Genomic DNA, 72,089 nt, shown 5'->3' on the forward strand with positions numbered 1-72,089 from the left:
TGTCTAGTAATGGTCGTCTATTCGGTCGTCTATTTAAATAATCATAAATATATTTTTGAAATCAAAATCTGATGGGTTAATGAAAAAGATCAGATCAATTTCAGGTTAATCTCATGTTTTATCAAAGAAACAGAATGCAGGATGACAACACTAACTGGCGAGAAAAAAAACATTCCGCCATGAAATATGCATGAGTGTGATTTGATGAATATTTCAGAGATTAGCAGGGTGGATGCGCTCTCATTGGGTTATTGCGAACATGAAGGCAGGAGGGGGGGGTTCGAGCTAAAACTATAAATTCGCTGCCGCTGCGCCGAGCGTGAACGCTGCCCACTGCCACGCGAGATTCCGCACAGCCCCGTTCAACCGCAGACATGAGTGAGGTAGGTGGTGGTCGTGCCTTCTTTTTTTTTTTTTTTTTAAATCACCTTATCGATCGCGAGGACAACGCGCCGTTTGCGCGTCGGAGGAAACTTGTTTTCAGGATTGCGTGGGACGTGGCTCGTGTTCTTTGGAATATTAGGAGTGGAGTGAGACTGCGTGACTGGCTCCCCGACTCAGCACCGCAGCTGACAGCTCACCTCCCATAAAAGTCGACAGATGTGCACAGATTCCTTCCAGATGTTCGTAGAATTAACGTCCCGTCACTGTTCTTCGTCTAGTCCTGGTGTGCTTTGATTAAACTGAAACTGTTACTGTGGGATAAAATTCTTTTGGTTAAATAGTATAATTCAGTGAGTAAAAGAGAACACTTCAACAATGATAAAATTACAAAAAATGGTCTTTCCATGGTACAGCTCAGGGAGGAAGATAAATTCTGTACAATACTGTACTGTCTCTCAGCTTTAATATTTAGACAAAGAAATACCATTAGAAACATGGTATGCCATTGCATAAGGATATTATGCTTATGACCTGATTTCAAATCCAGATGGCATATGATTGGATGAATGCAAATCTAATGTTGTATATGCAAGCAGCCCTATTCAATGTGCTAATTGCAGACACATCAGCATGGAATCTTGCATATTTGGTTTGACACAAGGTTTGGCACGTATATGATGCATTACAGTTAATGGAGGAATATATATTTCTCTTACCAGAAAATAATAATATTTCCAGATAAGTCTCAGAAATAAGTTTTTGTCTTCAAACCAGACATTGGCATTCTTACCATGGTGTTAAGAACAGATTGTCACCTCGCACTGTCAGACCTTAATTTCACTGTCAGATAATGATGAAGTCAACAATTCAATTTGTTCTACATTTACAGTATTTACCAGATGCCCTCATCCAGAGTAGTTACAGGGACAGTCCCCCCTGGAGCAATTTAGGTTTAAGTGTCTTGCTCAGGGACACAATAAAGGTAGCGGGATTTGAACCTGGGTCTTCTGGTTCATAGGCGAGTGTGTAACCCACTTGGCTAATACCACACCTTCTGAATTATCTTGCAGAAATTGTTTTGTACACATACAGCACTGGAATCAGTGGTGCATTTAATTTGAACTCGGGTGTCTGAAATTCCCTCTTAGTCAGATTTCTGATTCATGTGATGAATCTGCGTTATATTGAACATGTTTTTATACACTTATATTATAGCTGTATATTTGTAATTTCACAAAAATAATGGTTTTGCAACTGGTAATACAATTTCCACTAATATGCATATTACCTGTTGATATTCTTCAGTGATCTACTGATCACATTAGAATGATTATTTAATATAAGCATGTTGTCATACAGCACTGTTTCTATATTTTCTATATTTTCAATAAAAGCTCAGCAAACATTTCAGTATCTAAAATAATTCTGTTGTTTCTCTTGGTGCATATGACATATTTCAAAAGAAACTTATTTACCCTCTGCTCCAGTTCTTTTAATGAGCATGCAGTCGTTGAGCAGAAATCCAGAGTCCGTTAATGCAAATCATAATTTTGGATGATGCTGTTCAATGCAGTGACATTTGATCCCATTCGCTGTTGCCACGCTCAGTCTTAAGGCTTAGATGTTGGCACATGAGAAAATTACTGCACTTAACACTTTTTGGCTGAAAGCTTTGGCTGTGATTAATCACATGCAGGGTAAAGTGTTTCAGCAAGGCCAGATGGGCTTGAGTTTTCAGCAAGAAACTGATTGAGTCATGATGAAGGATGAAATATTATACTTGGCCATTAATTCACTTAATTCAGAGCACCCAGAAGATTGAAAGGTCACCCTGACAGGGTCTGAGACACACCATCTTTCAACCTCTTTAAATTCATGCAAGTTGTAGCACATGCAGCTTACATTTCTCAAGATTCTTTTTCTCATCAACACATTTTTAACAGGTTATCAAAGTATTGCAGTGGGGAAAAGAAAAAAACGTATAATTCTGAAATTTCAAACTTGATACCGATTCTAAGGATGATACTGAATACTTGGTACTATTATTTGTTTAATTTTTAAAAAAAGTAAAGAATATTAAGTCACAAACACTAAGTAAAGAATTGAATAAATAAATTGATGAATAGATTAGAAGCAAAAGAAAATGAACACATGAATAAATAAATAAATGATTAAATGAAGGAAATGTATTTTAATGTTTTTGAGCCAAACTAAAAAAAGCACCCCTCGTTTCTCATGTTGCAGAAGTGAAAAATATATTCACATTGTGCTATTACATAATTGTAAAATGTGGAGAGAGAAGACACAGGCATTCTTATAATGAACGTCAACAGTATTGTTTGACAGTGGCAATTAAAATATTCATATCACCTTTGAACAACAACTTCCCTCTCGAAACTCCATATATAATTTGGAGTGATGGTCTTTCAAATGCTTTGCAAAATTTTGCTTTTCCCTGTTCATCTGATATCCAAAATATTTCTAGACACTGCTCTTGCTTTTTACACTTCATGGCAAGCTTGGTGCTGCAGAATTATGTTTAAAGTGTCTCTCATGTAACCATTGGGTCCTCCAGGTTGCCAGAGGAGGAGCTACCTAGGTGCTGCTATACTATAATTTTATAGTCTGCCTATGATTTTCTTAACCTGTCAGATGCAGAACTGGAATTATCATACTGGAAGTATTGATAACATTGTCAATTGATACCAAAAATAATGGATCAGCCATCTCAATGTCTCCTCTGTATCTTCCTCTTCCACACCACCTCTCTCACCACATCCATAAACCTTCTACTAAGCCTTCCTCTTTTCCTCCTGCCTGTGAGCTCAATCCTCAGAATCCTTCTCCCAACATAATCAGTGGCTCTCTTCTGAATCTCCTCCAATCTTGCCTGTCTGACTTTATGTCCGAACATCTAACCCTAACTGCTCTTCAAATGCACTGATTCCTAGCTGCAAACATCATAGTCCATAGGGACTTTAGTTTGATCTCATCTGTCAACCTGTCCATCAGAGCTGATCCTTGGTGTAGACCCACCTCCATCTTCAACACATTTGACAGTCCTACTGCAGACCTCATCGCTGTCACACCGCCCTCATTCGTGTCCTGCACCCCTTTTACTTATACAAAATCACATTTCTTCTCTAGGCACCCTGCCATATGCTTCTGTCCATCGAACCTTCTCTGTACTACTCATTCTGATAGCTGGAAAATTTGGGCTTTAGTTAATCTATTGACTTTACTTCAGGTGGAAATTCCCATCACCCAGTAAAACATGGTTGAAAATAATTCATGCACTCTATGCTGTCAGTATTTTTAAGCAATCATCCTCATTAGCAGAGCTCAGCTACAGAAAGCAGCATATGGGAAGTAAGCATGACAGTCCTTCTACCCTCTCCTGGGATGACACAAAGAAGGCTTTAGTGTACGATTTTGGGCCTCTTGAGCCTCTCCCAGCAGAGAAAAAATATTTAAAGGTTAGCTGTTTTTTGCTGTAATTATTGTCACAGAACATTTATTATTATTATTCATGACTTTTCTTTTCCATTCTTTTGATATTTCTTGCAGTTTTATAAATCCAGTCAACCATCTGTCCTGTTGCCATGTTGAATTTGGAATGGTGCCATGGCCATGTGCTTGCGCATATTAGCATCTTTCTAATGCTCTTTCTGCCTTACGGGTCTGATTACACCAACTGTCTCTGTTCAGCTGTGGGAGCACAAGTAAAACTTAAATACAAGTGCGTCTTTTTTAAAATCTCCATTCTTGTTTGTGTTTCCCCCTTAAAATTCCCTTTAGGGAAACATTACAACATTCTATCTGTGTGTCTTTCTGTCTGATACAGTCAGTTACATAGAAAGATTTGAACCAAAAATACACAGATGCCTGGATTTATTTATATGTTAACTTTAAATTAAAACTACATATGGATTGCCTTCTGTGAAGAACATTGATGTTTTTATGGATTTATACAGCCTCAGGCCACTTGACTATTTGTTCATATATTAACCACATTTTTAATAAATGTTGATAACTAAGTCAAATAATACTTTTAGATGATCTGATTAATTTTAATATACATTTCTGTCCTGTAAAACACATAATCCAGAATACCCAGAGATGGCAATATACAATGTACAATGCCCAATGTACAATGGTAATAAATAAATTCCCAATTGTGGATGTCCATGTTATTCTAATATACCTTGCTTATATTTTTTATTTTTGCATTTCTAAAACATACATTTAGTTCCAGAATTAAAATCTCTAGGATGGTACCACGCGATAGCCCCAAGAGACATGAAACATTTATAGTGTCTTTGCCTAACACCCATTTGAAGTCAACTGAATGCTTTTCTCTTTTGTTCTTTCTTATGCAAATTCATGAAGCACCATAGAACTAATATAGAATAGAAAACCGGGATAAGCTTTGGGAAAGGGCAAAAAGAGAATAATAATGTAAACATGTTCCAGAGCTTTCAGAATAATCCTCCTGCAGATTATAGTGAGGTTTATTATGTAACCGTGTCCATGCAGTGTGCAATAAGAGAGAGCAATGAGTAGTGGAGTGGAGCAGGAGAAATGTTGACGTAACACTGGTTCAGAGCCACATTCCCCACTCTCTCCATTTCATCTGCTGCTGGCTTTCCAAATAAATTTGAACTAGACTTTGTCAGATAATCAGATTATTGATTGTGAGGATTTCAATATGAGTGTACATATATCCTTTTGATGCTATATATTTGTGATCTGCAGTGTGTTTATTAATCTTATGTCAGTGCTTTTGCAAATTTCTAGAATGTGACAGTAATAGCAAATAACAAATGTTTTGTGCGTTAAGGCAACAAAATGACAGACTTTTTTGGGTCATAAATGCATTGTCACTTTATTAAATAATATTTAAGTAGCACAATTTAGAAACATGCAGTTGCATGTTGGACACAAGTTCCATGCCAGCCCTGTTTACCATTCCTTGTTTTCCGAACTGCAGTCAGCTCTGGCAGCTCTGATCAACCACCTGCAATTCCCGGCAACACCACCTTGACATAAGACCATGTCACGGGTGGGCTGGACATGGCGGTGACGATTTCACAGGACAGGGGTTTAATACAACATACATGAGACAAGGGAACATAAACACGCACAATGACCCGACGGCGAACAGACACGAACAGGATAGCTTTATACAATTATATATATATATATATATACACCAGATGAACACGATCAGGGAACATTACACAAGACTAACATGAAACTCCGGTCCGGACTCCGGATCCGGAGTAACCCCTGCCGGTCCGGATCATGACAGTACTCCCCCTTCAAAGGCACTACCACCTGGGAGTGCCCCACAAAACGGTCCATGAAATGGGGGAGAAAGTCCATAAGGACGAGTGGCGGTTGTCCTGCACCGGCGGCGTCAGGCCCGGGCCAAAGCACGGCTCGTCAGTGGGGGACCGGCATCCTGTCCGCAGTCCGCAGGCACAGTCGCTCCGGTCAGTCTCCGGCACGCCCGGCTGGAAAGTTCGCCGCCTCCCTCGTCTCGGTTAATGCCGGGAGCACCTGAACTGCACGACCGGTCTCCTCGACCCCACGGTAGCTTTCGTAGGCCATCGAGGTTCGGTCGTATGGATTCGTCGGTACTCCCCGCCTCCGGAATCGCCAGGGGGAACATGGACTGCATGACAGATCCTCTCGAACCCACAGTAGCTTTCGTAGGCCACCGAGAGTCTGCCACACTTGGGGAACTGATTAAAAACATGACGTGGATCATGGCGGGGAACTGGCGATTACCGGAGGTGCATCGCTGGAATCCGGACGAGACGGCGGCATCGGGGGACGTCCATACATGGAATCTTGAACATGAAACTGTGGAGTAGACGTCCTCCCGACCATCCACGGTTCCCTGGATCTCAGCGGGGCGTAGATCGGCTGCGTCCACATGATCTGGTCATTCTGTCATGGCTGGACATGGCGGCGAAGGAGGATGCATTTGCACGGTCCGGACTCCGGAGTAACCCCTGCCGGTCTGGATCATGACAGACCATGATATAAGACCTCAGAGGATTGCAGCTTCTCAAGCTTATTATATTGTGTATGCTTGGCAATACAGCATTGTATTTTGAGAGACGTTCACAATGATTCTGAGACCTGTTTGTCTGTATGAGACTGTTTGCCCCATGTCGAGTTTTTAGGGCCACATCCCCGTGTTGTTGTTTACCTTCCAGGGTTGGTGATGATTTGTCCAAGAAAAAAGAAAAGTCCAACAGGTGTAGAGGTGGAAAATGTCCAAAGTGCAGTATATAGCATCTGTACATGTTTGGAGGTACTGGACAGTGCAGCGTAGTTGTTGAGTCCATTGTCATGGTGTACATTGCTTGTGCATTATAATGCTACTGGTACATTTGAAGATCCCGGAGGCTTTAGCTGTTATGATGGTGGTGGCTGTGGTGATCCTGTGGTACATTTTATGCTAAGTCGTCTCATCAGCAGTTCATTGCCAAGGACCAACATTAATCAGATGGTCTCTTCATTGGACATGATTCAGTGCCTTGAAGAAAACAAACAGTAGCAGCGACAGGGAGTGGCATTGTACAACTGGTACAGAAATAAATGGTTATAGTGGTGCATTTGTGGTACAATTTAACACTGTCTATGCTTGACTAGGTGACTGTATAATAAAGTGGACTTTATAATTGACACTCTGTCTGGTAATTTATGATGTGACTGTGTTTGAGTCCCGAACAACTGCGGAGCTCTATAGGAGAAGAATCTACTCCCAGCTGTGACTTTCTGTACTTTGGGTACCAGTAGTGATCCCGCACCTTTTGAACACAGGGGGCATGGTGGATTTTAAATAACTAAAACTTCCCTCAAGTACTGCGATGCAAGACCATTAAGGGCTTTATTGTCACGGCTGGGTACAGCTGGGGACTCACTTTTCACCAATCAGCTTGACAGCAGGGACAGCCATGGTCAGGTATTTCAACTTGCATTGATAGACTATCACAGACCTTGGACTTCTCCAGTCTCCCTTTTAGAGTTGAGAAGGACCATTTTTCATATTTGGGTATCCTAGTAAAAAGGAAATATAAAGATTTGTTTAAAGGAAATTTTATTGTCTTGCTGAACCAGATTAAACACACACTGACAAAGTGGTACCCCTTGTCCATGTCACTTGTGGGGAGTATCAATTCCATAAAAATGACTGTTACGTAAATTGCTTTACATCTTTCAGGCTATATTGATTTTTGTCTCCAGAACGTTTTTTGATCAACTGGACTCTATTGTTTCATCTTAGAGTAAGCATTCTTGTATAAATAAGGCACATCTTCAGAAAAACAAAGCTGCTGGTGGGCTGGCTTTTCGTAATTTTTTCTTATATTACTGGGCTGCAAACCTACGTTACTTGATCTATTGGTCGTTATGTCATAACCTTGAAGCTCCTGACTGGGTAGAAATGGAACTATGGGAGGTACTAGCCTAGTCTCTGGTTCATAGGCGAGTGTGTTACCCACTAGGCTACTACCACCCTCTTCAAGCACCTTTCCTGCTGTTTTCCTCACCACTTCTGAAGTAGTTGTTCAACTATCTGGCAACAATGGCTGCAACCCAATGCAACCCAATGGCTGTTTTAACTCTTCTTCAATCTTTTGCTCTGCCTTCACTGTCTTCTTACTCTTGAGTTACACTCATCCTACAAACCACTATCTTTTGTTGTCTAGCTACACTCTCCCCTGACACTACCTTACAGTCTCCAATCTCCTTCAAACTCTTCATCTTGCACAGTATATAATCAACCTGCCTGCATCCTCCTCCACTTTTGGAAGTCACGCCGTGTTCCTTAATCGTAAATAAGTGTTCGCCTATGGAAGATTAGAAACACAAATATTCAAATGGTAATTCATTTTGCAAATGTAAATTCAATGTCCAAAGTGCTGATGCAATCCTTTATTAATTTCAAATATCCTTATCTTTATTTAAAAAAAAAAAAGTACTCGCAGATTCAACATGGACATCATCGGACGATAGGATGAAGACACTTGGATATCCAACAGCACCTCAGTCCTCTTTCTCTCAGAAAAAACAGAGGTCTTGAACACAGAGTTGAGCTAATCCCAGTTCAAAGGAAAACCACAATCCTTCATATCGCACCACATTACACCCATGAAATGAACTTCCACAGCCAAAAGCCCTGGAGACAGAATGTGCACTACACAAGTGCATGTATATTTACTTTAAATACGCTAAAAGGGGTGCAGGCCTTTATGAATATTTGGTACTACTGCTGGCTGCATAATTAATATATGACCCTTCACTAACTCATTTAAAATCTAAATATCTGTGATGAAGCATTTTATCTGATTGAGCCAATGATTTTACATATTCATACTACTTTATGTACCCTAAATAATTAACATTCAGAAGTGGCCCAAGGGGACACTGTAAATGGCCATTAAAACATGAAAAATATTCTATATCTGCTTTCATTGTCTCCATGGGTGTTGGCTTGTCTTTTATGAGTATCTGATAAACAGGACCATAAAGAAGTGAAGTGATTGTCATTATGATTCACTACAGCACAGTGCACACAACGAAATGTGTCCTCTGCTTTTAACCAGTCATCCTTGGTGAGCAGTTGGCAGTCAGTGTGTGGGGACGGTGCTTTGCTCAGTGGCACCTCAAGTGGCACCTTGGCGGGTCGGGATTTGAACCTTTTGATTACGTGGCTGCTTCTTTAACTGCTAGGCCACCACTGCCCCACATAAAAACTTCTGAACTTAGGTAGCAGGTTTGGTTTGTAACATTCCAGTGCCAGTTACAGTGCATCTATGCTGGGCCAATACAACACTCCATCATCACCAACACTCCAAGCACCCCTTGAACATTGTGATAGCTCAATCTGTGAAATGACCAATTTGCTAGACCCTTTAAGGGTTACAAAGAAGAATGAACACTTTTTGTGTCACAGAACAGACTTGTCACACTGCTGTGACAGATTCAGGACCCTTTTTCACAATCAAAGGTAAACTGTATAAAGTATTCATGTAATTAATGTAAATTAGGGATAAAATAAAACCAGCTACATATATTTCAATACTCACTCAGTGGTAATAAGGAAGCTTTAAACCAGTGATTCTGAGTTCACAAGTTTAAGTGCAGAGTTCCATATGTCATCCAAGAGGCTGACACCCAAGTCCTCCTCCCATGCTACCTTAAGTCTGTTAATGGGCGCAGGCTTTAAACTAGACACCAAGCCATAAAGAACTGATGTGAGCCTTCTGCATGATGGGTTTAAAGACAGAACCACAGATGTTGTATCTGATTGCAGACTGGGGGACTGGGAGAGGACATATTGTCTAAAGAAATTTGTTGTTCAAATGAAGCCATGGTAATTCCAATTAGCAAATCTTTAAAACGCACAATACCTTTCTTCTGCCATTGCAGACAAACTACATTCTGCACCAAGGATAGCCAGCAATGGGGTTCATAACAGAGAAACTGCATAGACCAAAGTATTTCCTAAATTGGGCCCATATTCTTAAGGAGAGTTTAACCCCAGATTACGGATCTGTTTAAGTGATGGGAGAGGAACTACAATCAGTAGTTATAGGGACACTGTAACAGTTCCCCTGGAGCAACTTAGGGTTAAGTGTCTTGCTCATGGACACAATGGTAGTAAGTGGGGTTTGAACCAGGTTAAAATCCCACTTACTACCACTGTGTCCTTGAGCAAGACACTTAACCCTAAGTTGCTTCAGGGGGACTGTCCCTGTAACAACTGATTGTATCAGACGCTCTGGACAAGGGCGTCTGATAAATGCTTTAAATGTAAATGCTTTGTGTGACGTCTGGACAGAAGAAGTTGGACAAGAAAACCTGATGGTGGAATGAGGAAGTACAGGAGAGAATTCAGTTGAAGAGATGTAGCAGTGGCATAGTCAGAGAGCTGAAGGTAGTACACAGGAGTATAAGTAGAGGTTCCATCAGGCCAGGAGAGAGGTGGAGAAGGCTAACTAAGACGGATAACTATGGAAATGTCCTCATTTGTGCTCCACTCTACATCTCCGATCACCACTTTCTGTCCGTTACCCTCACCCTACCTACCGGATCCAAAACTCATCACCATCCCTCCTTCACCATCCCAATTCTTCACTCTGTCTCTTGTCACGGGTTGTCACAGGACAAGAGGAAAGAACAGATGTTGGAGGAGACAAATAACCTGATTACAGAGCAACGCAAAGGGAGAGGGGGAATCAAAGCAAAATTGGAACACTCAAAATGCACAACCCTCAAAACCTCCAACATATTTTCCCCTCTACTCAACCCTCCGACTCTTCCCTAACCTTCTTCACATGGGAGATTAAGCAAATCTACCAGACATTCTCCACCTCTACATTCTCCAGCCCGTACTCTACTCTAAAAAGACATTTAAACTGGTGATGTGCCACCTGCCTTTAAAACAGCAGGGGTTCATCCAAGTCCTAAAGAAACCCACCTCTGATCCTACAGACATCAACAACTACCAATCAGTATCTCTCCTCTTTCTTTCACATCACATCTATCTGAACAACATTCAAGATCCCAACAAATCTAGCTTCAGAGCAGGTCATCTGACTGTGATGGCTATTCTGAGAAGCTACAGCAAAACTGTCATATGTTTATATTATCCTCAACTTCTCTGCAGCATTTAACACTGTTAAACACAAGACTCTCCACTGGAGTCCCCAAGGGCTCAGTACTCAGTCTTCTCCTTTTCTCCCATTTACACAAGATCACTTGGTGAGGTCATTTCCTCACATGGTTTATCATACCACTGTTATGCAGACAACACACAACTCATCTTCTTTTTTCCCCTCCCTCAGGTGTACATGCTGCCTCCAAGATCTCTGCATGTATAAATAACATTTCATCTTGGATGTCATACCAAAACTGAACTAATATTCATTCCACCAGATTCTTCACCACATCAGGATCTCACTATCTACCTGGACAACTCACAAATCTCTACTTCTGTAACTGCATGTAACCTTGGAGTAACTATAGACAATCAGCTTTCTTTTTCAGCTTACATCACCAACTCACATCAGTCTGGTGAAGAAGCAAGGTTAAGAAGAACAGTGATCATTGAGCAGCAGTATGGTGTCATGCTGGGAAAGAGCACTACAAATGCGATGTTTGGGTGTTGATGTTGGAGTACAGAGAAGGTCAGAATGAGCTACACCATGTCTTTGTGACAAGGGGACAAGCATATGACAGGGTGACTAGAGAGGAATTGTAGTTTTGTATGAGAAAGTCAGGAGTGGCAGAGAAGGATGTGAAAGTGGTGCAAGACAGAGCTTAAATCAGGCCTTACAACTTAAAGCTACCTCGTTTCCTACCACAGCATTAATTTTTGCACTAATTAAAACACTCACCTGACCACTTATTTACTGTGCAAGCCCGAGTACGAGTAAAATGATAGAAATTAAATGCTGAAAAAGCATCATGCATGCATGAAAAACATAGCCAGCAATAAATGTACTGGCCAAATCTCCCCTCTTCCTTTCAGCAACAGGCAACAGATCAGGTTGACATTATAATCAAGTTCAAGCCCTAAAGCACTTGTACATTTAATTTTCTATTATTTAATTTGTCTTGTTTTAATTTCAGTGAAGCACTTTAAGCACCATCAGAAGGCAGTGGTTGGCCTAGCGGGTAAAGAAACAGACCTGTAATTAGAAGGTTGAATCCCGAACTGGGAAGGTGCTACTGAGGTTGCCACACACTGCTCCCTGGGGACCTTTCATAGGGTTTCATGGGTTAATTGCAGAGAAGCACATTTCACTGGATGCTGTGCTGTGGTGTCACGTGACAACTAATCATTTACATTTACATTTACAGTATTTATCAGACGCCCTTATCCAGAGCGACTTACAATCAGTATTTACAGGGACAGTCTCCCTGGAGCAACTTAAGGTTAAGTGTCTTGCTCAGGGACACAATGGTAGTAAGTGGGATTTGAACCCGGGTCTTCTGGTTCAGAGGCGAGTGTCTTACCCACTAGGCTACTACCACCTCATGGTAATCACTTTCACTTTCAAACATTTTCAGTAAGTTAGCTTTCTTGTAAATATTGTCAATATTGCCTAAATGGACAGAAAGAAAATGGAGAAAATTTGGTGCATCTAACTTTTGTGCTAGCGCACCAGTGCAGAAAGTTAGTCCAGAGTTCTGGGAGGACAGCAGGATGGTCAGGTTACAGGGAGCAGAGCTAGTGAAAGAGCTGCAGTTCAGATACTTTGAGTTCAACAATCCAGAGCAAGGAGTGTGAACTTTTTTTTTAAATCACTTCTTTTCTTTCAGAATCGCTGTCCATTTAGGCAATATTGACTTGTAAAATTTAGGTGCAGAAGAGAGTGCAGGCAGGGTGGAATGGTGGCCGGACTGATTGCGGTCAGGAATAAGTGCATAAGAGGAACAGTTAGGGCTGGATGTTTCCAGAGAGGCAAGACTGTGTTGGTTTGGAATTGTACAGACGAGAGACACTGAGTATGTTGGAAGGAGGATGCGAATGGAGCTACCAGGCAGGAGTAAAAGAGTAGGAAGCCTAGTAGGAGGCATAAGGATGTGGTGAGAGAGGACATGCAGATGGTTCAGGTGGAAAAAGTAAGATGCAGAGGACATCTGAAGGCAGAAAATATTGGTATCTGTAAGAATGGACATCACGGGAGCCTGCTTTTGCCTTGCATAACAGATGTCTGCAGGGGGAGGTGTGACAGTCCTGTGTCGACGGTTGTGGGTGAAGATTCGGCACCCCTGTTTTACATGCCTTTTGTCTGACAGCAACGTGTGAAGTATCAGCCGTCAGGACCGCCCACCCTCTTTGTCTTCCCCAAATGGGAGGCACCGGGGGGCGTGACATCAGAAACAACAGGTTCTGATTGGTCAGTGACAACTTCCTGTAGGCCAGGGGTATAAAGGTCTGCTCACATGTGGAAAAAGGGACTCTGGGCTCTCTTGCTCAGAGGTTTTTCCATCGGAAGCCGGAAGGTTTCTGAGTCTTTCTCTCCCCCTCTTTTTCTCTTCTCCCTCTTTACTCTTTCTTCTCATTTTTATTTTCTCTGTAACCTTGGTACCTTTTTACATTCAATATTCACATGTAACTACAATAATTATTTACCGGTGTTAATAAATTAGAAACTGTTCATTTTTAACCTCTATTGTGCCATGCCTCTTTCTGCCAGGTAACATCAAATTGGAGTGGTTGAATACAGTGCTTTGTGTGGAGGGAGAAAGAGTTTTTCTACACACTCTATTCTCTTCTCCCACACCACATTTTCATTGTTTTTACAGTTCCACCAAATTAGACTTTCACCATTAGTCTCTCACAGAAAGGTTTTCCCGCTGTGCTCATCAACTTATCATCAAAGCGTCTGCTGAACTGTTGGAAACCCATTGAAAGTGCTGAATGAATAATTCAGGTTATGTTGTAGAGTGTGAAGCGCTCATCCCATGTTTCAGCTGTGGTCTGTTTAGCTGTGCAATATTCCACTGAAAATATTCACAGCACATAATTTTCCTCATTTTTGTTATGTTGCAGCCTTATTCCAAATTGTGCAATTTATTTAAAATAAAAAATGGAGAAAGTACATGTACATGTACAGTATTCACAGCCTTTGTTCAATACTTCGTCGATGCACCTTTGGCAGCAATTACAGCCTCAAGTGTTTTTGAATATGCTGCCACAAGCTTTGCACACCTATCCTTCACCATTTTTGCCCACCTCTCAAGCTCCATCAGGTTGGATGGGAGGTGTCGGTGCACAGCCATTTTAAGATCTCCCGAGATGTTCAATCGGATTCAAGTCTGGGCCCTGGCTGGGCCACTCAAGGACATTAACAGAGTTGTCCTGAAGTCACTCCTTTGATGTCTTGGCTGTGTGCTTAGGGTCTTTGTCCTTCTAAAAGACAAACCGTCATTCCAGTCTGAGATCAAGATTGCTCTGGAGCAAGTTTTCATCCAGGATGTCTTTGTATATTACTGCAGTCATCTTTCCCTCTATCCTGACAAGACAGGTGTGTGCCTTTCCAAATCAGGTCCAATTAACTGTTTTTCCACAGATGTAATCCAATTAAGCTGCAGAAACATCTCAAGAATGATCAGGAGAACCAGGAGGCACCTGAGCTCAATTTTGAGTTTCATGGCAAAGGCTGTGAATACTTTTGTACAAGTGTTTTTTTAGTCTTTATTTTTAATAAATTTGCCAAAACCTCAAATAAACTTTTTTTTTTTACTTTTCATGTTGTCATTATGAGGTGTTGTGTCTAGAATTCTGAGGGAAAGGATGAATTTAATCCATTTAGGAATAAGACTGCAACATAAGAAAATGTGGAAAAAATGTGCTATGAATATTTTCCGGATGCACTGGACATACTTTACTTAGATTGTAGCTATGGTTCTGTCACTGGTCCATTTTCAAAAGACAGTGCTTCAGTGCAGTGCTGTGTGACATTAATTTTATGCAGATTATGTTTGTGAAGTGTATCAGCAGATAATGTATGGAAGATCATTAGTCTGAATTCTGTGCTGTTGCAGGGGCATTTGGTTTTGCAGCAGCTTGATCCGAGTACTCTGAAGAGGCCCTGATCATTGTGGGACACACAGATGACCACAAAACTCCCATTGGGTCCACACATTTGGGTTATAAAAGAAATAAAAAGAATAAATAACTTTTTTTATGTCACCAAACAACACAGTCACAAGACAAACACAAACCAAATCAAAACAAACCTAACAATTCACTGACCTCCACTCCACCCCACAGGTACATCCCAGTCATAAATTAATTGGCACTGTTCAGCTTGGGTCTGTTTGGGTTTGGGAAGGTGTCCATTCAAAAGAAAGCTGTCCTTTTATGAGCACTCCGCTGGAAGAATATCCAACAGCAGGCCCCAACAGAGTTTGTGGAAACTGAGGTGCCACTGAGCAAAGCACCGTCCCCACACACTGCTCCCCGGCGCCTGTCATGGCTGCCCACTGCTCACTCAGGGTGATGGGTTAAATGCAGAGGACAAATTTCACTGTGTGCACCATGTGCTGTGCATCATATGTGACAATCACTTCAGTTTAATCCTGGAACATCTTGATTTTCTTTTCCTTGAGGAACTTTGATGAGGAAATGGAAGTATCTGATGGAGCACCACCCTGCTTGATAATCAACACTTTAGTCTCAGGGTAAATCTTAGGCATGTTTGAAGGTCTAGTTGCAGTTGATGTGAAGGTCTAGTGTACTGGGGTTCTTTTTATACACACCTGAGACCTAATTGATCCATTAGTCACAGGTGAAGCTCATATGGCAAGGTGACAACAAATTGACTCGATGGGCTTTTGTCACGATGGCTGGACATGGCGAGGAAGGAGGACGCACAATGTCACAGGACAGGGGTTTAATACATAATACACTTGACAAGGGAACATCACCACACAATGACCCGATGGCGAACATACACGAACAGGATAGTTTTATACAATCATACACAGGTGATAACAATCAGGGAATATTAGACATGACGAACATGAAACTCCGGTCCGAACTCCGGACACGACGTAACCCCTGCTGGACCGGATCATGACAGCTTTACCAAATTGAATATTAAATACTTTTTGACAATTTTGTTTTGCACTGAAACATCGCTACAAAGCTGTTGGGAATAAAACGAGCCATTTCTTGTACAAAAATCTTGATTAGAAATATATTTGCCGCTGGTGTAGTGGTATCATGAAAGATTCCCAATTCCCGGGCGGCGCACTGATGTTTTAGGGGGCAGTGGTGGCCTAGCGGTTAAGGAAGTGGCCCCGTAAGCAGAAGGTTGAATCCCGAAGGTTGCCGGTTCGAATCCCGATCCGCCAACGTGCCACTGAGGTGCCACTGAGCAAAGCACCGTCCCCACACACTGCTCCCCGGGCACCTGTCATGGCTGCCCACTGCTCACTCAGGGTGAGGGGTTAAATGCAGAGGACAAATTTCACTGTGTGCACCGTCTGCTGTGCTGCTGTGTATTCACTTCACATATATTTGAGCGACACTTCAGGTCAATTTGTACACAAGTGACAAGACTTTTGTCAGGGACTGTATATATAATTTGTATATATGGTTTTGAATCATGTTTTGATGGAATTATTGAAAAATAATTTGTAGCTTTGTATTTTCACTGTATTTATGCAATTTAATGTAACTATGCTATATAACCAAATGAATGACAATATGAACATCACAGTATGATATTTCATCAATATACAGGATCGAAATTTGTTCATCATGTTTAAGATTGATTTGTGGAACACTTACCATCCAGGTGACTTGGAGATTGATTCGTATTCCCCTTATTTGACTTTAGAGAGAAGGAACAGGACCCACAAGTGATAACAGCAAGCCCTCAGGAGGAAAGGGTAACGTTTTAAAAATGTCTTACAGATTTGTTATAAGTTTGGAATGTCACATATTGAATTTAATGATGTGCAATGATGTTTTGGACTTATCTTAACAATTCTGGTGTACTTATTGGTGTACTTATTGAACAAAATTTAAACCAAGCATCTGTTTGATGATCACTAATCACAATCCTAATGAGCATCAAAGCAGTGGCTGAATGTTGTAATTTTCTCTGAACCCTTACAGACGCGTCAAAGAAAGATGTCCCAGCTGAGGACTTCGACATTGACATGGGCGCTCCTGAGACGGAGAAGGCAGCTGTTGCCATCCAGTCACAGTTCAGAAAGTTCCAAAAGAAAAAACACACAGTGAAGTCCTAGATCCCTGAAGGCAGTTGTGCCTTCAGGAGGCCTGAGTGCACCGTATGGGCCCAGTGTTGCATGTTAAACAAATTACTGCATTATGGACCAAGACAAGGGGAAGGGAGGATGTGCTGGGGCTGGGGAGGGAAGCGGCAACTTGCTGAACACAAATAACACCATGAAAATGTGAAACTTCATAACTGATTACTGTTTTTCTTAATAATGAGATATCCCTTCAGTTATTTTCTTATTTATTTTATACCAAATCTGATTGTTAGTCTTTATTTATTTTACATGGCCAGTCTCATTTTTATGAACACTTAATCACTTGGTTACATATAATTATAGCCACTTTTTGGATCATACGTTTATGAATTTTGTTTAGTAGTTCATTATTTGATTTTATTTTGAAACATTAAAGATTTTCTAAAAGAATGACTAATGCACAGCTGCATTTGTAATGTTTGAAGGATTTTCATTAATTACTCTTTAAATACAATATTTGGGATCATTTATCATTGCAGGTCAGGGAAAAAGGATGTGAGAATTTAGAACAGAGAATTTAGTAAATTACAAAAAGCTCATTAGGACCTTCGATTTGGCATTAATTTATTCTGGACTCTTCTACAGGTTGATGCCTGTCAACTGATCTATGTCAATCAATTGAAACTACCACAGGATAGGCAGCCATGATAGTCAATTCAAACTTTCGAAGAATGATCAGTGGAAACAGGAGTGAAAGTGAAGTGAATGTCATTGTGATACACAGGAGCACAGCACACGGTGCACACAGTGAAATTTGTCCTCTGCATTTAACCCATCACCCTTGGTGAGCAGTGGGCAGCCATGACAGGCGCTTTGCTCAGTGTCACCTCAGTGGCACCTTGGCGGATCAAGATTCGAACCGGCAACCTTCTGGTTACGGGGCCACTTCCTTAACCGCTAGGCCACCACTTTCCAGTTCAGGATGCACCTGAACTGACTTTTGAGTGTCAAGGCTGTGAATACATGTTTTATTTATTATTATTATTTTCTTTACTTTATCAATGTGAGGTTTTGTACATAGAATACTTTTTAAATAGCTTAAAGTATTTTAAATAATTTTTGTAATAAGGCTGTAACATAAAAAATTGTGGTTAAATTGTGAATACTTTCCAGATGTATTGTATGAATGTATCAATGCTCATGTGAGCTGGATTCAATAAGTCACATGTCAGCACTGACGGCCTAATGATCTCTGAATTCAAGAATACAAGTTGGACAGGTTAACATCAAAATCTTTAAATCCAAGAAAAATGGTTTAAATGCACCTGTCTAAGTCTCCATCACCAAAAATATATATATATATTGTGTGCATTCCTGTTGCTATGTACAGCAGGCAGTGTCCCCCTTGGCCACCTGAATTTTATACTGGACGCTGAACCCCTGCACTTCTGCTTCCAGGTCACTGTCTCCCCGGCTGATCTTGCTCCCTCTGTTGGGCTGGAGGTGGTACGCGTGACAGTTACACCATATTTCTGGTGTAAAGTTCTACTATACCGCAACCTGAAGAACTGTTCTGAACATGGAAAAGAGTTCTGGTTTTTGCTTTTCCTGAAGGACCTGGATTGTGTATCTCAGTAAATTGAAAATGAATTGTGAGAACTGAAGCTGAATTGGGAGAAATTAATATGTAAGTTCAGAGCATTACTATAGAATAAATGCAGTTCTAAATTCATTGGAGTTCAGATCCAAATGAAAACATTTCAGATTCAGCACAACTGACAGTGCACAATTTTTCAATAATTAACAATATATATATCTATCTATCTATGTAACTGTGTATATATATGGTTTTGAGTCATATCTTGATGGAATTATTGAAAAATAATCTTATTTGTATTTATGCAATTTAATCTAACCATGCTATACAACCAAATGAATGACAATTATGAACATCACAGTATAATATTTGATCAATATACGAAATTTATTCATCATGTTTAAGACTGATTTGTGGAATACTTACCAACAACAACAACAACAACAACATTTATTTCTTATATAGCCCAAAATCACATACAGTATGTCTCAATGGGCAATGGGCCATCAAGGTGACTGATGGAGATTGATTTGTATTCCCCTTATTTGACTATTTCACTAAGGAACAGGACTCACAAGTGATAGCAGCAAACCATCAGGATGAAAGGGTAACGTCTTAACGTATACGCTGAGATAGGAATGTCACATATTGAACTTAATGATGTGCAACAATGTTTTGGACATAAACTTCTGGTTGTTCTGGTGTACTGATGGTGTACTTAATAAATTGGGAGAAATTAATTTGTAAGTATAGAGCATTACCATAGGATAAATGCAGTTCTAAATTCATTGGAGTTCAGATCCAAATGAAAACATTTCAGATTCAGTATTTTAATGCAATGACTGACATTGCACAATTCAAATCGTGCATTCCAGATTCAAATATATACAATAGAAATTCACTTTCTAGTGTCACAAATAGACATTTTAACCCCTAGCACTAATCCAAACCTCAGTTCTCCAGAGAAGAACGTCAGTGCAAATTAGCTTTTAGTTCATATGACAGAATTTTCTGCTAGAATCATTCTTTAAAATGAAATATCATGAACATTTACTTAACTGGCTAGTACAAAAATAGAATTTTGTTAATTTTTGTCTTCATTTTTTTTGAACCCCAATGGATTCCCATTAGAGTGGTTATGTGCTTTTCCTATCACAAAAGCTAATTCATTTGTAACATTATGTAATATATTTATCCAGTACTCACACCTATTGTAGAAGTCTGTAGACTGGATTTATTGAGAGGATCTATTGAAGTAAAGTGCCTAAACTGACTCGCAAAACCAATTCATAGTGTTTATAATTAAATGTAGTATTGGGACTGCCAAATGAAGTTTATTAAAAGAAATCGACACATCTAATTGTACATGTGAAATGGTGGAACTTGATTTTTCCAAAACTGATTTTTTTTGTACATTTAAAGATGTCCTGTGTTTTTGTCCAGTATTCAGCAGGATTTTCACAGATGCTCTAATATTTTTGCATCATTCCACCTCTAGATGAGAATAAGCTCATTTTCATTTTCAAGATGATCTAAACTTCACTGTGGTGAAAATAATTCAAACTCTATAATAGGAAATGTTTTAAATATTGTCATATTTGGTCAATTACTATTATTAAATAATTACTATTATGACTCATCAAGCAAGCATATTCTTATGAATTACATAATATATTAATGGACTGCCGGACCGCTTTCTTCTCATCAAGATGGATTCCAGCCACTGATTGTTAAACTGTTTGATACTTGGCTCTGTATTGGAGCAAAGGTACTGATGACCAAGGAGTGTCTAATGCACTGACAGTATTGATGACAGCATTTGTTGTTGGAAAAGCTGCTCTGATACAATACTTTACTCTCTAGTGCCCAAAAATATGCAAACAGGAATCACATCAGCTACATGTTAATGTAGATATAACTAATGCAGGAAAGGGTTTATAATATGTGTGCTATATATGTAAGTTGTGCACCATTCATGGTTATGTGGATGTTTTAAATATCAAAAAGCCAGAGGTCTTTTGGGGAACAGCCTTTTATTAATCAGTTAAAACTGTATAATTTCTTCTTCATTTGAGTGACACGAACGTGAACACCCTGTCCAAAAATAAAAAGCAACATTTGTAAAAGGATAATAATGGTGACAATTAATTGATCTCTTTTTTTTAATCTCACAGCATTCTTATCAAATTCTCCCTGCAAGACAATGGTTGGTGCAGCATGACATCTACAACAGATTTATGTTCACACAATCAATATTCACATATAGAATTTGAGTTTGGTTTTTAAGGGGATTGTTTAGATTGTCTCAGTTATCCCTGTAGAGGAGTATTACTGCAATGCAGCAAAAAATAAATCTAGTGAAGATGACAGAGTGAGTGCCCTGAGGACACTACCAAGTGCACTACGTGCACAGGGTTAATGAGCAGACAGACCGTTAACAACAACCACCTCTGGCCACATAAAGAATGTTTACCACCCAAACCACCCACATCCACACCTGAATAAATTATTTTCTATTTTGTCTGCCCCTCTACTCTTACTCACACAATATGTTACAGTACATTATAAAGCAAAAGTATTTTCACTGTTTTAGTATATTGCACCATTTGAGTTTGGGACTCATAAAATGATCAACCAAGACTCATTTTCCTAATTAAAACAAGATATGTGCAAACATGACTAAGGACTTTATTAACCAAATCAAAATTTCCCTGTAATATCCACAAATAAATGTGATTTCTCATTTATATATAGATATATTTATATATTTATAGTAATAAGAATACTAAATCTTCATATTGGATCATTTCTTTGAGTGACAAAATTCTAAGCTGGACTGACCAGCCTATATAATAATTGTTGTGTTTTTTTTTTTTTTTTTTTTTTTATGCATCTGTAGGAAATAGATTCTATTTAAACAGAACAATCTGAGAACAGTGATGACTTAGGACCAGTGGTTCACTTTCACGCCGAGGCTTCACTCCCGCATTTCATTCCTTGTATTATAATAAAATTCAGTGGCAAAAATGGACTCCCACCTTCACTGCCATACACTTACTTATAAATAATAATATTAATAATAATAATCTTTCGTAATATTTTGGCAAGCTCCTTATGGAGTGTCGTTTTAAATGAATTCACAAGTAAAAAATGCAACAAAAAAGCAAGATAAGTTAATAAGGATAAGAATAAACATTGCCCTTCCTTTAGGAATGGGAATTATGTACAGCTGCTTGAAGAGTCTGCTTTTTGCACAGGAATAGAACTTCTGTGTGTTGTCTGGTCCATGCACTTGTGTTATACAAGGGTATAGGACTTTGCGTAGGGATTGCTGCTCTGTTTAAGGTGTCCTCGCGAGTCCAGCAAAGACTCCTGGGAGGTGCTTAATTTGGCTGCTTGTGCCAAGTCTGACCCCGCTTCCCGCTGCGGTAGTGTGGAGGCAGTGCCCGGCTGCCATTGCTGCACGTCCCTGTTGGTGGGCACTTCCAGTGGGGTGGGCTCCACCAGGAGGGTGGGCCTTTTAAGCGTGCGGCTCTTCTGGGGCTCCAGGCATGCCTGTCCCAGGGCCGCCTCGCGGCTTGCACCAGACACACCACGGTTTAGGAGGAAGTCCATTCGAAGGTAAGGGGGCAGGTGCACCAGCTCACCTCCTAGAGGAAAAGTAGACTTAAATAAGATGGACAGTTGCAATAATTTTGGTCAAATCACTGCAACCTTGGGAATATTGAGAGGTAAGCAGAAGTTCACCAATCATGGCAAAAATCAACAACTATTAACTTAAACATCATGTGACTGTGTATGAATGCTTTTAGAGCTTATCACTGTATGAATTCACACACAGATATCACAGATTAAAAGCCACATGTGCATCAAATATGTCTTGTATATACAAAAATGTCTGCTAAAGACTGCTGTTTTCTTACAGGAAGAGATTTAAATAACCAAACAAAAGAAAAACCATCTCCTGCAACTTCATTGCAAAAATTGCCTAAAAACACCATAGCATTTCATTGCAATTGTTTTTAGCAAAGCTGTAAATTATGTTGAATCCCCTAAATTTCTGATAAGAACGTTTTCAGATGTGCCTCAACACATAGTTAAACACAGTTTAAAATAAAAAATTTAGCTGTGGCGGTAGGTGTTCTCACCTGGCCTATGAGCTTTGGGCACAGCCATGTTCATGACCCTGCAGACGTCCTGAGGTTTGGGTGGGGACGCTGTGAACCTGCAGATTCCTGACTCAGAGGGTGTGCTTGATGTCAGGCTGTCTGTGTACTCATTGGTGCCTGCAGTCATCTGTTCTGAGGACGTGTCGGAGATGAAGCACTCTGTGATGGTAAACTTAGCGTGTCGAAGGTGCTCCTCCATCTTGGCGTGTTCATAAGCCCGTGCCAGCTCCTCGTACGTGGACGACGCACTCTCTGTAGACACCATGCTGCTCCGTGCACGATCTGACCATACAACAACCAAAGCAATAGTTTGTTTCCGAGTTGTACTTATACTTGCTAAATTGTGTGCGGTCACACTGAAGTCATGGACACTTTCCATCCTCAATGGTCGCCATCATGGCTTTGAAGTAGACAACGCGGATTAAATATATCTTCCTTAAGACTACACACAGACAGAGGATTTATTAAGATTTCATAATGAAGATTTATATTATGAACTGTGTTTCTATAATATCTGCATCTCTGGCACCAGTCCAACAACTGACTACAGTGCAGTCCTGTTATTCTGATCCCTCTGTAGACATTACCTGTGTCTTGAGATGGGCTGACACTGTAGCTGTCGCTTTCCTTGTCCACAGAACCAGCCACTCGGGGAGTAGGCAGCCTCCAGTCAGTACTGAGGGTGTGGGTGGACACAGGGGGGTGTGGTCGGTTGAGTGTCCATTGGCTGGCATAGCGGCTGCGGGCAGCAGGGCCTGCTTTGGCTGTGCGCCGTGCTGTGGGATCTGCAGGGGGTTATGGGAGGTTATGTAGCCTGCAGTGTCTAGTTCACCAAACACTTTGTTTGCTCTGACAGCACATTACGCCCTCTACATTCCCCCTTCAACCATTCTGTGACGCTCTGCTTCCTCTGGGCATCACAGGGGGTGCTGCACACCTAAGGAGCAAGCCCTGATTCAACCTGCGTAGCATCAATATAACCAGGCAGCGCCGGGGATTGACAGAGCGGTTCTCTAACATGCTGCCCAAGGGTTCCACGTCCCCAGTGTCTCCCTCTGTTTGGGTTTTGTGTACCACACAGGAACGTGTGTGTGTCCAGGACTACTGACTTGCAGGAAATCTGGAGGGCTGTATGGCAAGCAGGGCAAGCAGGCAGCAGTGGCAAGCCGCATGGAGTCTACATACAGCAGAACCAGATGGAACTGTGTTCAGCGCAAGGTGGGGCGGCTTTGTTGATGCCCATTCCTAATAAACTGTGTTCATTTCTGTCCATTGTTTCCATTCCCCCCCTGGTTGTGACACATACATGGTAAAATGCAGGTATTGGGATTACAAACAAAAAAGGCAGTGAGTGGCAACAGTGAGTCCTGCAAATAGGACTGTGCCCGAAGAGTGTGACATGCCAGAACTAGAATACAATTAAACCCATTTTGATTATTCTTGCATTTCTTAAACTTTCCTAAACAAGCTTTAGAACAAATTATACATTTTGTTAATTATAATATATACCTGTCGGCTAATTTCCACTAGTAAAAGCTGGTTGCAAGATACCCCAGGGTTGATCATTGGACCTAGATCAGCACATAGCTTCAGCACGCATCTAAGTAATCTAAATCATCATCAGGGGCCAAAAATTCTTCATGGTTCCTGAACACCCGTTCTCTTCTAACTCTGCCACGGACATAATCTTCTAACAGTGCCAGCGCATCCATTATGTTACACCATACAGGAGTGTGATCGCGGTATTTATGTGTTTTCAGCAATCAAACTGATTTGTTTCACACTGTGTTCAAATGTTCATTATAATCACGGCCACCACTTATTTAAATTTCATCAGTCCATTCACTGCATTTTTTAATTGATGAGAATAAACTTTCGTTTTTGAAAGAGTTCTTAGTTTCACATCTGTCTAAACCTTTTCACAGCGCTGTTTATATATGTCAGGACTGGCTGCAGCTGGAGACATCACCTGTGCCCAATCCAGACAGCAGATAAGAGGCGTCGAGCAGCGACCCATCGGTGGCTACCACATTCTTTATGAACTCTTTAGTGGACCCTGCAACTGTTTGAGTGAAGTTGTTTTCAGTTCTGGCAATCGGCACACGCCAGCAGGCTAGTTTAAGTTCTCCCCTTTATTTCCCCTGTTTTCGGCCATCGTGCCGTTTGTTTCCTTTTAAATAAGTCATTGTTTGCATTATGTCCCGCCTCTGCGCTTCCTTCCACATCAGCTCGCATCACATTGTTACCGGTTATAAAATGATCAGTACAAATGTACATTTACAAATGTACATTACAAATGTACATTTAAAAGTATAATTCAATTACAATGTTCTAAACAAAATATGTATATTTTCAGAAATGAGTGCTTACTAGTTCCAGGCCGAGCATCAGATACATCTACTAGTGGGCCAGTGGCCTGAGAAAGTGACTGGTAGTGCACAGTGTGAGTGGCAGTTGATGACTTCTGCTTGGCCGTCTCTCCAAAGTCATTATCGGTGAGCAGCACTGTAGACCTGTCGTCTGGAGGACAGGAGAAACAGAAAGTCTGAGTGTCGCTGCCACTTCACAGGTCAGTCAAATATAATTAAACACCATCTGCGTAGCTATGACTTACCCACTGTCTCCATGGTGTCCCTCTCTTCAATGAGCAGCTGCGCTCTGGGGATGTCGATGTGCATCCTTAATGTCTGCTGCTGCTTGTTCACGGTGTCTGACGGCCGTGTGTTCTTACTAGAAAATGCATTTTACATTCCGACAAGCCCAAATCAAGTTTACAGGTTTTCATAGCATGAGAGAGTTATTTGACCCCTGGTTACTATGCCCCTGATTAAACTTATAAGAATAACAGACTTACCTCATCAGCATTTCAGCCAAGCTTTTGGCATCTATGGAACCAAAAAAAAAAGTTTTTACTGATCTGTCACATAGGCACTTTAGATATTCTACACCATAGAACGTAGACCGTGCGTTGCTCAAGGGGACCTCAGTGGACTCGGTTGCGAGTCCACTTCGTTACCCGCTAGGCCACCACTGCCTCACCATAGATGATGTAAAATATAATCCATAAATTTTTGAATGTAAACAGTTGTATTTAAATATCAATATTAGTTGCATTACCACAACATTATGTTTATATTTCATTTAATACAAGCAACGGATTTGCTGGTGAATTATTAGTCTTATTTAGCGTCAGTAAAATATAGCCATAAAAGTGTCATGTTATGTTATACATATGGATGTCATTCTGGAGATTACTGCAAATAGAATAAGCAACATGTGCATATGTAAAAGATAAAGGTAGATAAAGGAGGTATGGCTCCACCTCTAAGCCTCTTCAGCCTCTGCTCCCTCCTCCTTCTCCTTAATACCATCAGCATGACGAAAAGAAGAACGATGCCTATGAGGATGCATGAGATGGTCACCAGCATCTTTAGGCCTTCACCTCCTCCCTTGCGTTCCTTGTTCTTATCAGGAGTTTTGACCAGAGGAGGGATTGTACCTTCACCAAAGTGCACAAACACACAAGTTAACAACGCCTGACCTGTATTGAATGAGAATTTGCAAATCAACTGAATTGTAACAACAATGTTCATTTATGTTTCTAGTCCCTGCTACAAAACTTATGAATATGAACAAGATGACATTGTTCACCAAAACAGCATCTCCAAAATGACAGAATGGTCAAAAAAGTGGTCCAAGGAAAGGCAACCAGGTTAAGGTGAAAAAGGGCAGATCTTGCAAGGATTGTTGGTGAAGATAGAAAGGTGTGAGAAAATACAGTGCAGGAGTAGCTGTGTATGGTGCAGAATAGCAGTAAAACAATCAGAGTGGCCCTGCTGGCATTCACCAACAACTCATCCAAGTCTGATTAATCATGTTATCATTTAAATATCTGTTGTTTATCTGGTGAAGAAAAGGCAGCAGGATGCAGGAAGGGGGTGAAGAAGTATCCAGGACGTCAGCACTTTCCTTATAAGGGACACGTGAAAGAGCTGGCTAACTCTCATGGTCCTGGGGATGGAGACTTGATAGGCCAGTGGGTTTATGTGCCGGACTACGCTGAATAGACCGACTTAGCATGGACCCAGCTTCTTGGAGTCTGATGGCATGGGGAGGTCCCACTTTGTCTCTGGGGTGGAAGAACAGGGCTGGGTGGCGGTGGCCAGCATGGCGTTTTATGGAGTCTGCTGTCCTGGGACAGTGAATAAGGGCCCAGGATCGGTGCAGCTTGCAAATGCGGAGGTTTACTGTGGGCATGGTACCATCCACCACATCAGTGGGGAACCAAATTGGCTGATGTCCAGTGGAGGCTTTAAAGGGGGAGAGGTGCTGGTTCCAAGCTAATTAAATATGGAGAAGAGGACCAGGACCAATTCAGGGAGGAGAACCAAGTGGATGGACGGCTGGAGCAATAGCACTTATTTTTGACATCTTAATTTATTCTTTCTGTTTGTCCATTGGATTCAGGGTGATAGCCGGAGGTTAGGTTGACCATCACACCAAGTTGCCACCAAAACTGTCTCCAGAACCGGGTGGTTCTACAGGAGAGCCACAGCCTGCAATGTAGGTGGTGAGCCAGGATATTCTCTGCAGCAGCGCTTGTGTTGCTTCCGTGCCTGGGGTGGCCTGATGGGGAGGTTGGCAGGGTGTTGCAGCGGGACAGGGTATCTGCGTTTGTGATGCGATACCCAGGGTGGTAAGTGGGAGTGAACTGGAACAGTGCCCATAGGGCCTGGCAAGATTTGGGGAAAGTGCCTCTCAGATGTATACAAGGTTTATGTGGTCCATGAGGATGAGGAAAGGATTTGTGGAGCCCTCTAACCAGTGTTTCCTCTCCTCCAGGGCTAGCTTGACCAAAAGCAGGTATGAAAATATTGTCCAGGAAGACAAACACGTTGGTGACCAGGGCTTGTTTGAGAAAATGAGGGGCATGACTGAATACGGCTGAGGGGGTCCTGAATCCGGTCTTCCACTCACCCCCTTCTTTGATTCGAACCAGGTGAAAGGCATTGCAGAGATCCAGCTTTGGCTCCAGCAAGGATATCAAATGCTGTGTTCAGCAGGGGCAGCGGGTACCATTTTTTCCTGCTGATTTTGTTCAGGTGCCAATAGAGAGGTAGACTGGATGAGAACCCTGTCTTTTTTCCCATGAGGGGCACTGCAGAGGATGTGGAACGGTGGATTATGCCCCTGGCACGGGAACCTGGGCTGATGTGCATGATGTGCATTTTCCCCACATCAGAATGGCCCTGGTACTCAGCAGACTTGGGGCACATGGAGGGCTAACAAGAACAGGCAGGGGTGATCCAGAAGAGTAGTCAAAGACAAAGAGTCGACACGAGGCTTGACCAAGAGCAGAGAAAAAGGCTGGCAACAACAGAGGTATAAATTCACAACCGAAGAGCTGGCGAGGAAGCAGGAAGATGATCAGATGGTTATAGTGGAGATCGTCTTCCTCCTGGTCCTTGTGGTGCAGCGACGTTCCAGGTGCCATGACATAATGTCATGCTGGAAATGTCACAATGGCATTGCGTCTTGTCTAGGCCTCCAAATTCATAAAAAGAGCTATACAATTTCATAGGTGTCCCATTTAGATGTAATGTAATGTAAGTAGCTTTCCTAGTAAAATACTAATGGAGATATTCCTGAGGTAAACCTGCACTACATGTTCAATGAAATGCTATGAAATACTTTAAATTAATGCTTAAAAGTTCAATAACACAGGAAATAATCAGAGAGCATAATATTTTGATCAATGTCACATGACAGAAATGAGAAAACACCTACTTCCATCACTGTTGAGAGTGGCAAACTTCACCCTTTTCTCTGCAAACCCAGCACTATTGTACACCTTCATCTGGAGCTCATACCACGTGGCCTCCTGCAGGTCTTTCAGCATGTAGCTCTTGGTGAGAGATGTACGAGGTCCAGCCATCCATAAGACGGTGTCCACAGGACGATAGTCCAGTGTGAACGATGTGATCGGGCAACCACCGTTGCTCCAGCCCATGAGATTGAGACTGACCCTGGTTGAGTTGATACTTGTGAAGAGCTCCTGCTCCTTGGAAAACTGTGGCTCTGTTCAAAAATGGAAAAACATATTATCAACATTCTACATCTTAATATATTCTAGACATCTTTACATATTCACATTATGAATAAGGTTAATATTAAAGGTGCAGGATATAAGTTGTAGTGATGAGGATGCAAATTGCAAACAGCTGAATGTATGTAATAGAACGTAGAATAACTAGTAACTTGTATTTCTTCAAATTGATTATTTACCTTTATTTAACAATATATTTTTATTAAAGCCAATTCATAAGTCCTGTGTAGGCATCCTTGAGAGTGCACAGATTGACAAAATTCCTATAATTAAAACCATTTCAATTAATTCTTGGAATTCTTGCAATGTGCTGATTTGTCAGTCACTTGTACTCCTGTGAAACATTTGCACGAGTTCTCCAATAAAAAAAAGAAATGCAAGCAGTAATGCAGTTGGGTAGTCTTAGTATAGAAGGACCCATGACCCATGTAAATATCAAGGGTTCAAGTTTATAAAAGCACACCAATTTTCCGTTGAGGCATTAAAAACTACTGAAACTGTAGTTATGAATACAACATTCCATTTTTCGAATAAAACCAACCTCTAAATACTGCACCATTAAATATTTTATCCCAAAAAATCACAATATCCATAGCCACTCTATTCCTGTATAGCATAAGTATGTTGAAGAAAATCCATCTCTGAAGGTAAAAGGAAAACATTCATCTAGACTCTTCTCCATCTGGGCCCCTCGGTGGTGGAATGAACTTCCCCTCGAGGTCAGAACAGCTCAGTCACTGAGCACCTTCAAACGACAGCTCAAGACCTTCCTCTTTAAAGAATATTTAGATTAAATTGTAATTTTCTTGTTGTCGAACTTTGTGTACAGAATCTACAACCGAGTGAATAAAATAGATGTATTCATAGTTGGGGTCCTAGTGAACCGGAATTGATCTCTTCATCGATGGTAACTTGAAAGCACGTTGTAAGTCGCTCTGGATAAGGGCGTCTGCCAAATGCCGTAAATGTAAATGCAAAATGAAACATGGTGGGTGTTGCATTTTTGTTCTGCATATAATGAGTAACGCTGTCAGGCAGACACATTATGAAAATAGGCACATACGTACACAAATTTTGGATTTAGAACTTCAAAATGGTTATTTACTCTGTAAAGCAATTAGGAATTATGTAATCCCACATTGGTGAACATAAAAAAGTCCACATTTTGACAACTGGAGAACCATTAGAAATTAAGGCTCTTTTCAACTTAAATTGAAGATTTCCTCTTTATAATTATGCATACCTTTTCCGTGAGTCTTGGCTTCAATGATCTCACTTATGCGTCCAGGGCCCACAGCATTCTGAGCAGTTAGCGTGAACTTATACCACGTTCCACACTTCAGGTTCTCTAATCGATACAAACGTTCACTAGGGCTGATCGGAATGCTTCCCCACTCTTCACTGTTGTCCTCGGAAAACTGCAAAATGTAACCTGAAGAAATGCAGAAAAAGCAGTGATGCTAATATACATAATAATACTAGTCTGATGCACAATTAAAAGAACATTAAAGATACTTTATGGTCACCTCTTATTGAGCTGCCGCCATTATCTCCTGGAATCCAGGACAGTGTGATGGAAGTAGTAGTTGTTTTAGTTACTGTTAGCCGTGGCTGGTCTGGTGGGACTGAAGATTTTTTTGGTGTGTTAATTAAGTAAAGAATAAAAAAAATCCAGAATGATAATTCATGTTAATTTGCATGCTATCATTGTTTTACCTTGAACCTGTAGGTTTAGTACAATTTCATCGGATCCCCAGCTGTTACTGGCTACACAGGTATAGTACCCAGAGTCCTCAGCTTTCACAGATTTTATGACAAAACTCCCATTTCCGTGGACACTTCTCCTTCCATCAATGACTGCAGGTGTTGGGCTCCCACTGTTAAGCCACAGAAGGTCATTTTCACATGTAACCGCATATGGTTTGAATCATAACACAACACAAATCTAGAAAACAATGTCAGTGTGATCACTATGTAATTTCATGATGCATTCCAATGGTTTGATGCAGCCGTCACAAGACTATAGAAAACCCTAAATTTTGGAAACTTCAGAAATTTATCACAATCACAATTTATCACAAATTTATTCAACAGCCATATTTCGACCTGTTACACAGTGTAGCATAGGATGCATTAACCCATCAGCAAAAATACTTCAAAATGATAAAGAAACCCCCACACATATCCAAGGAACTGTTTTTTTTTATATATTAAACGCAGTGATTTGGCATTATTTATTACCCATACACCATTGAATTTATAAAATTTTTCAAATTAAGTTTTATATATAAGACTTGAAATTGAACTATAAGTGGGTCACGTAACAGGACAATGTTTCTCACAGGACAATGTGTTACACTGACACAATACTATTGTGTGTCACGATTGGGTGCACCTAGAAATGCACCTCAGACCAATCTGCTTGACATCAGGGCTCCAGCCATGGAACAGATGTGGTTAATTAGGTAGAAATGGCTGGAGTCTGGTTATAAGGACTTGTTGAGCAGCCCATTGGGGCTTCTACATTTTTATGTGGACCGTACAACTTGTGTTAGTTGTTTTTAGTTCTGGCAATTGTCACACACCTGCGTTTTTTCCCGTTTTTGTTACTTTGTAAAACTAAATCCCATTGCGCTTCATTCTCCTATCATCTCGCGGACGTGACATCGTGTGTGTATGTGTATAGATACATATATAATTGTTTTTTGTTATCATTATTATATGAATTATTATGAACTGCTGAGGATTTGATGTTTACTGTTAACTTCTGATTACCTTTCCTTCATCCACTTGACCGTAGGAGGTGGGTCTCCAACTGCTTTGCAGGGTAAAACAATATCTCTCATCCAAGGTGTTGTCACGGTGCCACTGAAGGTGAGGATTCTGGCAGGAGCTAATGACAAAAAAAAGAGATGCATTCTATGTGGTAACAAATAAGAGTAAATAAATATAAACACGGTAATGTATTATGCATTAACCTGGCTATTTCAGTGGATAAAACCAAATTTACTGAAAGACAATATATGACTCCATCTGTAATCTCATAATATGAATAATTAGCAACAGCTGAATCATGGACATTATTCACTACAGAGGCTAAATCCTATGTCAGATGCGGTCTTGTCACCACTGCCAACTGTCCAAATGTAGGTTAAATGTTCTTTTGGCAGGTAAATAAAAATTTGCTGGCCACTGTCCAAGAATTTACTGTTGGTTCCTTCCTATTGGTTAATCACAACTTCAAGCTTAACTTAATCCATCATAATTGAAAAATTTGTGCATTAAAAATGTGAGGGCTAAGAAACTTTCGGTAAGGTGGTGGCCCGACAGTAGCTCGCAGCGGCCTCTCCTGTTCCACAATGGTGTTTACCACCATCCATCCTCAACACCTTCTATAGAGGAACCATTGAGAGCATTCTGACCAACTGCATCACTGTCGGGTTTGGGGACTGTATCGTATTGTATAGTGAGGACAGCAGAGATCATCAGTCTCTCTTCCCTCCATAACAGACGTTTACCACACACGCTGCATTCGCAAAGCCACCAGTATTGTGAAGGACTCTACACACCCCCCAAATGCACTTCACCCTCCTAACCACCTGGGTGGTAGTAGCCTAGTGGGTAACACACTTGTCTATGACCCAGACCTGGGTTCGAATCCCACTTACTACCATTGTGTCCCTGAGCAAGACACTTAACCCTAAATTGCTCCAGGAAGACTGTCCCTGTAACTACTGATTGTAAGTCGCTCTGGATAAGGGCGTCTGATAAATGCTGTAAATGTCCTAACATGTCCTAAAGGTACTAAAGCCCTCACTGCCAGACACTGCAACAGCTTCATCCCACAAGCCATCAGACACCTGAACACTCAGGTCCTTTCCACTTTGGACCGACACCCTGACACACACACACACACACACACACACACACACACACACACACACACAATCTGTAGAAATAATCTGTAAAATAATCTATTCATGCATCTTTCCTTTTTGATTATGTTTCTGTAATATATTCTACAAATGCACTGTTTCATTTTGCACAGCGAAATTTGCGCTATTTTATTCGCACATTTATTTATTATTCATTTTACCAGTTTAGCACTGTCTGTCTCATTGTCTACATGTTTTTTAGTTAAATGTTATTCTTGCACTACCTGTGCCCCTGTTTGCACCTCATGTAGCACAGTTTGTCAGCGTCGCACACGTGCACTTTATGTCAGTATGTAACTTTGTCTAATCGTTCAAATGTTAAATGTAGCACAAGAGAAATGTTGTTTCATTTCACTATGTACTGTCTAACATGTATATAGCTGAAATGACAGTAGAGCTCACCTTCAACTTCAAACATACAATGAAACAGCAAGTGTATGATAGAATAGAATAGAATGGAATGGAATAGAATAGCTGCATCTTTAATACCTTTGGCAAGAGGCTCCACTGTGACAATATCACTAGAATTGCCTTGACCTGCAGATGTGAAAGCCACAACCCAGATGCTGTACTTTCTGTTTCGGCTCAAATCCGGTACCCGAATAAGGAACACATCTGGTGCCGCTTCAAACTTTGTTGGGTTTTCTCCCTGCACAGAGATGGTTATTAGTATGTGCAGGATTCATGGAACAGCATTGGTTAGAAATGTGAGGGTGCAGCGGCTGTACCCTGTTATACGGGTTGGAGCAGAAAATTGTGTACTTCCGGATAATTCCATTGAGCTTGAGAGGGGGCAGCCAGGACACATACACCACTGAGTTTGCTGATGCTGCTGCCTTTACACCGGCTGGTGGTCCTGGGACTAAATGGGAAGGAAGATCATTTTTTATAGAAACTGCTTACATTCAGTATTTTAACATTTGAACATGGTTTTAATGCTGAACCATACCATTTAGCTAAAAACTTAAGCTAAGGAGATACAACCTACAGGCATGCTTTAGTATTATATATAAATATTGGAATGTCTGAAAGCTATACAGCATGGTGAGACATGATTATGATTCATATTATGACCCTCTAAGTGTAGCAGAACATCACTATGGCCATACCATCTTCTTTGGTGCGGGTGAAGATTTGTTTGCTGCGAACACCATCTCCAGCACGGGTGAAGGCCAAAACCTGGATGCTGTAGTTGGTGTACTTCTCCAGACCAGTCAATTTCAGGAAGGGCTGCATCGTGGTGACATTTCGGATCTCACCAAGCTCTGAGAGAGGACACACAGAACAGAAGACTGAAATAAAATAGAGTAATAAAACGGTTTTCTACTGACCATAAGAGATGCAAGCATTCAAATGACTGCTTATCCTTCCAGCCTGCAGACTACAGATGCAGTACACACAGGATGGGCTGAAAAATAGGTGCAGGTTGCTTTATGACCCAAACATTAATATATTGAAGCATGAGACTGACTATACTACAAAAATTATAGTGATTTTGAAATCATTTTTGTTATTTTAAATGGAAAATGTTGTCCTTACTCTCTTAATAATTCAGACGTGTGCTGTATGTGTAATAAATCAATCAGAACATGCAAAAGATAGATGATTGATTGCTATTTAGATGCCATGTTTACAAATGAACCACTGTTCCACTTTTTTGTAATTATAATACATTTTTATGGGTTATGAGATGCAATGTATGTGTAGGATCCTAGTACAATTTAAATCTTAATGTATTGTTGATTATTGCATTTTGGATAATTGGTTCTTCTAATCTGCATATAATGTACAATGTAAAAAGACAATAAAGGTATTCAATTATTATAAATCAAATCAATTTGTGTGTGTGTATATATATATATCCACAGCTCAGCCAGTGACATGGCTTTACAGATCCAAGTTGTGAGTTCAAATCACAACTCAGACATTGTGTGTTCGTAGATTGTTTGCTCTACCTCTGTATGAATGGTGTGTGTGTGTGTGTGTGCCCTGTGGCACAAATGCTAATTTCATATGCATAACAATAAATATTGATTATTTTATAAAATTGTTTTGAAGCATAATTTTAATAAAATTAGCTGCCTAATATCCAAACGCTGCAAATCCTTCAGTTGACCTTCCATGTATGCAGTCTGGAATAAAAGATTTTTGGAGACCACAAGGTGGCAATATAACATCTGTAGTGCCTGAGTACTATATTCAATCTGACAGATTGTTTGCATGTGCACAATCTAGCAGCACATGCTTTTATAACAGAATATTGAATGTGAGGTCTCCTTACACTTTCATTTGAAAAAATCAATCCCAATCCTACAACCTTGTCTTAGGCATGTTGTATGGTGATTTCACTGGATTTGTACCTTATGCTGCACCATGCTGTGTGAACAATAATCTTATGATAACAGTGATGAGAACATACCTCCATCAGGCAGGTTGGCCCAGTAGATGACACGGAAGCCCTGTAGAACGCCATTAAGTGTTTCATTGGCAGGAGTCTGCCATGATAGGAAAATTGTCTCAGGAGACGTGGCATTGGCCTGGACATTCTCTGGTGGATGGCTTGGTACTATTTGAGGACACATAAAATATGTTTACGGCATTAAATAAAAAAAAGCCTTTCATGAGCAGTCACACTTATGTCCACTAGGTGGAGACACATTCTAAATAATCCACTACTCAGTGACAAAAGGAAAGCCTTTTTCTAGCCATGTAGCATGCAATTATGATACTAACCATCTTCCAAGGTGTAGGCAAAGACTTCCTGTGATATTGGGCCATCTCCCACACTGTTAATTGCATATACCACGACCCCATACTTGGTGAATTTCTGCAGATTGTCAAGTATGATGCTCTCTGGGTCCCCTGTTGCCTCCACTGGGATCTTGATTAACTGGTTTCGTCCTCCAATACTGTATTCCCGGTAACCAACTTTATAGCCCCTTATTACTCCATTCTGCAGATGCTTTTGTGGAGCCTAGCAATAGAAGATGACAACCCATAATTACTTAGGAAGCATGAAACTCAGTGGATGTATACATTTATATATTTAGCAGCTTTTAAGCACAGGTCATCCAATAAATATTTTTTTTTTACCTTCCATGAGACTTTGATACTCAAAGACGAGATAGCTTCAAGTTGAACATCTTGAGGAGGTCCATCAGGAACTAATTATAAAAAAAGGATGTATGTTGGATTTGCATATACAGATAATTTACAGAAAAAAACTTAAAAAATCATATATTCAAATTTCCATTAGTCATTTAGTCCACTCAGCAAAAACACTATTAGCTGTTTATCTGACTTATCAGAGGAAATGTTAACAGTTACAGTAACTGTACATATGGTCCTGGCTGGGAAACCCACCTGCTTCATCTGTTGTGATGGTCAGTTCATTGCCTGCTTTGCTCTTGCCAATTATGTTTTTGGCAAACATGCGGATGTTATAAGTGGTGGAAGGGTGGAGCTCGATGATGGTTGCTTGGTTGAGTTGGGAGGAAACATCTCTTGTTTGCCCACTAGAGGTGAGATCCACAACGTCCCAGGAAGCTACCGAAATAGTGAAAATATTGGTAAAAATCAAGTACTTTAATTCCACATCCTTCTTTATGTTTCTTAACTGATTTGTTACCTGATTTATTTTTATATTCAATATCATAGCCTGTGATTGGACTGTTTCCATCAAAACCCATATTCCACCGCAGGGTGATTGTTCTGTCTCGCACCTCTCCGATCTCCACTTTTGGGGGTTCTGGGGGCTCTGAGAACAAAAAAAAAAAACAAAAAACATGTCACCATTGAAACTCTACCCACACCTCATGTCCTTACATCTGAAGCCAATCCTACCTCGCACAATCAACTGAATCAGCCCTCTATCTTCACCATAGGAGTTTATGGCATGACAAGAGAAGAAGCCAGAGTCCTCTCGCACTGTGGGGGAAATCTAGGAGAGAAAGGCGAACTCGAATGAGCCTGCACTGCTCGCACTTTTTAATGCAATCTGCAGATGAACGAGAAGGCGTACAAACCTGTAGGGTGGAGGCGACCTCGTCGCCCTCCTCTTGACGGTGACCACGTAGCGGTTGGTTTCTGGGTTAATTATGTGAGCCTCCTTCTCCCAGCGCACCATGATGGGCTTTTCCACCGTGGTGCAGTGCAGCTCATCTCTTTTTTCTCACCCTTTATGGCGTATGTTGTGTTTGGGTATGACGTGATCATGGCGGGGGACTGTTAGAATAAATATTTGAGACAATAAAAGACATTATTAAAAAAAAATCCTACTTGTTGCGTATTTTTTCCCATCAAATCATGCTTAAAATGAAGATGAAGAGGGAAGAAAACCTCTCTGGTAAAAACCACCAGTTTCATTCAAGTTTATTTTTTATTCTTATTATAATTTTTTTCAATTTGAGCAGATTCACATGGGATCCTCTAAGTGGCACATTAGGCCTAGAATGAGCTTGTTCTGGCAGACATCAGAAATGCTGTTATGAAAGCAAATTGTGCATTGAGTTCCAGCAAGCATCACAGATGAGGGCCAGAGAGGTCTAAGTTGAGCTATGATGCTGTGACAGAAAGACTGTTGCCTAAAATGAATTGAAATGTTCAGATCTTTGTCAGGGTGGAATGGCAATAAGTCTACAAATCGTCTACACATTATGTACATCTTTAATTCAACATTTAAAGAAATGTTAAAGAAAAACAGAAAAACGCCATTTCATACACATCATGCCCCTAATACATCAGGCATATTAAATTATACTGACTATAGCATGGATGAATATTCATTTACTCTGGGCTCAACTAAACTTACCCTTTCTTCAATTGGCTGAACATTTAACAAATAAATAAGCAATAAGCATGCTTAATATCTATAATAGCTGGGGCAGGTTAAAGAAGCGGTGGTGTTTTAGGCGCTGCGTCAGCCATTTTGATAGAAGCAGGAGGACTGAGGACTGCTGCAAAGCTCCGCTGCCTCTGTGACGTGATACAATGTGTCAGGCTAAGGGTTTGCAAACGTTTAAGGTCTCACTCTTATTCACTCACCAGGCACATTTCAGGAGGCACAGCAAAACAAAAAAAAGGGTGTGTGTGCTGATCGGGGGAGGGGGTATATGGGGGGCACTGATTTATTTCTGCATGACAACTATGAATTTTTAGTGAGGCCCGTTTCGAGCAAAGGGGAGCAGAATTACTCCTCGGCCTTATCTAAATGTTATCGCTTTGAATGAGGGTTTTTTCCATTCTGCTGGCTGCTGGTTGCGGATCGGCGCCTTCGGCTCCCTTGAGACCGGCAGTCGTGCCTTGATTGACCGCAGAATGCCAGATAACAATCTGCAAATGACGGCATTTTTCATTGCGGGCCTGCTGCATTTGCACACTACAAGGACAAAAGCACCCCAAGAGTGAGTTCTTCAATTCCTGACAAATTGAGGAAATATCCCAAACTGGTACAAATGAACAATGCAGAAAATAGGGGTGGGGCCATGACATTCTTTGTCGAGTTGGAGGAGCTACGCCCTCCCCTCAGGAAGCCCGATGACTTGGTAATTACAGTGTTGATGTATTTTTTTAATATCCAGTAAAGTTACAGGAAGAGAAATATGCCCCCTTAATAGCGCATCTAAAGAGAGCTCAAGGAAGTGAAAATCTTCTCCATCTTTTTTCAGCTTCAAAATGGGCCATTGTATTTGTCAATTTAACCATATGCAATTGGTTTGTCCTATAGGCAGTGAACCTTGAGTTAATAAAAATATTGAACAGGTTTTATGAAGCTAAAGTAAAGGAAATCCATAGACGAAATTCTGTGTGTCTCTCTTCCTTAAAAAAAAGAAAGAAGATGAAAGCTTAGCACGGCTGGGACGTCAAAGATTTCAGATGATTTTTACCCAATCAAGGTGAAGCCTCTTGAGTACTGGGCTTGAAAAAGATTGGCTTTTTTTTTTTTTTGCTCTGATGAAAGGCCAAATCCAGGCCTTTAAAAAAATGCCCTCAGTATGGGAAACATTGTCCAATACAAGGTCCGAATGGAACTATAAATAGCAACATGCATGATTCTGAGGCATTTCTGTGTGTGTGTGTGTGTTTGTGTGTGTGTATGTGTGTGTATTCTGATACATTTATAAACATTGATATATGAAATATAATTACCCAGTGTAACTGTTCACTACAGATATAAAGGGATGTAGTGGAAATTACACAACATTTCAACCTATAAAGAACATTGCCTTTCCTCCCTCCTCTTCCACAAGAACCCCCTCTGCTCTGTGGCTCCCTTTCACCTGGATATGTTACCATGCCAACTGGGCTATGGCCTGCCTGTATTCTCCTCCATGCTTTTAGAGGGTTTGTCAATAGAGGACAAGAATAGAACAGAAATCTGAAATTGATTTTAAAGATGTTACTGCATCTAGATTTAATATACAGTCTCTCAATAACAGGTCCCTGGCCCACCGGGTGGGCACCATGTCACTGTCTTCTTAACCCTAATTACCCTCATTGCGTTGTCTAAATTCTCTAATTAGAGCACGCCCCTATATAGCTCCCAGGCTTCAGGACCATTTGCACAGCCCCATACAGCCCAGAGTCGTGTTTATAGGCTACCATGCCTGGTTGTGTATAAATGTTTTGCAGCTCTGCCTCGTGTGACCCTCTCGGCGTGACAACGATGGTTGTCTTTTAAATCATTTGTTTCAGTTTTTATGGTAGTATGTGTCCTTAGTGGATACACAGTAGCACACAACATCATTTAATATGTTTATTTCAACCTGTCCTTTCAAAATAACACAATCTGACACACATCCATAAATATTGAATGGATATAGGGACCAGACAAAAGACACAGTACCCCGCCCCTAAACACACACGGCTTATCTTCATGACAGCTCAGCACCAAAGCATAGATTCATAGCTTGAATTAAAATACATTTGTTATCTTTGATTCAGATTTCTTCAATTTCAAATATAGGATGTATATATGTATGGAAATCTAGAGAAGAACATAGTCTCCATTTTGATGGTGCAGATGGAACCAGAAGACCCGGGTTCGAATCCCACTTACTACCATTGTGTCCCTGAGCAAGACACTTAACCCTAAGTTGCTCCAGGGAGACTGTCCCTGTAAATACTGATTGTAAGTCGCTCTGGATAAGGGCGTCTGATAAATGCTGTAAATGTAAATATCCATGGGATAATGGTGAAATGAATCAACAACAAGATGCACAAGGACTTGAGTGACTTTGACATACCAAATTGTGATCCTAGATGCCTGGATCAACTGCAATTTTTTGTTCCCAGGCCGCAGTGGTCAGGAGCTACAAAGTGCTCTAAAGAAAGAAAACCGCTGGCATCCAAAACAGTGCTGGTAGGTTTTCCAATCCATCTGCTGAAAACGCTCATGATGGTTCTATAAAGGTGTATATGGTATATAAAGGTGTCAGGTGTCAGCAGCATGCATAAAAAAAAAGAGAAAAAAGGGATGGACCAACGAGTGTGGCTCGAGTTACCAGCGGACAGTGAAAACAAACACTCTGCTTGGTGCCTGGGGGCCTCTACTTATCTCAGATGCTGCGAGCATGGCCAAGCACACCAAACAGCATTAGCAATATTTTATGTTGAGCTGATCAATAGCACAGAGTCAACTTAAGGTTGAATGCAGACATGTGTGTGTGTGTGTTTATGTGTGTTTATGGTTTGTGTTCGAGAAATATAGAGAGCCACTGAGAAGAGAGAGAGAGAGATTCTGGCTCGGGCTGAGAACAACTCTGCAGGGAAGCGTCTGCTATAGCTTGATAACAACTGCACTGGGAAATTAGCCTTGCTAACATCAGAGCGTGATCAAATGAGAATATGACTTTTCCCAAACATGGCCAAGCAGCCCTGAAACAGTACCTTTAAAACAAATGAGCTGCTTATACAATATTTGGATTTCTTGCATTATCTAAATTTATTCCGGATTAATGGATGCGCCTACCCATCAGACAGAGACTCTGACTGCACAGATTTTTAATTATTATTATTTATTGCTTAGACAGGACACATAAAATGTCTGTTATCTTAATTACCGATTTTCTTAACCATTTCTTACTATGATCAATATCAGTGAATCAGGCAACTGAGTATATGGCTGCACTTTAAATTCATTAAAGCTAAAACCATTACCATTGCAAAACAACTTACAAAGACAAAAAGCCTGCAGAATATGGAACGCTAGAGGTATAAACAAATAATTTAATGTCTTAGACATTCAAAAATGACTTAAAATAGATTTAAAGATATTAGAGAAAAAAATTACCGTTTAGCAACAATGCCACAAACTTTGCTGCTTCACAGTGAACTATCAATATTCTGACAAAGTCAAAGAAAATGAGCTATTCTTGGTTTTACTTAGTCACAGTTAGTAGGTATATCTAAATATAAAACTGGGACAACAGTCCTGAAGAGCACATCACAGTTATGAAATATATATTTTTAAATGCCTGGAATGTGATTATCACAAACTGAAAGGCACAGTCTTAAATTCCTCACCAACTCAATATTACAACAGCATACCTTTTTTGCTGGCCATCATAAATCATTTTATAAATCATGCACAAAAATGCACAGAAGGGATGCTACAATCTGACAGGAGGAATGCAACTGCAACTAATAGACATTTTTTAAAATTCAAAAATCCTAATATTTAGGGAGAAATCTGTGTAGTGAGAAAAATATAAAATAATAACCAGTCAAAACATAGAGCTAAATATAAAGAACACAAGTAGACCAAGTAGAGAATACCAAGTCCATCTATAGCTGCAGATCTATTAAACATGCCTAAACTAAACAGAGTGTCATTTTCAGAGAAGGTGTGTGGTGTCCCAGGACCAAAGCCTTCTATTACCAGTTTATATTTAAACACTGTAAAACCACTAGTCAAAAATAGGTGAATACTATACAAAATATGCAATAACATGGGTTATTTCTGCTATTGGTAAACATTGTATTTTTTATAGACATCATGAATTAACATTATTATGTTTTAAGCGTATAGTTTTGCCTCGCCTGTAGAAAGGGGAAACACCAAGGCCACATTACAAACTGATTCACCAGCCTTTGTTGCTGGAGTCATACATCACTGTCAACAATGCTCCATGCAAGTTAGGAAGACAGGGAAAACAGGAAGCAATGGGAGGAGATAAACCGAACAATGTGAGCGAGTGGCGCGGGCGGGGGACAGAAGTGGGGGAGATACAGCTCTTCCTCGGAGCTCACTTTTCCACATGGCAGCCTCTGCTTGAATAAAGAGTTCAAGGCTTAATGGAGGGGAGATAAGTCTTTGGCTACTCAGCGGATAAACACACGTTTCCAGTGAACACGCTGCTCTTGTGGGATTCGCTGAGGCAGAAAACATGGACTACTGCGGCATACTGTAGCTGTGGTGGCACTCTGTCGCAGAATATGGCACAGTAAACTCAAATGACCTTTCAACCACCATTAACAGAAAGGGCACTGTTTTTGAGCTGGTGCTAAGCGCAACGTTATACGCTAGGGTTTTTGGTCGGTGTCCTCAGATTTTAGGTAACTAGAAAGAAGGACTTGGTTGTTATCCATATCTTAAAGAAGAGGAAATCTAATTATCCTTTTGTTGGTGTGAGTTTAAAATGGGACTTCGTCACTCTGGTAAAAATTTTTTACCTGCGTCGGCGTCAATATCTTACATGTGCAAACATTATTAAAGATCATCTTTCTTTTTTGTTGAATATATTTATTTATGTAAATCCTTAGCCTAGTAAACAGGCCACACTAAACAGGCATGAAGTACCAACTGCACTTAGTACCAGTTTGAAATAGTGCCCAGAGCATGAACCTAGATTTCTCTTACTGGCAAAGAGGGGGCAGACAAATGCTGTGCCTAATACTTAATAGAAAATGACAAGAAGCTCCTACAAATAAATGAAAGACTTTATACAGATGCTGCAGAACGGTGTAGAATGGTGAAAGAGTGGAGAAGGCTCTCTTAGAGGATGGTCTTACTTTTGACGTTGAGGAACATGGACTTGCTGACGTCAGCTCCCACATCGTTGCTGACCTTGCACAGGTAGTAGCCTTTGTCCTCTTCCAGAACATGTTTGATGAGAAGTGAACCATTGCGGAGCTGCTGAATCCTGTTGCCTGAGTTCAGGACAATGGGCTGGAACTGGGGCACTCCTGAACCTTAGGGAGATAACCATCCCTGCTTAGAAATGTTGGTACTCACTGATGAAAAACTGCACATTTAAGACCTACTTACAGACGTACTGTATAATATTGACACTGAATAAGCAACAGTTTGCTTTTCTTAAGAAAAGGATTTGATTTCTACCTATATGCAGTTGCAGTTGCATTGTTGTTTTCTACACTGTCCTATACCCGGTCATGTTGGGAACATTTGGCTTTCTTAACGGCTCAAGGATGTTAATATTGTAACAGAATGTTCGTAATATGTACATGCCTTTAGAGTACTTCCACACTATTGTAGGAGGGGGATAACCCTTTGCAGAGCAGCTCAGAATCACAGCCTTTCCATGAATGCCATCCTGGTTTTCCGGCTGCACCAAAAACTTTGGCGGTTCTTTTGGCACAGAAAAGAGAAAGTTGTGTCACTTGCTTAATATATACAAAAGCACATGTTATGTCACATTATTGCAGATATTTACTGCACAGTTGTATAAACATTTTTCTCACCTCTAACAATGAGCTGGCTCTGATGCTCAACTGAGGCTGCATCGTTGCTGGCGATGCAAGTGTAGTTGCCATTGTGCACAAGCGAGAGGTTGGCAATGCGGAGCGAGCTGGAGAACTCTGTGTTGTCAATGGTCACACCCAGACTGGCATTAATGGGACGCCCATCCTTATGCCAGGTGAACGAGATGGGAAGTCACCAGAAGTCACTGAGCATGGGATATAAACCCGCTGGCCAATAGAGAAACGAGGGAACTCAAAGGGTTGGATGAAGGGAGGCACTGTAAAAAGAAGTCAGAAAAAATAAAATAGAATATTGAAAAATATTCTCATAGTGGGGCACATCAGATAAAAGCTGCATCGATTGGATGGATAATTTAAATATTCAGGAAGACTTTATGAGAATGTTGCAGAATTCTGTTCAAACTTTCATGGCAGCATTTGCCCTGCCGAGCCACCAGGGGGCAAGTGCACCTCTGCAGCGGCCTGGCAGGAACCCGTGATGTAAAAAAAAGTGTCACATGTGATACACAGTAGCACAGCACATGGTGCACACAGTGAAATATGTCCTCTGCATTTAACCCTTCACCCTGAGTGAAGCAGTGGGCAGCCATGACAGGCGCCCGGTGAGCAGTGTGTGTACAGGGTGGTAGTAGCCTAGTGGGTAACACACTCGCCTATGAACCAGAAGACCCAGGTTCAAAGCTCACTTAGTACCATTGTGTCCCTGAGCAAGACACTTAACCCTAAGTTGCTTGACACTTGGGGCCCAGCTGGGGCCCAGCCAGAACTGGACCCACTGTGAACTGGAACCACAGAACTGGATCCAACTGTGGGACCCACCACCAGCAGGAGGAACATGAAGGGTCTGGTGCAATGTGGATCGGGTGGCAGGAGCACAAAGGCAGGAGCTTTGGTGGTCTAATCCCTGAACAAGGAAACTGGCTATTGGGACATGGAACCTCACCTCTCTGGCGGGGAAGGAGCTGGAGGTCTATGGGGCATGGCTGGTATGTGGGTCCAGAAGCAGCAGACAGGTACCAGACGGCCAAGCGGGCTGCAGCAGTGGCAGTTGCCGAGGCCAAATCTTGGGCGTGGGTGGAGTTCAGTGAGGTCATGGAGAAAGACTACTGATCAGCTACAAAAAGGTTCTGACAAACCATCCTATGTCTCAGGAGAGGAAGGCAGCAACTCGCTCACACTGTTTACAGTGGGGATGGAGAGCTGCTGACGTCAACTGGGTCTAGAGTTTGGCGGTGGAAGGAGCTCCTCAATCCCACCAATGTGCATTCCGATGAGGAACCAGAGCTGGGATACCTGGGTATGGACTGTCCAATCTCAGGGGCAGAAGTTGCTGAGGTAGTCAAACAGCTAAACAGCAGCGGAGCCCCAGGGGTGGATGAGATCCATGCTGGGTATCTCTTGGCTATGGATGTAGTAGGGCTGTCATGGTTGACACATCTCTGCACCATTGCGTGGACATCGGGGGCCAGATGGAGTGGCAGACTGGGTTGGTGGTACCTGTTTTTAAGAAGGGGGACCAGAGGGTGTGTTCCCTGGAAAGGTCTACTCCATGGTACTGGAGAGGAGGGTCCAGTTGAATCTCGATTCAGGAGGAGCAATGTGTTTTTCGTCCTGGTTTGCCCAACCAATCCACATGTGTTTAGTGTATTTGGAGAAGGATTATGACCATGTCGGGGTGGTAGTAGCCTAGTGTAGCCTAGTGGGCAACACACTTGCCTATGAAGACCCAGGTTCAAATCCGGCTTACTACCATTGTGTCACCAAGCAAGACACTTAACCCTAAGTTGCTCCAGGGGGACTGTCCCTGTAACTACTGATTGTAAGTCTCTCTGGATAAGGGCGTCTGATAAATGCTGTAAATGTAAATGTGTCCTCAGGGGCATCCTATGGGGACACTCTAGGAGTATGGAGAGGATGGCCTTTTGTTAAGAGGAGCGTGAGTTTGGTCCGCATAGCCGGCAGTAAGTCGGACCTGTTCCTGGTGAGGGCTGCACTCCGCCAGGGCTGCCCTTTGTCACCAGTTCTATTCATAACCTATATGGACAGAATTTCTAGGTACAGACGTGGAGTGGAGGGTGTCAAGTTTGGTGGCAGGAGAATCTCATCTCTGTTTTTTCAGATGATGTGGTCCTCCTTGCTTCATCAGGCAGTAAAGGGAAGATAAGAATTTGTGCTATTACTGCAGCAGCTGTAATCATTTTACACTCTTCTCTTCAGAATGAACTGGGCAACAGCAACCCCTGGTAGCCACCAGGCACGTGCACTGGTGCACTCTGGAGCAGCAATGAATCTGATGGACGTTGACCTGGTCAACTGCCTTGGAATCCCAACCAACCCATGTCACCCTCCTTGAACAGTCATGGACCTGGACAGACAACATCTGTGTTCTGGAAGGGTTTTGTTCCAGACTGCCCTCATCATGCAGCACATCGAACCCTATCACAAGACCACGATAGTGTTTTTCCTGATGGCCACACCCCCACGACCCTGTCATTCTTGGCCACCCCTGGAAAACCAAGCCACGCTCATGTCCAGCCAATAAATAACAAGATTTTTAGGCCTTTTTGTAAAAATACCCTCAGAATTACAGTATGTTTACAGTATGTTTTTAACTGCTGATCCCTGTATTAAGACATTTACAATATTTCATATTAAGCTGGGTGTGAAAGCATTATGTTTATCTGTTAAAAGCAGTATTCAGTGCATGTTAAAAAACTGGTTTGCAATTTTACTGGGTTAAAATGGACATAAGGGAATAAATAATTTCATGTAATGACCAGAAATCACTATAAGCAGCATTTTTTTCCTCTTCATGGGACATTTAACATTAATCACAGTCTCAAGGGACACTGTAGCTATGGGAAAACGCAGTTTGACAAATTAATGATTTAAAACCACACTGAAATTAGCAGCACTCTAGTGCTTATTTAATTCAAAGAGTAAAAACGGGACAGGGTGCTCATGGGAATTGGTATATTATATTCCCTTTGAATTTTAAGCAGCCAAGGAGCATGTCAGCTCCACTATGATGGTGGGGTGTTCAAAATGCTTTGATATAATTCTGATGTAGAAGTGGGTAGAGTAGCCATAAATTTTACTCAAGTATGAATACTGCAAAATAATAATACACAAGTACAAGTAAAAAGTAGCCAAAAAATTACTCAAGTAAGAGTACAAATGTATGTAGTGTTAAGGGTACTCAAGTACAGAGTAACTGCAGGATTATAATAGGTCATTTATGTTTTAGAATATATGTATTATTCTGGTATTTTCTAAAAATAAATAATTATATATGCTATATATGCTAGCATTGATATATTAAATAAAACAGGGCAGTGGTGGCCTAGCGGTTAAAGAAGCGACCCCGCAATCAGAAGGTTGCCGGGTCGAACCCCGATCCGCCAAGGTGCCACTGAGGTGCCACTGAGCAAAGCACCGTCTCCACACACTGCTCCCCGGGTGCCTGTCATGGCTGCCCACTGCTCACTCAGGGTGATGGGTTAAATGCAGAGGACAAATTTCATTGTGTGCACCGTGTGCTGTACTGCTGTGTATCACATGTGACAATCACTTCACTTTTTTTTTTTAAACTATAATGCTAATTTCTCTATGAAAAAGCTTATGGCACCAGTTTATAAAATGTTTACAAACAATATAAAAACTGTTTACGAATAGTAAACAGTCAATTGTTAGATACTGACATGTGTGCCATTTGTCTGTTTAAATGTCTTTGGTGCATACCTTTTACCGTGACGTGGACCGTCTGGCTGATGGGCTGCTTGGGCTGGACCTGCACATTGCAGGTATACTCCCCCTGGTCCATGTCCTGCACATTCGACAGCTTCAGGGTGCCATTATTTTCGAAGGCGCGCTGCCGGTCGTTGAATGGAAGCAAATTTGAGTTCTTGTACCATTTGATGGAGTAGTACGGGTAGCCGATCACCCGGCAATGAATGTATGTATCGCGGCCAACTATGGCTGTGAGATTTCTCATTGGCCGTATGCTGGCGGGTCCTGAAAGTAGATCAATACACAAACATACATAAATACATAACTTACTGTAAGCTCGGCTCTATCTTAAATATGAGTGTGTGTAAATGCGCCAGCAAGGTCAGCACAGTACGGTGAAGTTTTAGCGGCCTCCCTGTGACCAAATCAAAACCAAAACCTTTGTCTATGTGTTAAATCATACTATTATGCACTAAAGAATTTCATTATTTATTTCTCGCTATTCTTGCAGATTGAGACTAGGCTCAGTCTGCAGTTTACCTTTCGTGCACACCAACAATTATTATCCTCGCTGCTATTACAGGACTGGTGATGCACGGAACAATCATTATACTGTATGTGAAATCACCCCAGTGGGTATTTATCTTGGGTATTCTGCTGTGGTGTACAGTCTGTGATTTTGACGTATAAGTAGACACAGTGAAGACGATCATGGTACTGATGAAGGCTGAATGCGCAATACAGAGCACAAAATAACTGATTCTGACGTAAAGGTCTTCACATGCTGCAACCTTCTACTGAGGTGCTGGAACTGGTAGAAAAATCTGCCTCGTAATCTGCTTTGTGATCCCCCCACCATAAGGGTTCAAAAATATCCCACTGGTTTTGCCATTTGTAGGAGGTTCCCTGCATGTATCAGCAGGGACATATCTCACTGCTAACTACATGCCAGACAATATTGCTCATCAGCCATCTGGTAAATCTTGTTAATTGCATCACACCACCCAGTCATGAATTAAATAGAAGACACTGCATGGGCAGAATTATTTTTGACATGTGACCAAAATACTGAAAACTCCAGAGAACCAGAGAGGTGGATAATGAATAATGAATAAAAACATGAGGATAATGGTTCCACACGTATGATCTTACGTAATAAAGAATGTACTATAAGAAGCAGTTTTTTTAAAGACAACATCAGAAATTAATGGGCATAATGCCAGAAATCTAAGATTTAGAAATCTTTCCTCATTTTTTCAACTTTATTCCTAGATGGATTACATTTTTTCCTCAGAATTCTATTCAAGAGCACCTCATAATGAAACAGTGAAAAGGTCCATCAGATTGGATCTCTCCAGAGATCAGATTCAAGTATGGGCTCTGGCTGGGCCACTCAAGGACATTCACAGAGTTGTCCTGAAGCTACTCCTTTGATATCTTGGCTGTGTGCTTAGGGTTGAAAGATGAACCGTCACCCTGAGTTCAAGAGTGCTGTGGAGCAGGGTTTTTTTTTTATCCAGGATGTCTCTGTATATTGCTGCAGTCATCTTTCCCTCTATCCTGACTAGTCTCCCAGTTCCTGCAGCTGAAAATATCCTCACAGCATGATGCTGCCACCACCATGCTTCACTGTAAGGATGGTATTGGCCTGGTGATGAGCGGTGCCAGGTTTCTTCCAAACGTTACGGCTGACGTTAACACCAAAGAGTTTAATCTTTGTCTCATCAGACAATGTGCCTTTTACAAAGGAGTGGCTTCCATCTGGCCACTCTACCATACAGGCCTGATTGGTGGATTGCTGCAGAGATGGTTGTCTTTCTGGAAGGTTGTCCTCTGTCCACAGAGGTCCTCTGGAGCTCTGACAGAGAGAACATCAGGTTCTTGATCACCTCCCTGACTAAGGACCTCCTCTCTCGATTGCTTAGTTTAGGTGGCTGGCCAGCCCTAGGAAGAGTCTTGGTGGTTTTGAACTTCTTCCACTTACAGATGATGGAGGCCACTGATAGAGGCTCATTGGGACTTTCAAAGCAGCAGATTTTTTTCTGTAACCTTCCCCAGATTTGTGCCTTGAGATCCTGTCTTGTAGGGCTACAGACAATTCTTTTGACTTCATGACCTTCAGAATCTTATATAGAGAGGTGTGTGCCTTTTCAAATCAAATCCAAATGTCCAATCAACAGTTTTTTTTCCACATGTGTCATTATGGGGTGTTGTGTGCATAATTCTGAGGAAAACATGTATTTTATCCATTTTGGAATAATGCTGTAACATAAAGAAAAGTGATAATTACTTTCTGGATGTACTATAAAAGTACTTTTGTACTTTTTGCAGTTGACCAAAAGCTGAACAACATGATTTAGATTTAGAATATTTATGCAAATATATTACAGAGTGAAGATTATCCCATGAAGACATTATTATTCATTGACACCTTTTAGAAAATTATCACTATGGCCTAAAGTGACTCACTAACCAACTGTTCTGTCCCCTGGATGAACTAAACAATTTGCTTGGTCCTCTATGCATACATGGGTCTTCAACCACAAGAATGAGTTATGTGTGTGTGTTTTGGAGGAGCTGATCTGACAAGCACCTCTTACGTTTATTCGAGCCTGGTAGGAGACCGTCCCCGCTGAGTTGTTGCAGGTGCAGCGGTAGACCCCGCTGTCACGCACCTGGGTGTGCGAAATGTTCAGGTAGCTCAGCACGTTGCCCTCGGAAGTGATGATCCTTCCCATGCGATGGTGAATGTCTTTGATGACGGGGTCATCATCCAGGCTCCAAGTTACTGTGGGCTGAGGTGTGCCCTTGACATGGCACACCAGGGACACAAACTCGTTGGGGCTGACAACCTTCTCGCTGAATGCTGACAGAATTTTGGGGGTACCATCTGGAGAGGGTAGAACATGTTATCAATTAAAATCACAAGGGTATGGCATCCACAAGAGCTGGACCGCAATCATATCTGGATCAAACTCAAATGGAGTTCAAATTTCTGGTCCTCTACATTCAACAGACTTCTGTGCAATGGTGGCTTAGCAGGTATGGAAGTGGACTCGTAATAATAAGGGTTGTGAGTTCGAATCCTGAACTGCCAAGTTGCCACTGAGGTCCCGTTGATCAAGGAACAGTCCCCACATACTGCTCCCTGGGCACCTTTCACGGCATCCCACTGCTCACTAGGGGTGATGGGTAAAATGCACATTAAAGGACACATTTTGTTCTGTGCACAGTGTGCTGTGCTATGTATATCACAATGACAAAACAATCACTTTTACTTGTGATTGAATTGTGTGAGTCAATTACTGAGAGGTCAAAACTGTATCCTGTTATCACCCACATTATTTATTTTTCTAAATATTTTTGTGCATGAATTGCAGTGAGCATCATTGCAGTGAGCATCCTTCTTTCTCATCAGCCACCTACCTGTCTTCACCATTATAGATTACCAATACTCTCTTTATACAGTTCCATGACCACAGGAGACAGTTGCCGCAGCAACAATGCTTAGGTACCACAAGCAATGTCAGCCAAATAATAGGGGCTGCACAATGACTGCACTGCAGGTCCCATCAGCACAAAGTCCCAGCTGTGCTGTTCTAGGCTGCAAAGTCATCACACACGTAAACCGCTGTGTGTGGAGTGAACGCTTTTGGATGAGTAGAATATGTATTCAGTTTACATATGATCATTAAGCATCTGCATTCTCAAAGCATCAGCATTAGTCATGTTCCCAGTACATGCTCCCAGCATGATTCCAGCACATGACCTTAGGCTATTTGGCTCCCTTTTCTACCACATAAGCACAAAATAACTGACCTTCCAAGATGACTTGAACAAAGTCCTGAGCTGACATGTTGCCCTTCCTAGCGAAGCACTGGTAGGCGCCTTCGTCGCTCTTAGCCATTCCATCCATCACCATGTTCTCCCCATAGAGTCCTGCTATGCGCACACTGTTGCTTGGGTTAATGACCTCGCCATTGTGGTACCAGGAGAGGTCATAATCATCGGAACCAGTGACACTGCAGGTTAAAGAGACCTGGCTTCCCACGCTACCTTTCACAATCCGTGGGGTGATCTCTACCTTTAGATGTTCTGTAAAAATACAACAGATAGAAACAGATAGTAATGCAGAATCTTTAGATCCATCAGTTATAGTGTATAATGTTCTCTGTATGAGTGGAGGGATACAGTGCTGCTGCTAATACAGTGCTGCTGCATTCTGTATTAGGCGTAGAGGCCATATAGCATTCAGAGGTAGACCTGCTGATCCAGTCGTGAGATTACTAGTGACCAAACACGTATTTGTTCAAGTATCTGTATCAGTATTCATTAACATCCAACATGCTAGGATGTGCTACCTTTGCTGAATAAATAAGTCTTAAAATTGACTACAGTAATTTCAGCAGCTTTGGCTTATACCAAACTAAACTACAGTAAATTAGCAATTAAAAATTTGATTTAATGAAAGTACTGAAAGCATTGCATGGTTCTTGTGTATTTAGTCCCTCTCTCCCAATCTTAAGAACATAGTGCTGTTATTCTGGGTTGTGGCTACTGGAGACCATTCTGGGATCCTCACCCAGGGCAGGGCCCACCACAGTGTGTATTTATTTATTTATTTAGTTCTTTAGTAATACTATTTATTATTTTAAACTTTTGTCATTGAGCAACTGCAGAAACAGACACATCATGGAATATAATTAATGGAATTATATGATAATAATGATGGGTATGACTGGAATCAGTCAATAAATTTCTGACATTTGTAACATAAAAGTACTGATTTGATTATGTTTTGGGAAAATGAAATCAACATCGAGAAGGTCCATGACACATTTGACTAACCTTTGACCAGCAGGCGTCCAACAACTTTTGCATTTCCCAGGCTGTTCCACACCTCGCACACATAGGTGCCACTGTCACTGGGCTGGGACCTCTCAATGAGCAGGCCAGTCACACTCTGGCGGAAACGAGGGTCGGGCTCCAGGGGCTTGTTGTCCTTAAGCCATCTGTACTTGGGTGCCGGGTGACCTGAAGCCTTACACTGGAGTTCCACCCGGTGAGAGACCATGACCTCCCGCCGCTCAAAACCATCGAGAATCGCAGGGGCCGAATTAGCAGGGTCTTAAGGAGCACAAATTAGATTATTTATTAGCAGTGTACATGCCAACAGATATCACAACAGATAAGATGGTAATCAGATGACGGATGTGAATATGTGGAGATGCAGAAAATGAATCAAGTTATCTGTTTTTTTGGGGACTAAAATTATAAACTAGGCCTCAGCTTCTAAGCCTAGGACTCATGTCTAGTGAGCGTGAACCACATTATTTCAGTGCCAGATAATTCGGCCTATTCGGCAGATAAGAGTTGAGTCACAGTTCAGAAGCTTTGTAGTCTGAGTTGAGTCTCCAGTCCATATATTCAGACTGGCCACAACCTCATTTATAAAAACATCTATTCATGTGAAATGTCCAGAATTAGGAAACATACGTCAGCATTAACATTCTGTAAGCAGGAAATGTAAAAAGCAGGCATTATGCCTGACCCTCACCTGACACAGTGAGTCGGGCACTGTTGCTTTGTCTGGTCTCGCCAGTGTAGCGATGCCGCGTCATGCAGCGGTAGTTATGTGTTTGGTCCTCTTCCTGCACATCCAGGATGTACAAGGCTCCAGTGGATGTGATGAGCAGTCGAGGTCCTGAAATCAGAAAGGAAACTGAGTGTTGCTGCACAGCTCTGTGAGTACATTTAAGTTCATCGGCGTCTCTTCTAATGGACCCTGTTGACGAGACCCCGGTCTTAGTTTGCAGGTGTAGAAAGCTCATGTTTCTCAGCCTCCCCAGGGTCCTGGTTTGAGTGCTGAGGACTGGTGATCAAGCATAGCCTTTGTATTACCCATGACTCATGCTCACCATGCCAATAACATGCTAATTCTTGGAATCATCTAGAAATGAGGAAGCTCATTCTGGAGGAACACTATCTGATATAGCAGTCAAATTCAAGGGCCAGTCTTGAGAGGATGTGCCAACATCAGAAATGATGGCGAATGCAATTTGGATGGGATTGTGTCTCTCTCCGCTGCACCGTGCCTAATACACAGGGGTGAATTAAGTGTCTTTACTGGAACAGGAAAACACATACACATACTGTACGTGAGCCAGAGAGGCAAATTCAAGTGTTCCTTCACAAGTACAATCCTATCTGCAATTAAAACAAAGACCACTCCCCCTTCCCCTGTCCCTCCCCCAGGGCTTTAAATCTCAACTGGGAACCAAATTGTAGAATGTCTGGGACGGTCTGCGGCAATTAAAACATCTACAGGCAGCGAGACGCTTCAGCCTTGAGGGCTTGTACCCATGGGATGTGGTTATGTTCTTTTAGATAAACAACATACAGCTTTTTCCTACTCTACCTACAGTATGATAAGGTGGAACCAAATTTCTGGTTTTGTTCATATAACAAATTAAACTGAAATGGCATAGAAAACATTCTGTGACAGAATTGCAATTACATGTTAAACTCTGTGCACTCCATCAAACAGTTAGTCTGGGGGAAAATTATTTAAATTAGAATTAAAAAGGTGTAAGTGGAGCTAAGAAAAATGGATACGAAAAAAGAGGATGCTGCTATTGTAAGCGCGACCTACATAGAAATAAGAGACCATGAATTTGATATCCTGAAGGCGTTTTCAGCTTGTGGACTAAATACAGATGTGTGTGAGACAGGCAACCACTAGCAATAGTGAACTGTGAGTGTGTGTGCGTGCTTGATGAGGCGGGGCTTAATCTCTTAAACCCTCACAGCATGCACAAAATGAATACACACACATGAACATAGCCTTTATCAGCATTTCTGCATTACTACACAAATCTTTGTCAGAATCAGAATCCTGCTTTCGTACCCAAAAATCCAGAGTCGGAGTTTCAGGGATATTTGAAATGCACATTTGTGTCATGGTAACCTGAACGACGAGCTGTTTCAACAGTTCCAACTATTCTCCATAGGAGCAGCATGCGGTGATTGTATTGTGCTAACCTAAATTACATATTCTGTTTTTCTCATAAATGAAACAATTAAATTATTCTTTTTGTTATTATTATTATTATTATTATTAGATAATTACAATAAGAAAAACAAATGACACTCCACTAAATTACAAGGTTTGCGTGACTAGTGAATGTCACTGTTGTATGCAGCAGCTTAAAGTAAAGGGAGAAAGAGATTAAAAAAAATTGATTATCTTTTGTCCTAATATGTTATGTAAAAAAAAACTGCTTTTGATGCACTGTTTCTGTGGTGAAAATGAAAGCGCCATGCCCCTTTTCCCTGCTTTTTTCCTGCAAAATCTACCCAACACCACCCTTTCCCCTCTCTCATTCCCTGTCTGTCTTCCCTTTCTCGCTCCCTCTCATGAATAATGCAGCATGCAGTGCACCCCTGCTTCATACTCTGCCTGCTTGACCCCCAGTGAGTTTCCTACAATGCACAGTCAACGTTTTTTTCTTTTGCACCACAAAATAATAAGGTTTGTGAGTGGATAGAACCAAACATCATTAGGTTTGCCTTGCATGGGAATATAGACCCTATTTAGAGACGTTGTGACCAGAGAAATGTGCAGTGCAGAGAGAACAGCAGTGACTGATTTGAACATTTAAATTAAGAAAATTACACAAATTGAACTAGATGCAGCAGCTTTACATTGTGTATTTAATGCAGCATCTTTTGAAGCACTATGAGGTGTGTCTGTGTGTGTGTGTCTGCAGAGCACAGAAAACACAGAAGTGTGGTCAATAATAACGATCTGGTGTGCTCTAGTACACCAGCCCTGCACTTGACAGGCCGCCTACAGTATGCAAACTGACAGAAATGCACAGAAAGCCTTCAATAATAAATGGAAGCGGGGTGGCGTGAAGGGAGGGGGGTGCTGGAAAGCTCGCATGCCACTGCGGCTGGCTGGTCTCTACTCCTACACAGTGTCCCCTGCGTCACAGGGCACTCCCTCTCTGGACTGGATGTCAACACTCTCTTAGCATGCTTTTAGAAACTACAGAAATACCTGTTTTTTCACATTCACAGGAAGCACATATACAGAGCCAATAGCACATGCCAAGGATTTAAGCATTATACAATATGCATCAAACTAGCAGATACGTGACAATTTATATCAAAACTAACAATTATTAATTACTACTATGATATATTAATATTGATGTGTATCTGTCATGATCTGGACCGGCAGGGGTTACTCCGGATCTGGAGTTCGGACCGGAGTTTCATGTTCGTCTTGCGTAATGTTCCCTGATCGTGTTCACCTGGTGTATATTTATATAATTGTATAAAACTATCCTGTTCGTGTCTGTTCGCCGTCGGGTCATTGTGCGTGTTGATGTTCCCCTGTCTTGTGTAGTTTGTATTAAACCCCTGTCGTGTGAAATCGTGCGAATGCGTCCTCCTTCCTCACCATGTCCAGCCAACCTTTGACAGTATCTATATTCATCAGTTGTTTTCAATATTATCAGTTGTATAAATATTACATATGAACCCTTATATATGACTGTAACAGCTTATTATTTTTTCTGTAATTTATATTACATATAGGGGCAGTGGAGGCCTATTTTGTGGCCAATCATTCAAAATTCTGAGTAGCTTTAAAAATAGGTAAGTAACTACACAAACACCAAAACGCATAACCTTACATGACTGTAAAACATGGTGTGAAAATAGTGTAGTAAAACATGGTGTGAAGAACCGAAGGAACCATGTTTCCACAGAAATCTGAAGCCTGTTGTAAACAGCAATGTGCAAGGTTTACACATCACATCAGTACCAGAACCTTTTTTAACCATGTAAATGTGTCTGTATGTGCGTCGCTTCAAAAACTATGGGGGATAGCACAAGTATTCACAACATTAACTACCACAATACATGCACCAGAGCACCAGTGGTTTTAAGGATACTCCTGCTCATGTACAAAAAAATTGTTACACAAATAAATAGTGAAGTAGAGTACAGATACCCCAAAATTCTACTTAAGTACAGTAATTTCCATCTCTGGATATGAGATTTCTTTATGAGGAACAGTGTTGTATTTTAAACACCGGGGTCTAGTCAGCCTCAGTAATGTGAAATTACTTATGAACACATGAACACATTGAATAAAAAAACAACTTTCATATGCTAATTCTTATCATGGCAGAAATGTACAATTATCAAAAACATTTTAATGTTTCCTGTCTGACTGATCCTGACAGGCACTTAAAGAGGCACTTTTTTCCTGGCACTATTATTTAAAATGATTTGAAGCAAGCTACATTTTTGCATAGGGTGGTAGTAGCCTAGTGGGCAACACATTTGCCTATGAACCAGAAGACCCAGGTTCAAATCCCAATTACTACCATTGTGTCCCTGAGCAAGACACTTAACCCTGAGGGAATGTCCCTGTAACCTCAGATTGTTGGTCGCTCTGGTTAAGGGCGTCTGACATATGCAATGCATTTAATGCATGTGAACATAATAATCTTTCATGAGGTCTTGGACTGTTAACCAACTGCAATTAAATTAATCCCACAAAAAAGTAATATTGTAATGTGCATTAACACATGCAATAAACACATTGAGGAAGAAAATAGTTACATTTTAATGTGCCCTTTCTTTTATTGTCTGTCACACAGATTTGGTGTTTTTAATTATGTTTCTGTCAAGTGGGATAGTGGAGTGTGCAATTGCAGTCGCTGACTGAAGATCGGGTTGACTGAAGATTAGCTTTGCCATAGAAAGCAGTGTCTGTGGTGGATGAGATGAGTGTCTGAGGTGAATGAGACGTTGTGTTGGTAGGACACCATGCAGGATGCTCAGTCAGAGTGTAGTGGTGAACGCAAGTGCATTCGTAAGGCTGTTGTGGTTCAGAGTGGGAGCAGGGCAGAAAGTGCAGTCAAACTCAAGCAGAGTTTGCTTCAGGAAGTCAATCAAGGTGCCAGGCTAAAAGAGGTGTAAAGAACAAGCATGGTTCATCAGTGGCGCAAGCCAGAGGTAAATCTAATAGGCAATGGTCCAGGGAAGGCACGTCAAAAACACAGGAGTCAATCATGGATAACGCCATTAGACCATTAGACTGGGGTCACTACACTAGTCGGAGGTGAGTCTGACTGTGACACCCAACTGCTGCCAAAGCTGCCTCCAGAACTGCTATGAACTGGGGTCGTCAGGGGAGCTGTAGTTACAAACCACCAGCCATCTTTGATATACAATCCACCAGAACCATGATGATCATCATTCCATAGGATGGGGGCAGGCCAGAGATGAAAACCAAGGATAAAGGGGACACCATGTAGGTGTGGACATCAGCCGCTAGAAGGGGTGGTAGATGAGTTCCAGTGTTGTTGGCAGACCGGGTGATCTGCCAGTGTGGTGTTGTGGCCCAACTGGAGGATGTGTGGTCAAAGAGGGCCAGGAATGTAGACCATGTTGGGGGGCATGTCAGGAAGCTGCAGATCCATCTGGTGGATCGCCAGAACTTTGTCCCAGAGGCCCCACTGGAGCGACAATGCATGGGCCTGGCAGGATGGACTCTGGCTCAGGGGAATCAGAAATATTGCCCAGCTGTTGGAAAAATTGAACAGCATAACGAGTAATTCGTTGTGGCCACTGGGAATGATGAAACCGGCAGTAAGGAATTCCAAATGACTGGTGCCCAAGGGCCGACCATCCAGGGCTTGGACGCAGCAGTGACAGGGCAGACAGAAGCTCAGAGCAAGGACTTGGTCCAAGAGGTTTAAAGCCCAGGTGAACGTGATGGGCATATCTTATCAAGAGGTGGACACTTCCTGATTGTCTCAGGTAGTTCTGTCTGCCACAGCATGCTCTGACATTTGGCTTTTGGTGGCTGTCTCAGAACTGACGGCACTGGGCGCCACGGCTCCAGATTTGGGAAGGTTGTTCAGGTGCCTTGCCGTTTGTGATGCCATTCCTACTGCTGATGGTCTATGGCGATGGTCAGTGCAATCGTCTCCTCTCAATCGTAGTTTACCATCTCATCCTTAATGCAATCTTGCAGACCCTGATAAAAAACAGGTGGGAGGATCACATTGTCCAGTCACTTGGTATTGCCAGTGTGCCATAAAAGTAAGGGTGGTCGAATGCAGGTTTGTACCAGGAAGTCAGTGTCGCAAGCCAGGGGTAAATCCAAACTGTGATGAGCATCTTTGCCACGTTTTTATTATGAAGGTTTTTTTCTTATTTTATTTTTTATTTGCTGGGGTTCAGAATTCCTTTTGGAGTTTCGTGCCCCCTCTGCTGAGGGGGAGGTGCCACTGAGACCATAACAAATTGTATTATGAAATCTGGCTTTATTCTCCATGTTTCATTTTCGTAAATGATCTGGAAGATAGAAAAAGTCACTGCTGTGTAACTCTCCAGCTGGGATCAAAAGAAAACAGGGAAGATGGTTCATGAGCGTGTGATATAAAATGCACGAAAATATTTAAACTCTTTTTGCCGTTTTTTGACCATGACCTCCAAGTTTTCCTGAAAGAACACGTCATGATAATAAGCAGTGACATTGTGATTTAATAAGCTCTTTTTTTTTAGCTCTGTGTTTATTTAGTTCATTGGGAAAGTACAGACACTTGAGGGTAACCTTGAAAACAAGTTATAGTTGCTGACATGAAATGCATTTTTTTTTTTACCATCTGTTTGCCCACAACTACTTGTCTGTGAAAGGAAGGCTCTGCCCCAATGTTCCAGGGCTTTTGTCTCCATGCAACACCTGCTGTGCCTAAAGCTGGTCTGCTGTGCAAAAGCCATGGTGCAATTACAGTTTATTTATTTTTATTATATTCACTAATATGTCATGCAACCTTTAACTAAAAGTCAGTCGGTGGATTCACATATACAGTGAGGCAAAAGTATTTGGAAGTATTGATTGTGCAAGCTGTCCCAGTTAAAAGGATAAGAGATGGCTGTAATTTTCAGCACTTCATCACTTGTACACTTTGTCACAACGGGTCGGAATGAGAAAGGGGCGCAGAAGCAGAATACCCAGAGCAGGGATTTATTAATAACACAAAACTGGCATGCCGAAGCCGTGTGACGTTTGCTAGGAACTGAAGAAAAAAAAGATAAGCATCAGTGTCCATGTTAATGCTGCAGCTATGAGTTGTGGCTCCTCTCTTTTTTCAACAGGTCCGCGGATAGACAGCTATCAGGACCTGCTAATCAGGGCACAGAATTGCCTGCTGTGTGTGCCCATCAGCCTCAGGCCGTGACAAACTGTGAGAGACAGAATTTGACAGAATTTTGCACCTACAAACAAGCAAGAAGGTTCACTCTTTAAGGTCCTCTATTATGATTATTTTTTTTGCTTATATACAAGTCGTAGTGGTTGTCAGGGTCTGGAGTTGAGACCTAAGTTTCAAGTTTGTCCACTGCTATTATGTTTCCTGATTGTTTTCACCTGTGTCTGCCTGTATAAAGTTGCCCAGTTTGTGTCTGTTCACTGACGGGTCATTGTTACTTGATGTTTCCCCAGTCTTGTTCAACATGTAATAAACCCATTTCCTGATGTTGTGCATATGTGTCCTTCTTCCTTGCCATGTCCAGCCATCGTTCCAGATCTCCTCCCTCGCCATGCCAAATCAGTGTGACAGCGGTCTCCTAATACTATATCTGAAGTCTCTTTTTGAAATTCAGCCATGGTGCAGAATTACAGCCATTTTAGGCAGTCCCATAATGATATTTCCCCTGTATGGATATAAAATGTGCTCATTTTTACATCCAATCACCGAGCAACTGCAATGCACATTTTCCATGACAGTCAGTAGAGTTCCTTTTTTAGGGGAGGAGTGGGAAAATCTCTGGACAAACAAAGCATAAGAAAGGGAAGATAACCCGACCCCTTATGACGACATAAGGGGAGTCATTCCAGATGTGACTGTCTGAGCTCCTGCTTTCTGAATGGCAAAGCAAAATGGCCAAAGCACTTTTTATACATATCACCATTTTTAGCCACTTCAGAGCCACCAACAGGCTAGAGGAACTTGTATTAATGTTAAATAATCTCACAAAATAAAAAATTTCTTCATAGGGGATGTTTAAGAAGCTCTTCTATCCTTCTCACATTACACGTATTAATGGCACCTGCTTTAACTCATTATCTGTATAAAAGACACCTGTCCACACCTTCAAACAGTCAGACTCCAACCTCCACCAGGGCCAAGACCAGAGAGCTGTCTAAGGACACCAGGCACAAGACTGGGATGAGCCAATCTACAACAGGCAAGCAACTTGGTGAGAAGAGATCATGATCCAAACATTACCTGACACTCCAGACCAGATTTCCTGGTGTCCTGTGTCTTTTGTCTGCCTGATGTCCTTGATTGTCATCATCTGCAGTATGGTATAAAGGTTCCTGTATGTTTCTGGTCTGCATTGTTGCATGATTTCTGTTACCCGGTTCTATTCTCATGCCATGTACCATATGACAATTATTTGAAAATGGAATCACTGTCAATCTTCTAGGGCTTCATGCCAGATCTCACCTTGTAGGGTACAAATGATCTTGAGGAAACGTCCCAGAACTACACGGTCAATGGTCAATGACCCAAAGAAAGCTGGGACCACAATAACAAAGTTTACTATTAGTAAAACACTACCTTGTCATAGATTAAAATGACAGCGCTCCTATTTAAGACAGCACATGTCCAGGCCTGTCTAAAGTTTGCCAGAGATGATCCAGAGGAGGATTGGGAAAAATGACGTGGTCAGATGATACCAAAATAAAACTCTTTGGTATAAATGCCACTCACTGTGTTTGGAGGGGGAAGAATGCAGAGTTGCACCCCAAGAACATCATATCCACTGTGAAGCATGGTGGAAATATTATCCTCTGGGGCTGCTTTTACATTTACATTTACAGCATTTATCAGACGCCCTTATCCAGAGCGACTTACAATCAGTAGTTACAGGGTCTCCCCAGAGCAACTTAGGGTTAAGTGTCTTGCTCAGGGACACAATGGTAGTAAGTGGGATTCGAACCTGGGTCTTCTGGTTCATAGGCGAGTGTGTTACCCACTAGGCTACTACCACCCTTTTTTCAGCAAAGGAAAATTTTTGTATTGAATTTGTATTGAAGAATGGATGAATGGGGCCATGTATCTGTCATTTAAAACACCCCGCAGGGCATGAAGGAGTGGCTACATAAAAAGCATTACAAGGTTCTGGAGTGGCCTAGCCAGTCTGCAGACCTCAATCCAATAGAGAATCTGTGCCCAGCAAGAGCCCCAAAAGATCACTTGAGAAGATCTGCATGGAACAATGGGAAAATATCAAAGCTAGTTTATGCAAACCCGGTGAAGACCAAGAAGAAACGTTTCACCTCTGTTATTGTCAACCAAGGTTACATTACAAAGTATTGAGGTGAACTTTTGCTATTGACCAAGTACTTATTTTCTGCACCATTATACAAATATAAATCATACAATGCGATTTACTGGATTTCTTTTCATTTTGTCTCTCACAGTTGAAGTGTAACTATGATTAAAATTACAGACCTCTGTCATTTTTAAGTGGGATAACTGCCACTGTTCAGTTGCTAAGATGTAAAAAAAATACATAGGGAAAGAATAAGAACTGCAGTTACTTGAGGAGACTCTAATTAAAAGTGGATTTTATCACCTGCTATTTCACATATTTCACTAATTGACACACACTGCTCCTAATTTCATAAAATCTTTAACTGCCTGTGAGAACCTGTGAACGTATTAGCATCTAATTTGAAGTAAGAAAAAAAGTCATTGCCATCATGTCAACTACCACAGTGTGATTTAAACCTGCAGCAACGCAAACATTTCTTTCCAGCACAAAGTCATATGCATCTTGTTGGAAGTCTTTTATTCTAACAGCCTAAATACATGACCTCAACTCCCCCATTCCTGCCTCATTAGAGGGGTCATTCCAACCCACACAGTCTTTTCACACATGAAAAACCACATTTTTTCCTCGCCACATACAAAAGAGGCAGGAATTAGCCATGTGAGCCCACATTTCTTTCTCAGGAGAAGCGTGATCATCTCTAATCGCAGTGCGGCTGGAAAAACATGGTGCAGTGACCCCTGTGCTTACTTGACTTTTGTGACCAGCAAATTTAGTAAACAGTAGCACTGCTATGAGATAAGAAGTCAATTCAGACCATGTTAATCAGCGTTTTATTTCTTAGTGTGAAACCACATTTGCTTCCAACTTTTTTCATATGTGACAGTAGGCAACTGTGACTCTTGATTGTTCCCCACTAACCCTTTAAAAACGTGTTGTGAACCTGCTGATTATTGGCCATGTTGGCTTGCCGTAGCGGAGTGCCAAAGGGTGTAAAGGGAGTGCCATGGTAGCCTGATAGGAAATTTAGGTATTATTATTATTCATACTACTGTTGCATCAGGAATGCCAACCGCATAGAGAAGGACTCTACACATCTTTCACATACACTCTTCACAATCCTACCATTTGGAAAAAGGTACCGAGGCATGGACACGGGCATATGGGCATGGATATTAGGTGGGAGTTGGAGATGGTATGCAAGGGGATTCAGCTGGCTGAGGATCCGTAACATCCCGATGAACCAAGGGGACAGTTTGGATAACTCGGTCTGGAGACAAAAATCTTGAGGACACAGCCACAGTCTCTGTCCCACTCGGAAGCGCAGTCGGCGTGGGTGTCGGCAGTCATGTTGGGCCAACGTCCAGTGGGTGGAGGTGATGAGGGCCAACCATGCTGTTCTCCAGGTGTTTCGGCAGCCATGGATCTGATGGGTCCCATCTGACGGGACGATGGGACCCCACCTACGGGAACCTGGTGGGCGAAGATGGCCAGTTGAAATCCGTAACAGACCTAAAAAGGGCTGTTTCCTGTGGCAGAGGAAACCTGCATGTCCTGGGGGAGCCTGTGAAGGCAGATGATTTGTGTGGCAGAGGACGGTAGGCCGGGCAGGGTGACCAAGTGGGCCGCCTTGAGAAGCGATCCACTATGGTCAGGAAGGTGGTCATTCCATTGGCTTCGGGGAGACCAGTGATGAAGTCCAAGGCGAGGTTGGTCCAGGGACAACGATGAATGGGAAGAGGACACAGTGGAAAAATGGGTTCGGTTTAGAAGATGAGGCCTTTTTATTCCTAGAACCATCCCACCAAGGGTCCAGAACGCGAGCACATGTGGGAGAAAATTAGGAACCCCGGCGTGGTGTGATGAAGGAGGCAGCTAAGTTTCCTCCGAACACCACACGGATGTTGCCGTTTGCGCTTGAGGTTGAATTTGTTAACGGGCAGGTTGAGAGGAAGGAGTAGAGAGATGAATAGGAGAGGTCTTACTTGTAGCGGGTTAAACCCGAGTTGAATTAACCGATGTCAATCAATGACTGAGCGACTGGCAGTGGCCATCTTGCCTATTTATAGGAGTCACATTACCTCATTTCTGTGTTGCTCCCAGTCACATGGATGGAATCATGTGACAATAGGTTTTTTTGTGCAGGTAAATTCATGGGGTCTTGTTCTTTTCCTATTAAGATACATTCATATTGTACGTCGCTCTGGATAAGGGCGTCTGGTAAATGCTGTAAATGTAAATATAAACTAATTTTAAGAACCACTTTGTTTGTGTTCCTTCGATTTTGGCCTGGATGGATGGATGTTCAACAAAGTGATTAGGCATTTACTGTTTGCTTTTGTAAGTCCCTTTACATGTAAATAACATGTGCATTTCATGTAAAGAACTATTTAACAATATTCCATTTCTATTCCATATTCCTAAACTGCGCAAAGTTTGTGTGGAACCAATTGGGCAAGTGGTCAAATTAACATTGATTGCCTGTACACCATAGCTGACCACATGTTTACATTGCGCCGCCTCAACCAGAAAAAACATATGTAAATCAAATATTGAACGTTCATGTTAAATACATTTCATAATGTGAGGAACTTTATGGTTGGTTAGTGACCCACTAGGCTACTACCACCATGTGTTTTAACTATACCTCATTATTTTTGTTAAAAAAAACACATTCTATCACATTCTATTTCTGTTTTATATTTTTTCTTTAATTTATTGAATGATTCAATAAAACATACATGCATAATATATAGGTAAAGAGATCACAAACAAGCATGCAAGCATTTGGAGGCAGTGAGGGCACATGAAGCAGCAGCTGAGTCAGGGGTTACTGTGGAAGTCAGGCAGCAGAAATGTCTTGGGCAATTGTCCGAAACAGCATTTGCAGAGAAATCCGAGGGAGGGAGGCGATGAGAACCCAATTGTGGACTAGGCACAATGCGGCAGTTGAGTAACTTCCATTTTAATAGCACTTTAATAGGTGGTATGTCATCCAGTTCTACGTTCTTACTGCACGGTGACCGAGCTCATGTGACAAGCCTAGAAAGAAACAGGCAGTTGTCTGTTTCAAAAAGGGCAAACAGCAACAAGACGATAAACCACAATGATGAGCGTGCGCTAGATAAGATGGCCGCCGAATGTCTATACAGGACACTGACCACAGCCATGATTGCATCCAAATGGCCATCCTGGGGGGGGCAGCCGCGTGCACCCTGTCAGGTTCCAGGTGGGTTGGCGGCTGTGACAGTTTCATATATACTGCCAAGAATAAGAAACGTTCACTGTCAAATACACCTGGCAGACCTGTAGCATCCAGAAGACCGTCACGGTAAGATGACGGTAAGCTTGGTTTCAGAGCTGCTTCAATGCATAGTTTCTATTGGTCGTGCAACAGTTCATCACATCGCGCAAAGTTAAAATTCAACTTTGAAAACAGTGTTCGCAGAAGAGCATTGCTTTGCAGGCTGTAGCAAAAAATCTCTTTTCAGGGGGTCATACGGGGTCATGAGTTTCTATGGGGTTGTGAATAGTTGCATAATTGATGCATTGCGATGCAGATGTGGACGAACCTGCATCGATGCCTTGCACAACACAATCATAATGACATTGCCTTGTGATTTTCTGCCAGGGGCATAAAAATTCTAGTCAAAAAGTAGTGACTGTTGTTGCCTGATCTGAGTACAGCAAAGCTCAAGGTAGTTCGGCCTCTACCACACAGACGGATTGAATTGAATAATTCATGCAACGTTTATTTGATGCACTCCGAGAATTAAGTCGATAATTTTTTAGAAGTAAATGGACTCAGATTATATTATCTGTGCCTAGCCCTTATGCTCATATAAATAAATATAATAATTTGATAAGATGCCACTTGCTCACTATCAGTGTGCATACATGTGCTTACACATAAACAACAACAAAACCTCTTGCAATAACATCAATTGCACAATGAGCCATTGTGATTGACAAAGATGAAAAATATTAACATTATTTCAGGAAATCCTGTGCTCCAATGCCATCAACGGCTTTTATCTGATAGCTAATATGGTAGCTAATAATATTTTTCCAGCCAGAGCACACCATCAGGGTATGGGTTACATGCAGAGACTACATTTGACTGTGTGAACTGTGTTGTAGTGTGTCACAACTAATCACTTTCACTTTTCACTTATGTGCTAACAGCTTTGCTGAGCAGAAGAGATTATGGATTTGCAAGAATATCTGTAGACTTCTTGGCTTCACTTCTTTTAAAAAACATTCGCATGCTATGCGTAGTTACAGGACTGCCATTATTGTAATTCTGGAGGCACATTTTGATTGTTTTGTATTTTCTTGGCAAACATTTTAATATGCCACACAGCTCTAGGCAATTTAATGTGCTATTTATGAATTCATTTTATCCCATTTTTATGTCCATATATCTCACCAGACAGTTTACTCACAAACTTTCAAACACCAATATATATTAAACAATAATTTGCACAGTTTTCAATCTCTAATGAACATTTCCTATAAATAGAACTAAATCCTGATGCTACTTCCAGTCAATTATAAAATATTTTCCCTGACCACTGGTTATGCCATCTCCACACCATTCCGTTAAAATGTATGTCATGGACTGACTCCGGAGGGGGGACTCTGGCTCCGTGATTTGGACCAGAGTTTGTATATTGTCAGTGTTGTGCTCCTGACTACCCTGATCTACCCTACATCGGTGAAGTGTTATAAATGTTTGCCCATTGTATCATGTCCTTGTCGGGTCCTTGAATGTCTGTCTTATATTCCTGCATGTCCTTGTTTCATGTATTAAACCCTGATTTGTTATATGCTGTGCAAATGTGTCCATCCCTTCACCATGCTGCCATATGAATTGTGAGACATTCATCAAAACAAGCAAAGGGGAAAATAAAAAGGTGCATCTTTAACCCTCTAGGCCTGTAGCTATTTTGCCTCAATTTATTAGTATTCATAAAATGTGTTATTCTACAACTGATTCACTTTATTTTCTCTACTGCTTATGAAAATTGTGCTCTCATCACTTCATGGCAATTGTAAAGGCATACCAAGCCATGCTCTGTAAGTATTACACAAGGGGTAACAGGAGTATTAGATAATCAAACAACGTGCTACTTCAAACCATTTTCCCTCTGCTGAGAGATATGGGATTCAAAGCACAGCCTTTCGTTAACTGCCTGATTTTCCTTCATTATACTCAAGGGGTCCTGTAATTTACTGCTATTAAATATTCATTGCCTCGTCTTGAAGGTGGAGGCGGTCAGAGGGGGAGGGGCCACGACTTTCTGGCTAGTTCATTAGATTGCTCTGTAGCTTGTGGAAACAAATGGGCCTTGTATGTCCTGTGTGTATGTCTGTGTTTTATGAGGGATCAGTTTGTGCACTGTATCTACAAACAGGATGGACAAGCTGAAAGGGTAATTTGCCCATTCAGAGCTCATATTTTAGGGGATACAGTGGGTATAGAAAATATTTAAACCCCCTTAAATTTTTCCTCATTAATGTACACACAGCACCCCATATTGATAGAAAAACACTGAACCCATTTTTGCAGGTTTATTTAACGAAGCAAAATATCACATAGTCCTAAGTATTCAGACCCTTTGCTCAGTATTTAGTAGAAACAGCCTTTTACATTTATGGCATTTATCAGATGCCCTTATCCAGAGCGACTTACAATCAGTAATTACAGGGACGGTCCCCCTGGAGACACTCAGGGTTAAGTTTCTTGCTCAGGGACACGGTGGTAGTAAGTGGGATTTGAACCTGGGTCTTCTGGTTCATAGGCGAGTGTGTTACCCACTAGGCTACTACCACTCTTTTGATCCAATACAGCCATGAGTCTTTTGGGAAAGATGCAACAAGTTTTTCACACCTGGATTTGGGGATCCTCTGCCATTGCTCCTTGCAGATCCTCTCCAGTTCTGGCAGGTTGGATGGTAAATGCTGGTGGACAGCTATTTTTAGGTCCCTCATGAGATGCTTAATTGGGTTAAGTCAGGGCTCTGGCAGGGACATTCAAGAACAGTCTTGTGTTGTTGGAAGGTAAACCTTCGGCCCAGTCTGAGGTCTTAAGCAAGGTTTTTCAGGATTGGACAGGTCATGAGCAGTGCCTGGTTTTCTCTACACATACTACATAGAACAAGGACAAAAAGTTCTATCATCATCAGACCAGATAATCTTATTTCTCACCATCTTGGAGTCCTTTGGGTGTTTTTTTTTTTTTTTTTGCAAACTCCATGCAGGCTTTCACTGAGGAGAGGTTTCTGTCAGGCCACTCTGCCATAAAGCCATGAGTGGTGGAGGGCTGCAGTGATGGTTGACTTTCTTCAACTTTCTCCCCACTCCTGATTGCATCTCTGGAGCTCAGCCACAGTGATCTTTGGGTTCTTCTTTACCTCTCTCACCAAATCTCTCTCCCTCAATAGCTCAGTTTGGCCAGATGGCCAGCTCTAGGAAGGGTTCTGGTCATCCATTTAAGGATTATGGATGCCACTGTGCACTTAGGAACCTTAAGTGCAGTAGAATTTTTTGTAACCTTGGCCAGATCTGTGCCTTGCCACAGAAGAGTCTCTGAACTCTTCATGCAGTTCCTTTTGACCTCATGATTCTCATTTGCTCTGACATGCATTGTGAGCTGTAGGGGGTTATATAGATGGGGGTGTGGCTTTCCTAATCAAGTCCAATTAGTATAATCAAACACAGCTGGACACAAATGAAGCTGCAGAACCATCTCAAGGATGATCAGAAGAAATGGACAGCGCCTGAGTTAAATATATGAGTATCACAGCAAAGGGTCTGAATTCTAAAGACCATGTGATATTTTCTGTGCTAATAAATCTGCAAAAATGTCAACAATTCTGTGTTTTTCTGTCAATATGAGGTGCTGTGTGCACATTAATGAGGAAAAAATGAACTTAAATGGTTTTAGCAAATAGCTGCATTATAACAAAGAGTGACAGTACCCCCGTACCCAATGTAGATGCAAGAAAACCATTGTACAATAAAAAGCTTTTAAGTTAAAGTCAAGGATGAATTAAGTGATTGAGTAAAACAAATGATAAAATTAATTTTACATGGATGTATATCTAAAAGACAAATTGATGGATTATGTATTCATATTAACTGGTTCTTTCTGGCTCAGCTCAACATCTGTTTTGTGGCATTTTGTTTGCCCATGAAGCAGCGGGAAAGGAAGCAGACTCATAATTGGAAGGTTGCTGGTTCATATCTTGAACCGGCCAAATGCCACTGAGCAAAGTACCGCCCCTTTCACGGCTGCCCACTGCTCCCTCAAGGAATGCGTTAAATGCAGAGGACACATTTCACTGTTTGCAGTGACAAATAATCACTTTCCCTACATTTCATTGCAATGGCTTAAAATGTATGTGCATTTTTCTTTAGTTAATAAAAATGCTCAATCTGCCATTTTCAATATACACTGAATACACTGAAAATTTAATTGAAATGAAAGTATAATTGACTGAAAAGCTAATATTCATTTTGCTTGTAGCATGTACACAAATTAAGATAAAAATTTAATTATTCAATTTTTACTAGTTTTCCTAAGGCCATATCACCTTGTTTTTGTTATGGATTCTTACTACATATTATTATATTAATTTCATAACAGGCAGAACACAGTTTCAATGGTAGTCAGGGTTACTTGTGCTTTTCTCACATGTGGGATGTCTCATGTCTTACCCACTAGGCTACGGCCTGATTGTGGAATGGAGAATGATGATGACATGCTAGTACTATACATTAGATGCATAGGGATGTGCCTGATGGAGAATTAAATTATGAAAATAGAAACTTCACATGAAATTTAAAAATGTAATCATTTTTTTTAAAATGATGCTTACTGCATGAGGGGGTAATTAGTCCTTTAGCAGTGAAGACGGTGCACCGCAGCACTCTTTGAACGGGGCAGACAAACCTCCCTACTGTACAAGATGGACGGGGAAAAGACAGATTTTGCCATGGGGCTTTTGAAAATATAAGTGTCCTGTGAAGCTTGCAAATTTGAAAAAGCCTGGTTGTCATGTCAGAGTCAGAAACACCTCCCCTCTAGCCTTTCACTCCCCTCCCCCCCCCTACTTCTCCCCCGCTCTTCTCCCCCCTCTTCATGGCAGATGTTCCCTTTCAGTAACATCTTGAATAAAGAAAAAGAAGAAAGAGCGAAGGAGTGGGGGAGTGAAACAGCGACTTGCATTTTCACTTTAAGCCTCACTTCCAGCAGAGACATATTCTTCTCTTTAGGTGTGATGTGACAGGAGCAGGAAGGCAAGGTGGTTACTGTGGCAACCAGGAGAGTGACTCGAAGGCAGTGACATTAGCAGCGGAGGGTGGGGTGGAGGCGGGGTGACCCTCAGCAGAAAGCAGGGGTCTGATCAGAGGGATGTGTCAGTGGGTTACTGCACCAGGAGACTCGACGTTTCTACCTCGCAGAAGAAAGGAGAATAAGAAACAATAGGGGTGGGTTTGAGCGTGCTCAGGACGACTAGCAGCGCTGCAGTGCTCCGTTATCTGCCTGCTGACTACAAAATCAAGTTGTTCAGGTGCTGAAATCCCAGAGAATCTCCTACAGACACATGACACTCTTGCAACAGAGCAGATGATGTAGCAGAGGTAGCAGAGGATAATGTTCTAATGGGGAAATGACAACAAAAATGAACTCATCAGGCTTCATGCACAATTGTTCATATATGAAACCTAACTGGCTTAAATGAAATATGCACTATTTTAACCTTTAGAGCAGGGTTACATGGAGAGCCCACAGAGAAACAGACGGGGAAAAAAAGGCAAACTGCAGGGTGGATGAAATGGAAGTGCTTCCTACTGTGATGTGGATGACCTTAAGAAGCAACAAACAAGGCCTCTATCCTGGCAGGTAGTTAGAACACCCTGATTAAATCTGTCAGTGCAGAGGATGTATAGATAAAAAAAGTGTATGTGTTGTTTTTTGATGAGTTGCCATTATGTTGTGAATTGGGTAACTATACAAAGCAACAAAATATTGTAATTAACTTTATCATTAACAGTACAGGTTAAAAAAAGCAGAATCCTTTAGTTAAAGGGCTGATAATCGGTCAGCATGTTTGGTAGCAGCTTTGAGCCTGTGATGTTCAGAGCAGAGATGAAGAAAAAGCCTCATGACAACATTTGGAAATTATATACATTTGAAAACAGCTGTTGACAGCTGCCCTTTCGGCAAGATGATTTGGTTGGTTAAAAAGAAGTGAAAAAATGTGCTCGAAGTGTTACACTTAAATTTACATTTATGGCATGTACCGGACTCCCTTATCCAGAGCAACTTACAGTCAGTAGTGACAGGGACTCAGGGTTAAGTGTCTTGCTCAGAGACACAATTGTAGTAAGTGGGGTTTGAACCTGTGACTTTGTGGTCTTTCTTAGGTGAGTGTCTTGCCCAGTAGGCTACTACGCTCTTAATAGCTTTTTGCTGAGTACACACAACAATGCACATAAACTGTACATTAAATTGTACATATGTAAAATATGGAATTAGATTTTCAAAAGGGGATTAGTGATGCAAGGCTTTGATTAAAACACAAAAAAGCACTGAAGCTACTTCAAAGTCACTGGTCATTGTCAGAAACAACTTTTTTAATCACTCTATCACTCATGCAAAACTGTGTTTAACACACTTCATGGCCAATCTATACACATTAAGACAAGTAAAAAAAAAACATAACAACCCAGTGCCATTGGCTGACTGGGATTCTTTGAAGGTGTCTGATATGTAAAGCATATGGTACCTTGAGCTTTGTGTGGTGACAAGTGACAGGTTAATTGAACATGCAGTAGGGGGTATGATGGGAGGCATGGGGTAAATTGGGGGAAAAGGATGGATGTAGAGGTTGCTAAATGCTCCCATATGTTCATATCCTGAGGCACTACAGAATTTATGCATGTAGATGAACTTGCATCAGAGGCCACCTTCACAGCTGAGGAACGTTTGAATAATGCAAGCAGCCAAATAGGGAACCTTGGAGCTCAAGGTCAGCTGCTGCCTTGGAGCATTATTCATTTTTTAATTACAGGTTGAGTATACAGGTGTAAGTCACTCTAGTCTTTTTTATTAATTATTCCTGAAACCTTGGGTGGCAGTCACTTTTGCTTGAATGGTAGACTAGCTGCTGCGGCAATTGTGGAAATGATTTTTTGGAGTCATCAGAGGACTTCACTTGTTATGAGTCTCAATGCTATATGCAATAACTCCCTCTACACAATAACTCTTGAAACTTTCTCAGACCAGACTTATATTACTATAA

At 41.4% G+C, this 72,089-nt stretch overlaps 1 protein-coding gene and 1 pseudogene across 1 annotated transcript; one reads left to right on the plus strand and one right to left on the minus strand.

Moving 5' to 3' along the window:
- The first annotated feature begins 244 nt into the window (after positions 1-244).
- Positions 245-17,595, plus strand: LOC114791827 (calmodulin regulator protein PCP4-like). Its single transcript, XM_028982288.1, has 3 exons — positions 245-383; positions 16,764-16,815; positions 17,045-17,595. The coding sequence occupies exons 1-3, from the start codon at positions 375-377 to the stop codon at positions 17,176-17,178; spliced, it is 195 nt and encodes a 64-aa protein (XP_028838121.1). The 5' UTR covers positions 245-374; the 3' UTR covers positions 17,179-17,595.
- A 3,993-nt stretch (positions 17,596-21,588) lies between these two features.
- LOC114792114 (Down syndrome cell adhesion molecule homolog) lies at positions 21,589-53,234 on the minus strand (annotated as a pseudogene).
- Between the last annotated feature and the right edge of the window lie 18,855 nt (positions 53,235-72,089).

This window comes from Denticeps clupeoides, chromosome 6, assembly GCF_900700375.1.
Source record: "Denticeps clupeoides chromosome 6, fDenClu1.1, whole genome shotgun sequence".
In the NCBI taxonomy this organism is placed as follows: domain Eukaryota; kingdom Metazoa; phylum Chordata; class Actinopteri; order Clupeiformes; family Denticipitidae; genus Denticeps; species Denticeps clupeoides.

Excerpts from the sequence above, each read along its gene's own strand:
- LOC114791827 (XM_028982288.1), top strand. Across the intron at positions 16,816-17,044 it reads CAAGCCCTCAGGAGGAAAGG|ACGCGTCAAAGAAAGATGTC; the intron begins GTAACGTTTTAA and ends GAACCCTTACAG.